This window comes from Siniperca chuatsi, linkage group LG6 (genome assembly GCF_020085105.1).
Source record: "Siniperca chuatsi isolate FFG_IHB_CAS linkage group LG6, ASM2008510v1, whole genome shotgun sequence".
In the NCBI taxonomy this organism is placed as follows: domain Eukaryota; kingdom Metazoa; phylum Chordata; class Actinopteri; order Centrarchiformes; family Sinipercidae; genus Siniperca; species Siniperca chuatsi.
In genome coordinates this window covers 13146103-13218191 of record NC_058047.1, presented here as the reverse complement: position 1 = coordinate 13218191, position 72089 = coordinate 13146103, and the positions used below count along the sequence as shown (strand labels likewise).

At 40.8% G+C, this 72089-nt stretch overlaps 2 long non-coding RNA genes across 2 annotated transcripts in view; one reads left to right on the top strand and one right to left on the bottom strand.

The window, feature by feature from the left end:
* Positions 1–10934, top strand: part of LOC122877703 — a 13081-nt gene extending 2147 nt beyond the window's left edge. Inside the window, exons 2-4 of the long non-coding RNA XR_006378307.1 lie at positions 1272–1341; positions 2408–2575; positions 10278–10934. This is a non-coding gene — a long non-coding RNA (uncharacterized LOC122877703). The remainder of the gene's footprint in view (positions 1–1271; positions 1342–2407; positions 2576–10277) is intronic.
* Positions 10935–38010: 27076 nt separating this feature from the next.
* LOC122878058 lies at positions 38011–45352 on the bottom strand. The gene is made up of 7 exons (XR_006378387.1): positions 45134–45352; positions 44752–44798; positions 44514–44571; positions 42879–42927; positions 42243–42288; positions 40757–40889; positions 38011–39259 (listed from the first exon to the last, which is right to left on the bottom strand). It is a non-coding gene; the product is annotated as an uncharacterized LOC122878058 (long non-coding RNA).
* Positions 45353–72089: the final 26737 nt, after the last annotated feature.

Sequence of the window (72089 nt, the reverse complement as noted above, 5' to 3'; positions counted from 1 at the left end):
GCTTTGGCTGTTTTCAAGACAGAAACCAGAATTTTTCTGTTGTTAATCTGCACTCTACTGGTCTAAGAGAAGGGTCAACTAGTATGTGAAAATGATCACATTTTTGTCCAAATATTATGCCTATCTTTGTATCTAGAACAATACTGAAGTAGTCTTTTTTGGATAGGTCATTGTTTTCATTTCTACACTAAACCATCTTTGTGCAGACAGTTACTGTAGCCACATCTGGATGCCTGCAGGTATCTTTCAGTGGAGCTTCATTGAAATCAGTCACTGACAGCTCATATGTGCACTCAGAGCCAGAACCGCAGTAACACAAAATTAGACCAAAGTAGTTTTATGTTGTCATATCCTTGCCTAAAGCCTGTAGTCTGATCAGAACCATTGTTTTATGGATCTCTTTTGTGACTTCCAAAAGTGATCCAGTCAGAAAAGGCATTTGGGTCAGAAAAATGGAAATTCATGTGCCAAACACAGGGGTCATTTCAAGACTGCAGAGGGCATCGGGAGTGATACAACCCAATGAGGCAAGTTGCTCAAGCGAGTCCAGCCTGTCTTGACTGCAGATGGCCCAATTAAGAGATGATGAAAAGCTGTGGGTATGCAGGCCTAAACTGTGTCTTTGTATCTGGCTGGATTTTCTTTGAGATAAGAGAACACCTGCTATCCAATTTTACATCAGAATAAATACACGGCATATCCAGAAACAGGAAAGTTGTGGTGGTAGACAGGAGTTTGCCGGAAAAAAAAAATCCCAAATTCAAAACCAGAGAGCTGATACACAATTTCCAATCAGGTCTGGGAAGTATTGAATAGGGGGACATTCCAATCTGTATTAAGTATATGTTTGCCTTTTCCTGAGCAATACATTTTGAAGTAAATTGGAAGAGCTCGAATAGCAAAGACTCTTGAGGGCACTGACAACATGTCTGGCTCATAATGACCCATGAAAGCACTTTGACTTTGGTAATAGCTGGATACTGATGAGCGGGAAACAGTGCTTGGGAGTTTAAGGGAAGGCGGTTTCCTTTCCCCAACTCTTGTCTTCTTTTTTTCCCTTTACAGGCAAGACTACAAGGGAATATTTTTTCTTCTTCTGGCAGGCCATCTTTCTCTCTCCATTTTCTCTATCTCTCACTTTCTAGAGCATCCTGCTATTTTTCATTTCTCCATCCAGCATGGTGGGTGTTTTGTGGAGAAACAGTATGGTAGCGAGTGTTTCAGCACTTCATAAATCTTTGCCTATGTTGTCTCATTTGTTATCCTTTTAGGTTTATGGTGTTCCCTCTTTCTATGTGGGCAGAGTAAGACCTGATCCCTGGAGGCCTCTTGGAGCAGGAGGTAACTCCTGTAGTTTCGCTAACAGTTATAGCATGTGTGACACTGAGCCATGGGAAGCCTACATGGCCTTTTAACAAATACAATAGAATATGAGGACTAGGTTGAAAGTAATATGTGGCTGACTTGTCTTTTGACCTTCTACCTATTCATCCATTATATACCCACTATGTGGTGCTGTCCATTTTATGACTGGTATCTCACCCGGACCTGCATCACATTAATAATGGTCCTCTTTTCTTGCTCTAGCCAAATGTCTGGTAAGCATTTTCCTAACACATAATATAATTAACCTCATAATTTTATCTGAGACTAGAGTCACCTTGAAATAGTCAAAATGGTTGACATTTATTGACAAATAATCAATGTAATGATTTCAGACATCCTCCAAAAGGTCAGAATAGCTGTGCATGCTACAGTAGTGCACATGCCAGGTCTAAACTCCAGGATGGAATAATGGACAGATTCTACCACACACTGAAAGGCTTAAAACAGGTTACTTGTCTATAATTTATTATGATGAACAAATCAGATGAAGCCTGTATTATGTTGCTATAAATACACATGCTATTAAATTTGCACATGTTATATGTTGTGCTATATGTAAATCTTAACCTCAGAACAGTTTATCATATTAAAATATCACTGGGTCACAAAAAAAATAACATAACCCACTGTTAACCATGAGAGAAGAAAGTACTATGTACATCACGTGTGGGCAAGGAGTAAAAATCATGCTCTGACAGGTTTAAAAAGGGTTTAATGTTTGTTTTTGAAGTTGCACAAATCAGCTGCATGAGCATAGTCATATTTTTAGTGTAAGTGTTGATGAACATTTAAAGTGCTTAAAGTCACAATTGCTTTCTTATCAATTACTGCCTATTCCTTGCTAATGCAAGTCACTTAATAAATCAAATCATCAGTGCACACATTTATTCAGTTTGGAGAATTTACACAAGACCTTCTTGTGTTTGTTTAACTTTTGTTATTTAGACTAGACAAACTGCCAACATGATGAATTCAGAATAGAGTCACTTAGATGGCTACTGTATATTGGATTTGTTTCCAGGGATGCCACACAGGACTTTCTCACACCCCAGGACCTTGGAGGGCTGTCCAGCCATGGCGCTTGGCAGAGCCAGACGTCTCCTCCCCTCCCTGAGTTTGTCTGTCTGTAGTCAGTCCAGGACCACAGCCTGTCAATACTGACAGAGACCCCACTGACAAGGAAAGGCTGGTAGGTCCCCACACAAATCCTCTGTTGCAAAGGAAACAGTGTTTGTGGCAACAGCAGTTTGCTTTGAGTTAATAGAGGAAGAACTAGGTGGGCAATAGACATTGTGGCTAAACAAAGGACGGACCTTCAGAAACTTAAATGTATTAAACAGAAAAAAAGCCACACTGTGATTGATTATGATAGGATGTGCAGTATAAAACACCATCAAAATGCTCATATAGTACATTTGCCACCAGAAATCAATAGAACAGTCTTGTGTATGTCTGCCTTAAGTTAAAAGTTAGAGTTTACGGCTGTCCTTAAGACTGAGATTAGTTGCACTATTTGATTTTAAAAATAATGTGGCTGTCTTACCAGCCTAAATCATAAACTGGCTCTACAACTGAAAAGAGTGTCCCATGCATCTAATTCTTCACCTAGAGAGCGATACATCAGAACCTAAGAGTGCTAAGAAGCAAGTTCTTCATCCAAAAGATAGCTGGACTCACCAACATAGGATATTTTGCTTCTGTTGTCCCTTATGTTACAGGCTGCCTGGACTGATACTTATGAGGGTGCTGTGATCACATTTCATGTACTGAAGTTTACATTTTTCAATAACTCCCACTGTTGTTTGGAGCAATTGGTGTGCAAAGATGCCAAATGCAGGTTATAATAGTTGAGGATGAAAAGAGAATCAATATAGTCAATAGTCTGTGAAAGTCAGTGATATTTTCCAGTTTGTCTCATCTATTTATTCAAAATTATATAGGAAAAGGGGAAAGGCACTACCTCTGTGGTTTGGTCTATCAGCATGTTTGTATGTGTGCTGCTGTGTATTCCCTCGCTGTGTGGAAGTCAGTGCTGACATGTTGGGGGGAGAGAGAGACAGTAGAGTGAAAAGAAGTTAAGGAGGAAGCCAACCAGGATAATGAGCCAACAAGAAAGGAAAAGCAAGGACAGAACCTCGCAAGATTCAATGTTAGAGTCTCATTCATATTCACAGTCATCTGGCAGCCAGCAGGCGGATGGCTGGGGCAACAAATTTAATCAAGGCCCCGACAAAGTATGAGTGTGAAGGCTCAAACACTGGGCAGAGGCTATGGGACTACATTAGCATCCCAGATCTGTAATGTTTTGAGCATATGAATAATGGGTACAAGCACAGGTTCTAGGGGAGTGTGATGCAGATTATTTTTTGCAACTTTTTCATCTCATTTACATTACAAGAATTTAGCTGACATGCTTATGCAGAGCAATATAAAATGGATGCAACACTTTAAGAAGGTTAAATTCATAGATCATCAGAATTACACATAAAGGCAGAGTGGGTCAAGGTAGCACCCTGACAGTTCCTGTGACAATAGAGTTACCAAGGGGTATTTTGAGAAAAGAATAAAAACGAAAGTGTGTATCTTGCACGAACAATGAGAGTGATTAGCAGGCCTGCCGACCCTGGTCAATTTGTGTGCCGCATTGGCATTCCTTTTATAGTGAACATGGCAGCTATTATTGTCTATTCCTCTTCTATTTACCCCAGATAATCTGCTTTAGCTGCTGGTCTGTCTGTCTTTTTTTACCCTCAGGGTCGTCTCTGAGGTTGCAGTTGATTCTGCCCCTCATCATTCAGCCATGCTTAAAATGCTAGCTGTAAACACACTCTTTGTTTGCTCATAAGCGAACCCTTTTACTTTGCTTTGGGAAACTACTTCTGACTTTGGTACATCCACAGCCTTCACACCATCTAAAATTCACAGCAAGTGTGAATCAACCAAGGGATGTTTTCTAAATGTTCACACAGATTCAATTAATCTGTCTGATTAGACCTCTGCTTAAGGTGCAGTCAGGCCAGATTTTCCATTCATTTCTATGAATGTTTGTTTATATTCTTGTTTTATAACTGCATAGTGAATTTATATTATATTATACAAGAAGCCAGGAAGCAGGGATACTGCTTGGTTGTAGTGAGTGAGAAGACACTAATAGAGGTTAAAGACAGTAAAGTGTAGTAGACGCCTTATAATTGACAACTTCTGTTATTCTATTGTTAGCTTGCTTGCCATGCTAGATCCTGCAGTTTATGTTTACCACCCAGCCCACATTATTTACTGTCTCACCTGCTTTTTGCCAACACCACACCAGTACATTTTACCATGTGGAATCCAGTATATTCGCACCTTAAATGATGCAACAGGAAAGTTAAGGAGATTTAAGCACAGTTTGTACACGCCCACACAGTCCTGAGGTGAGATCTGAACAGTCCAAATATTGAAAACACCGGTGTGGGTGTAGCAGGGGTGTGGTCTCTTGATTTTTTTTACCATAAATGGTAACACTGGTTGAATTGTTGTGAATTCAAGTGTTTAGACAAATTATACTGAAAAGAGATGGCAATAAATTAGATTTGTGAGAAGAAATATAAGAGTAGTGTGAATGACCAATCTTTTGTCTGTGCAAAATTAGTGTCTCTACTTTGTATAAAAAAAAACTCAGAATTATTGGCACATACACATGTCCTTACAATTAATACTTTCTTGAACCTTTTGTTTCCAAGCTGGGAATTGATTAATAAACACGATTAACTTTTTTGACAGCCCTTTGAAAATGTCCCCAGATTATTTTTCATTAGTTTTTGTTTTTTTTTGGGACGTACACACACACATTTAGCAGCACTCAGATATCTAAGTCAAGAGCAAAAATACATTTTTCAGACAAGCAAAACTGAAGGCCAAGCTAATTACAGTGTGCTGAATTCAACTCTTCTGAGACTACATCTTCTGCAAGTAATTATCCAAAGTAAGAATCTCCTTTGTAGTACAGTGGATGTGGAGAGTTTAGAGGTGTTTTAAAGGGCATTTAGGTGAACATATCATAACCGATTAATGTGTCCCATAGGGAACGTTAAGGGGTGCATCTAGTATGAAGTTACATTAACCACTTGTCACTAGCTAATCAGTAACACACATCTAATTGTAACTGGTACGTTCAGAGATGTAATCGGCAGCTCTTAAATGGGACTCTGTTGAGTAAGGAGAGGGTGCTTTTTTGTTGCAGGAGCAGTAGTGAACTGCCTGATATCCCACATTGCTAACTGCTCCTATATCCCAAGCTGAGCTAAAGCATTATTCACTGACTAAATACTATATATACACAAATAATTCTACTTTTACGCTATCATTCAAGTAACCAGGGTTGGGTTGAACAGTATAACTTGGTTAGAATAACTTGGTTAAGCAGAGAAACATAGTTAAGATTCCTGGCTTAATGATACGGGTGCACCTAATACTCCTGTTTCGGATTTCACAACCTACACAACACACCTACACCACATCATAGGACTATTTTAGTGTATACAAAAACAATGGTTGTGTGCAGTATTTATTTATTAGTATGACCACTTCATCATACATGTTTTCCCCTGTAACCTGTAACCAGTATGGTAGAAAACGTGCTCATCTTTGTATTGTTTTTTTTGTTTTTTTGTCCCACTGCTGAACACATTTAACTGCAGGCAAGAAACCACAGATGGAATGGAATTTCTTTTAGCTGGTGTATTGGCAGTAACTGGGATACCTAATTACAGATTTTACTACAGATATACAGTCCAGGTTTAACTTAAAATGCATTCATTTTCAATGTATGTTTTTGTCAGTTTTTGTCCATCCATCCATCCATCCATCCATCTTCTTCCGCTTATCCGGGGCCGGGTCGCGGGGGCAGCAGTCTAAGCAGGGACTCCCAGACTTCCTTTGCCCCAGACACTTCCTCCAGCTCCTCCGGGGGGATCCCGAGGCGTTCCCAGGCCAGCCGAGAGACATAGTCCCTCCAGCGTGTCCTGGGTCTTCCCGGGCCGCCCCCGGTGGGACATGCCCAGAACACCTCCCGAGGGAGGCGTCCAGGAGGCATCCGGATCAGATGCCCTAGCCACCTCAGCTGGCTCCTCTCGACGTGGAGGAGCAGCGGCTCTACTCGAGCTCCCCGTGTGACTGAGCTCCTCACCCTATCTCTAAGGGAGCGCCCAGCCACTCGGCGGAGGAAGCCCATTTCGGCCGCTTGTATCCGCGATCTTGTCCTTTCGGTCACTACCCAAAGCTCATGACCATAGGTGAGGGCAGGAGCGTAGATTGACCGGTAAATCGAGAGCCTTGTCTTTCGACTCAGCTCCTTCTTTACCACAACGGTCCGATACAGCGCCCGCATCACTGCAGACGCTGCACCGATCCGCCTGTCAATCTCACGCTCCATCCGTCCCTCACTCGTGAACAAGACCCCGAGATACTTAAACTCCTCCACATGGGGCAAGGACTCCCACCCACGCGAAGAGAGCAAACCACCTTTTTCCGGTCAAGAACCATGGCCTCAGATTTGGAAGAGCTGATTCTCATCCCAGCTGCTTCACACTCGGCTGCAAACCGTCCCAGTGCATGCTGCAGGTCCTGGTTTGAAGAAGCCATCAGAACGACATCATCTGCAAACAGCAGAGATGAGATCCTGTGGTTCCCAAACCGGACACCCTCCGGCCCCTGACTGCGCCTAGAAATTCTGTCCATATAAATTATGAACAGAACCGGTGACAAAGGGCAGCCCTGGCGGAGTCCAACATGCACCGGGAACAGGTCTGACTTACTGCCGGCAATGCGAACACAGCTCCTGCTCCGGTTATACAGGGACCGGACAGCCCTTAGCAAAGGGCCCCGGACCCCATACTCCCAGAGCACTCCCCACAAAGCGCCCGGGGCACACGGTCGAATGCCTTCTCCAGATCCACAAAGCACATGTGGACTGGTTGGGCAAACTCCCATGAACCCTCGAGCACCCGATGGAGAGTATAGAGCTGGTCCAGTGTTCCACGACCGGGACGAAAACCACTCTGCTCCTCCTGAATCCGAGGTTCGACTATCGGACGAATTCTCCTCTCCAGTACCCTGGAATAGACCTTACCGGGAGGCTGAGAAGTGTGATCCTCTGTGATTGGAACACACCCTCCGGTCCCCTTCTTATACAGAGGGACCACCACCCCGGTCTGCCAGTCCAGAGGCACTGTCCCAGACCGCCACGCGATGTTGCAGAGACATGTCAGCCAAGACAGTCCCACAACATCCAGAGACTTAAGATACTCAGGACGGATCTCATCCACCCCGAAGCCTTGCCACCAAGGAGCTTGCCAACAACCTCAGTGACTTCGGCCAGGGTGATGGATGAGTCCGCCTCCGGGTCCCCAGCCTCCGCTTCCTCTTCGGAAGACGTGACAGCGGGATTGAGGAGATCCTCAAAGTATTCCTTCCACCGTCCGACAACATCCCCAGTCGAGGTCAACAGCTCTCCACCCGCACCGTACAAGGTGTTGGTGAAGCACTGCTTCCCCCTCCTGAGCCGTCGGACGGTTTGCCAGAATTTCTTTGAGGCCGACCGATAGTCCTCCTCCATGGCCTCTCGAACCTCTCCCAGTCCTGAGTTTTTGCCTCTGTGACCGCACGGGCTGCAGCACGCTTAGCCTGCCGGTACCTGTCAGCTGCCTCGGGAGTCCCACGAGCCAACAAGGCCCGATAGGACTCCTTCTTCAGCCTGACGGCATCCCTTACTTCCGGCGCCCACCACCGTGTTCGGGATTGCCGCGCGACAGGCACCAGAAACCTTGCGACCACAGCTACGAGCCGCCCAGATCGACAATGGAGGTGGAAAACATGGTCCACTCGGACTCAATGTCCCCAACCTCCCGGGATCTGGGAGAAGCTCTCCCGGAGGTGTGAGTTGTAGACCCTGCTGACAGAGGGCTCCGCCAGACGTTCCCAGCAGACCCTCACGACACGCTTGGGCCTGCCAAGTCTGTCCGGCTTCCTCCCCGCCAGCGGATCCAACTCACCACCAGGTGGTGATCGGTTGACAGCTCCGCCCCTCTCTTCACCCGAGTGTCCAAGACACGCGCCGAGGTCAGATGATACGACAACAAAGTCGATCATCGACCTCCGCCTAGGGTGTCCTGGTGCCACGTGCACTGATGGACACCCTTGTGCTTGAACATGGTGTTAGTTATGGACAAACTGTAACTAGCACAGAAGTCCAACAACTGAACACCGCTCGGGTTCAGATCAGGGGGGCCGTTCCTTCCGATTACCCCTCTCCAGGTGTCACTGTCGTTGCCCACGTGGGCGTTGAAGTCCCCCAGTAGAACAACGGAGTCCCCGGTGGTGCACTGTCTAGTACCCCTCCCAGGGACTCCAAGAAGGCCTGGTACTCTGCACTGCTGTTCGGCCCGTAGGCCGCCACAACAGTGAGAGACCTGTCCCCCACCCGGAGGCGGAGGGACGCGACCCTCTCGTTCACTGGGGTAAACTCCAACACGTGACGGCTGAGCTGTGGGGCTATGAGCAGGCCCACACCAGCCCGCCGCCTCTCCCCGCCGGCAACGCCAGAGAAATGGAGCGTCCAGCCCCTCTCGAGGAGACGGGTTCCAGAGCCCAGGCTGTGCGTGGAGGCGAGGCCGACTATATCTAGCCGGTAACGCTCAACCTCCCGCACAAGCTCAGGCTCCTTCCCCAGCGAAGTGACATTCCATGTCCCTAGAGCCAGTTTCTGTGTCCGGAGATCTGGTCGCCGAAGCCCCTGCCTTCGACTGCCGCCCAGATCTCTCTGCACCGGCCCCTTACGGATCCTCCTGCGGGTGGTGGGTCCACGGGAGGACGGCCCCATGTCGCTCCTTCGGGCTGTGCCCGGCCGGGCCCCGTGGGGAAAGGCCCAGCCACCAGGCGCTCGCCGTCGGGCACCCACCCCAGGCCTGGCTCCAGGGTGGGGCCCCGGTAGCGCCAATCCGGGCGACGTAACTGGCCTTGATTTTAAATAATCCATAAGGGTCTTCTGAACCGCTCTTGGTCTGACCCGTCACCCTGGACCTGTTTGCCATGGGTGACCCTACCAGGGGCATACAGCCCCAGGCAACATAGCTCCCAGGGTCATTCGGGTACTCAAACCCCTCCACCACGTTAAGGTGGCGGTTCAAGGAGGGACATTTTCAATGTATGTTTTTGTCAGTTTTTGTACTTTTTCTAAGTGGTTTCACCCCCTTATAGAGAAAATGTTGAGTTTCTAACATGAGAAAAAGCAACAGAATTTATTTAGGTTCAATGTGATTGATGGAATTGTGTAAAAACTGAAAAAGGACTTTAAATTTGAAATAGCTAAATTGCAACACTAGTACTAACATGGGTCATCATGTCCGTTGGCAATATTTATCAGACCCCATATACGACATACAGTATGTTCATCATCTCTATCTTTGTTAGTTTCAACTTGTCGTGAGTTTATCTGACTGCATGTTTGACTTTTTCTTAATATTTTAAAGTGCACATTGTCATTGTTTAGCTGACAAGTGGTGCCAATTGGCATTTAATGTAATTGAAGCTTTGCAGCAGTGTTATTTCAGAGCTAAAATCACTTTCACAAGTTTTTTTTGTATTCTCTGTATATCACCAAGGCATTCCAGTGTTGTCAACTTACAGACCAATGTGACAGTGGAACCTCACTGATTTATCCACCAAAAGCAAATTTTACCAGCATTTGGCACTTGGCAGGTGGTAATATTGGACCTGGATGGCAGGAAATTAAATCTGAATTAGACTATAATGAGTTTATGGCCAATAGCCAGGTTGCTTTGTGTATGTGAAAGTAGCCACTAGAATCATAATGAAAATCAGCTCTGTTTTCCCACTTTCTGGTCTACATGTAGGAAACCAGGGGTGATGGTGCATAGAACTGGAAACCATTCATCTTTAGCACTGGGGTTTGGTGCCGCCACCACAGCAGGGACTAGGGACATCTTCCTGTCCATCTGAACTGTACAGAGAGTTATCGCCGTCATCTCATCAATCCATGTGCCCAGATGGCATCGAGCCCTCACGTCAACACACTTACTGTCCATTCCAGGGTTCTGGCTCAGCCTCCTCAACAGGCAGGAGCACCAACTGACCATGCCAGCGACCAGCCAGGACACAGGGCCCAAAATAATAGATAGAATCCACTTCCAACTTCCCTCCTGAGTCCTCTTGACTATCATCCATCAACAAAATGAATCTACACTATGGGGTGCCTGGGTTGGATTTATGACCAGTTAGGGTGTCTTATTGTTGATAAACTTAGTGGAACAAAATGAGAGAAATCTGAAACTCTTCCCCTAACATGGAGGATAAAGCACATATATGAATTTCATATGCTCAAAAGATTTCAAGAAGACAAAGATGCTTTGGTCTGATGCATAAATCTGAGTGTTTGAACTAGAGCAGATGCTTGTAAAATGAAGTGCAAATGAACAAAAGAATGGAATAAATGTGTAATGAAATCAGATGCCGAGACCTCTGCCAGTGGTCTGATGATCTTGATGATGAAGAGGAACGACAGCTCAGCCAGAGAAGGCTTTTAACCCCGACTTCTCTGCAACAAGGTAATTTGCTTAATGAGACCTTTGTCTTTGTCCTTAATTACTGTCGTCAAATGTAAGATCCCTACAACCTTCAAATGCCCAATTACATACAGAGCCGAGGGGTTGATCAAATCATACTCATTATTTAACCACTGTGCTCTGGGACATAAAAGCACAGCTTATTTTAAACAGTCAAAACTATGTTAGCAGAGGGAACAATCAGAACTTCTGCATCCTGTATCGAGTATATCCTATTTATTATGGGGTTGATTCACCCAAATTACAAAAATGCAGATAGTTTATGGTTTGTAGATTGTTATTATCCATCTTCTCTCTCTGATTCCTGCTTCCAGTACAATAAAAAAGTGAAAGCAATTTCATTGGTGGTGCTTACAGCATTCAAAATTTCCATTAATAAATTTTATCTGCAACCTCTCTTTCCAGCTTGTGCTTCTCAGTGGTTTGAGAAGCACAAACTGAAATCCACTCACCTCTACTGTACTGGGGTGGAGGCAGAAACTCAGAAACTCAGATGCAGATAGCTCAAAACCTGGGAAAATAAAACCCAAACTATCTGCATACCACAAGGGATAAGTGAGAAAATATGTGTCTTTTGGGGGGGGGACTTTAAACGTCTGTAATTTCATTTGCCAAAATGTTGAAGGCTGTCTGATTTTTAGATTTAATTAACCAGTGTAATTTGACAATGCAACCTTAAAAATTTCAGCGCATGACACCTTAGTCCACCTTTATTGTCCTTCCAACATGCAGTCAAAGTAATGCAAGTTCTTTACCCACTTTTACAAAGGTAACAGCTGCAGAAAACAATGTAAAATTTGACTTAAACCGTCCCTTATGTTTAAATCACAGATGGCACTACAGAGCTTTTGGGAGCATAAAGGAGGCCAAAACTGCAGTTACAGGGTTGCCAGTGTCGGCATGCCTTAGAAAGTAGATGATGGTGTCTGTGTGTGTGTGTTTGTGTGTGTGTGTGCGTGTGTGTGTGTGTGTGTGTGTCACAGGGGCAAGTGATGACAAACAATGGCAAATTGGAGTGAAGGCTTCCTGCTGCTCGCTCACCATGCCAACAGAGAATCAGAGGCAAGGAAGCGGCTGAGAAAATGGCTGTCAAAAACACACACACACACACACACAAACACAAACATAGACATACAAACTGGCAGGCACATTGGCCAAATTTTTAAAAAGGCAAGTGAGTTGCAAAGGGTGAGGTGGGGAATCACAGTGGAGCAGTTTAAAAGAGACACTTTTCTAAGAGCACTCATCTCTACATTTCCTTTAGACTGATTGATTGATTGATTGATTGATTTTTTTACTTATCAAAGCCTGAGCCATCGTTGTCAGTTTAGGCTAATAGAGTAGCAATCAAAATGCAGAGTATCTGGTAAGTCCTCTACACAGTTGAAAAATCAAAAAGCCCAGAAAGCAGAAATAAAAGAGGAGACAGGTTCTCCAACCGGCTAAATCACTCACCGTGACCTAAATCCATTTCTTTGCATTCTAAGAGATGCTAACATCAAAGATGAACGTACACATCACCATGGATGTGCCAGAGCTCAATGCTTTTGCAGTTCTTCCTCCTTTTGTCATGAGCATTCTCTCTCTAACCGGATTATTTTCAGACGGCCTCCTCCCCCACAGTGAAATATATGTCACATCAGTGGGCTCTCAGTCGCTCTGCAGGAACCCAAATTGGGATGCTCCTAACTAACAAAGACATGAGAGAGAGTAATTCACCATTAAGTGTAATGAACCCACAATTCGGCTATTGTTTTCTCAATGATGGACTGACACACAGTAGAATGGAATGTCACTTTCACTCGTTATTACAATGATAGACGCTGAGAAATGCCTGATGTGTTTCAAGACAAAGAAGAGCATTTATCCTAAATATTAACTTCTGTTCTATTATGTTCATCCAGGATTTTAAGCAGAAGATTTGAAAATGCTTGGACCAAGCACATATATTTATGCAGGGATGACAACAAATAATATTGAACCAGTACTTTCCCTCCAAGGTTTTCTTTTCCTGACAAGCTGTTCAACGCGATCAAAGACACAACCACATCCCCATTATTTTGAACCTTTTGATAAGTCGTCAGATGAAATTCTACACCTCTGCAAACAGAAGTAATATGAAATTCTAAAAAATACAGAACTTCAAACTGTAGTCATAAAGTCATTAAATATTCCAGGCTGGCCCCATTCCATAACCCAGAGAAATCTATTTATTCATGGAAGTAATTGAATCAATAGCAGATGCTGTGTCTGGTGTTGCAGCAACCCTTTCCTTTGAGACCCAAAGCTCAATACTCTCTTTTGGCTGCTGAGTTGCCCCTGCTCTCACAGCTTAATGAGAGATGGCGTTTCAAAAGCATTAATTGAGATGGTCGGCAAACATCCTTGAATGTGGCAGCCCTTTCTTGGCTGAGAAAAAGTGCATCATGCAATTTAGTGCCCAGCACTTCACCTCTTTGAGGAGGAGGCAGCTACAAATCGAGTCTTGCTTTGGTGATTAGAAAGCAAAAAAGACTGCCATGGCACGCAGCTATTGATCACAAAAACAGACAAAACACTTTTGCAGAAAACAATCTTACAGTCCATTATAGTGCAATTTAATGACTTAGTGATGTTGTGTCTTTGTGAAGATAAAATTAAATAACAATCTGGTATTCTGTGACCTTACAAACTGGAATTAGCATTTTTTACCCAGAGCGCATTGCTTTTGATTCCAAAATCTGCCATTAAATTTATCTGTATCAAAATTTATCTGTATCAAAATTATAGTATGTTTTTTCAAAAGACAAGGCCACAACTTCCTGTTAACAACCTTTGAGATTTCAAAGTAGGTTCAAGGATATTTCAGGAGAGTTGACCTCATCTGGACGTTCTTGCTCACTTAAATGGCCACAAGGGAACTGTGAATCTATCTTCGCGTAATGGATATAGGAATCTCACTTCCCGCCTCAGTGATGAATGACTATGAATGGATGGCTAAAGTATCACTCTCAGCTGGATCCACAGCTTCATTCATTCTGATAAGAATCATAAAGCCAGGCAGGCATGCTTTGCTTGGGTCAATATCCTGTTCAAGTAGCCATTAAGCCACGTGCGACAATGGACGCTAATATCACCAAGGTGTACCGCTACCCGTCTGTCATTGTGTTCATCTCAAGGTGAATTATAAATGGCCCTCAAGCTCCTAAGTTCTACACATTCTAGCTCACTAGAAAGATAATGATGATGAACTGAATCACACTATCCATCAGTGTTCAAAATGACATGCATGATGAAAGTGTAACATTAACCATTCTTCATGACAGACACAAGAACCAGCCCTTTTAAGTTTCCTATTCAGACTGCAATAACACTATCTTCACATCCAGCCAAAGGAGCTGTCACTGTGATGAAACACCGCCTGCCATGGGATGTCAAGGAAATTGTGATATGGATTTTGCCGATACGGTCAGTTGTTGTCCTTTGCTGCTAAACTGTGCTGAACGAGCTATTTGATGCAACTAAAGAGCTGTATGGCCTCCTCTGACAAGCAGATGAGTGTCTCCCAGCAAGAGTGTGTGACATGTCAGCAATGCTTGACATGAGAAGGACGATTGCAGACTGGTAAGTCACTTGACAAAATGAATGTGGTTAAGCTTTGGGTCAAAGCTGTCACTGTCAGGGTAAAGGTCAGGAAGTTGCTGCTTGACACCAAGAGACACCAAGGTCTCTTGAATTTTCAATTGTCTTTTCTAGCTTTTTAAGTTTAGTAAGAAAACCTAATGAACTTTCCATTTGTTAATTTCACAAAGCTAGTGTATGAGTTATGATTAATCACTTTGTCTAGATCTTTTTGAGACTTTGAGACTTTCTGTCACTTTCAACAGCATTAATAAATCTGAAATTTGTAACTTTCTACATGTTGTCTTCACCAATAGTGAGGGACAAATCAAAATGTTTGACCTGCAGGAAAGATAGCAGAGTTGTTGTCGAGTATTGTGTGGAAACCTGCTGTTTATCTGAATCTGTCATTGCAAAACCTGGAAAATGAGCCAGCTAGATACGTGTGATACGACTGGGCTTACAGTATGCGGTAGTATACTCACTTCACTGCCGTGTTCAACCAGGACTAGTGTGACCAAAAAAGTCCAGGGACATCTTTTTTTTTTTCAAATAGATTATAGAGAATGTCTCTAATCATTAGAGTCAGTAATTGTGCTTTATGATACTCCACCATAGAAATGCATGTTGTAATTATACATATATTAAACATTACTGATATTAGCTTTTAATTTGCCACCACTGTTTGCTCAATAACCACCAAGAACATGTACACAGTGAAACTACACACATGCATAAAAATTTAAACCCCTTTTCCCCCCTTGAGTATATTGAGTTCTTACTCTAATTCTCCAATTTCAAAATGTATTGTTCATAACCCAGTTTCATACATTGTCAGTTGTACATGCAATTTTCTATATCTCTGGCTGTTCTTGTCCCACTTTTGTGTGTTTGTCTTGTCTCTGGTTGTATGTTAAGGACAAACTGAACCAAATTCTCTTTAGAATATTTTCAGCATGTTTTCATTGTTTCATCTATAGATTTAGTTTGGGCTCAGCTGTGGTTTCAGTAGTTTCACCTGCATTTTGTCAAATAAAAATCTCACTGAAATTACAAACTGTCCAGCAAACTAACCTAAAAAGCAGAATGACTCTTTTCTTTTGTGAATGGTTCCGCTCACAGTGACCTTTGTGACAGATGTTTTGATGTGTATCCTGGATTGCCACACAGTGACAGATGTTTTGACATGTAATGGATTAACTATAATATGGATTTGTTAAATTGCACTGTCTAGTGCAGATGAGATCAGTGCACCTGGTGTGTGGGTGAGTGCACCTGTGTGGGAGTGGAGCAATGAAACAGGCCACTGTTTGTCCATGTAAGTCATTAACTCGATCGTTAATCTTTTCTGCTTTGATGGTTAGTTTTGCATGGGACTGCTTTGGTTTAAGGGACCCTTAGTCTTGCATGGGACAGCTATGGTTTAAAGGACCCTTAAACCAGAGGGCCAAGGCAACCTGGTGGCCTAGGGGTTCAGCACGCAAACTATGTAATCACAACATCCCTGGTTTGAGTTCAGCTGAGTACCAGTGTAGCATGCCATCTTTCCTCCCACGTTTCCTGTCACTTTCTACTGTCTCCTGTCTAATTAAGGCTAATGAATGCCCAATAAAATACTTAAAAATATCATAATTCAATCCAGAACCAAAGGTTGAAGAGAAAATAAAATATTCAGTGTGGGAGATGGCTGAGTAGCCCTTAACACCAATTTGTATTTTTCAGGTCAAAAACACCTTAGTTTGTTTTTATAACTTTACATTGTCACCAAAGTACTATTCCAATTTAAGTAACCCCTCATTGTTTTTTCCTAAACATCTATTTATTATAATTATTTAAATAAGCAAGTAAAAGTAAGAGATTCTGTACTGTATCCTTGAATACTGCTGTGAAAAGCACTTGTGAATGTATGTAAGGTGTGGTTTACAACTTGAAACAGCATCTTCCCTCTAAAAGTTAAAATGAAACCTATGTTCCTGACCTCATCTGCCCATTACATGCCCTATATCCAATTCTAAGAAAACGCAGTGCAAGCACGGAGGCAGGAACTCACTGACGTGCCCCACATCCATCCTTGGGCTGATAAAACCCACGTCCACAGGCCGTCTGGAGGAGACAGTAGCGGCAGCGGTGGGATTTTGCTCACGTGATGTCAAGGATTAAACTCAGTGGGATCAGCTTCGAGGAGACAGCCGCCCCAAAGGGCTTGCTCCATTTATGCTGCTCTACCCACACCCCACCCTTCACACCCAATCCCTCACCCCGATTCACAGGCACTTTAAATTCCACCGTATGAAGTCCTTTGTTAAATTTATTCACCCTTGGAGCCCTTTCAACCAAAAAAATGTCTTTCTGAGGCAATGCTATAGTAGCCACTACCTGGGCCTCAGGAAGAGAGAGCTGTCAAGACTGGGACTGTTTAGAAGAAATACTCAGAGACGACTCCCCTTGCCTCCCTCCTTCTGGCACCTCATCCAGCCTCCAGTACACCTTCTTCAGCTCTCCTACAACGCCATTACACTGCACATTCCTCTGAAGCTCAGGAGATGTGAAGCCTCAGGCCAGAACTGAAGAAAGGTATAAGTATGCATTGGGGTGGCTTGGCATTTCACTTTCAATGCCCCTGTTTTGGTATTTAATTGTAGTTGTATGTGTGCATGGGTAATTCACTCGCAATTAGTATGTATTGGTGTTTTTGGGAGTGTGTGTGCCATTAATGGGGGAAGAAAGAGGGTTAATCCTCCAACTACAAAGTAACATGTTTATTAATCCTTCGCTTTAATCCTGCAGACCTGAGGAAGCTGTGGTATCTCGCCACAAGGGCAGCTGGGATATGTAAGTATGTGTGCTTGTGTGTGTGTATTTGTGTGGGTTTGTGCATTTAATGGTATGTGTCTGCCATTCCTCATATGTGTTTGCATATTAGAAACCACAGGGTTTGAATTCACAGGCAAGGCTCCCGTATGTGATATACACCCGCATCGGGACTTAGTATGTTCCGGGTTAACGTTACAACAATAAAAAAGCTTTCAAGATGAAGTGAGCAGTAAATCTCCACACAAGTCCCTATGAATTGGACTAATACATGCAGCAGAAGCATGAGTGGAAGACCCTGGCTGCCAGGGGCTCAAGGGGCCACAGGATAGAGTACATCTGATCAAATCCCATACCAAATAAAGCATATATGGAGCAGTGATAGTGATCACTGTTAACAGGTATATGGGTTTTGAAGTTGCCCCATTAATACCACATGTTACCAAGTGTAACTCCTCTTACACTGGAATTAATTAAGTTTATATTAAAGCAGCAAATCTTGTTGAAACATGATCGCTGGGATGTCATTCTCAATCCAGTGGCCCTTCTCTCCTTTTTTTCTTCATTTCCTGACTCTGTTGTTACATTCTTTCTTTTTTTTAAACTGATCATCATAAATGCCCTGCTACCAGGGAGCCTTTACAGTTGTCTGGGATGAACCCCAGGTGGATGCCTCCAGATCATTGTTGTGAGAGATGTCAGTCTTACTATGCCCCATTACAAGGACCATAAGTAGCATTTGACTCTTCCATAGCAAACAAAGAACATAATGCAGGGTGATGTTGGGGTTATTCAACATTTCCACACACAAAAACACAACCATTCACATTACAATGTGGTCTATTTGAACACCCAGCTAAATACAGTTAATTGTTACTGCTGCTAATATATGCAATTGCTGCTGCTAACTGCTGTCCGCTGGCCAGCAGCCACTGCTGCAGTACAACATGAAAATGCCCCCATATGTTATTCAATTTAAGCTGATAAAACCTTATCACATATACTTTATCATCAGTTATGTTTTCATGAGTGCACAAGATAACACTTGACAACTTGTTTTTCCTTCTTTTTTTTAATACTATAGGTTTCTGATTGGACCAGAAGGTTGCCTTGAACTGAGCCATTGTGGCATGACAAATTGCAACTAGAATATTTCAGACTGATGCAGTATTTTGAATTGTTATGTGGCTTTCTGTAGACTTTTTTCTAGCGCACCTACTCTTTTCTATTTTTGATCTGTTTGTTCCATCTACCACAGCACAAGGGGAAGATAGTAGACAAAAGATGAAGTTCTATCAATGTTTTTGCTAGTCCCATTGTTCACCGATAGTGGCCAGTGAAGGTCACAGATTTATACTTCTGTCAGATTGTAACTACAGCACTACAGAGGACAAGCTTTGCTTGTGGAGCTACTGTAGAATTAGTTCTCTAGCAGTCAGGAACAGGGGGAATTTCCAGCACATGAGAGCGCCGTTCAGTTTGACACTGGAATGGGGGAATTAGGAGATTTATGATGGTCCGAGGTCACAGAGGGAAGCATCTGAGAACAGACCCAATCCTCCCCTGACTCCTCACAGTGCTTAACAGTCTGACAGCTTGTCTCATCTCCACACCCACAGACACTGAAACTTACACACACACGCATACAGTCATACAGGCATAAAGTAATACACTACCAAAAGTGCACAGAGACAGAGAAAGTAATAATAGTGGAAAAAACATGCAAACTCATCTAGGCAGACATGCTTGAGGGATACTCACAAATAGACACATCTATACTTATGAGGACCCTCAATCACATTATACTGTACATTCCCAAACTCCTAAACTTAACCTTAACAATCACAACTACATGCCTAACTTCAACCTTTACACTAACCTTAACCTAAACATAACTCTAAACTTAACCCTAAAACAAAATCTTAACCTACAAACTGCATTTTAAAGAAGTGAAAACCAACCGAAATGTCCTCCACTTTGCAAAAATATCCTCACTCTTAAGGCTTAACATCTTGAGCGAGCACACACATTTACACGTGTGCATATGGTCATTTTGTTTTATATTTACAAGGATACATACCACACATAAATATGTTTCTGCACACATACAGTCATCAGCAGACTGAACCTGGTCTCTCTCTCTCTCTCTCTCTCTCTCTCTCTCTCTCTCTCTCTCTCTCTCTTTCTCTCTCTCTCCCACAAAACCTATGCAGACAAAGCATCCGCTGCTCCGCAGGCCGGCAGACAGAGCCACTAAACAAGCCTTTTGTCCTGCGAGCACAGACAAGTTCATAGGAAATAGTGGGAGGGCAAACAGACAGACAGTGGCCGTCCTATGTCATTAGACACACACATACACACACACACACATTGTGGCTTACTCAATGTGGTATTGTGTGTCACAACACTTTCCTTTTAAACACCCATGTTTCATTCTGCGACAGCCTTAAACAAGTACCCCCAAGTAACACCCCCACACACACACACACACACACACACACACGCACACACACACAACTGTTTCAGTTTTTGGTGGGGCCCCAGCTGAAGAAAGCTGGGAAATGAAAATTAAACAGCTGCATTTTTGTGCAGCGAAGGGAGCCATACATTTCTTTTCAAGGTGTACTTCAGTACTGTCAAACAACAAAGGTAACCACTCAGTGATTAAGCAAAATGACTTTTTTTGTAACTACATCTGTTTAAACATTTGAAAAACACCCTATTTGCAGATGATTTCATTCATTTTCACATCAGTGACATACTGTATATTATACGTTAAACAGTGAGTAAATCTAATTTTCTTCCCTCCTCTCCATTACATCCTGTTAGTAAGTGAACTCCCCTGGGACCACCTCTCTCATAACTCTCCATACTGTATCCTAGGAATGTTAATCTCCCCTCTTCCCTGGGAATGCAGTGTCCAGGCACCTCGCCTCTCAAGAGACAACCTGCAGATACAGCAGTGGAAGTGTCTAGGGATAGGGTCACTGATAGTCTTCCTCCTTAACCTTCTTTCCCAACCCGCCTTCCTTATTTTCTCCTAGTTTTTTTTTTGTCCACACACTGTGTCCTGTTGTCTCTTCAGGCCCTCCTTATTTCCCATTAACTTTCCTGAAGATTGTGTTACTCTTAGCCTCACTGCCTTACAGACACAAATATGAAGAAATGCATCACACTCATTCACACTGAGGCATTGTTAGCAGACCTTGACATTACTACCCCCTTTTGATTGATTATGTGCTTCATTTAGAGTGAAGGATGTCTCAGATCAGTTTCGTGCGTGAGATTGGACAGTATACTGTAGATGCAGGTCACATTGTGAGCCTATGGAAGAACTTATAAATCTGTTCACTGGAGTGACGTATCCCTGTGAAGGCACATGGAAGAATCTGCACTTAAATGTTGTTAATGGAAAGCAATTGGCATGGTTGCAACTGCCAGAGTAAATTTCAATCCAGTTGGAGACCTGAGTGTAGCTCCCAGCCATCTTTGAGAAAAAATATTGAGGTGAGATTTGTAAAAGAGAAAAAGGAGTGAACGCTGGGATTGGCATATGCAACATCCCCAAACCTACCGCTTATCCTAAAAGTAGTGGGGATAAGAAAACCTTGAAAGACCTTGTCTGGAAAGCAACTAGATGGATCGATGGGGAACAGGTGCATGAGGAGAAAAGTTGCATATGTACATGTGGGCGTACGATCCATCAAATGGAATTAAATTTCCATTATTTGTCTTTGAAATGACAAAGCAAAACAATCTGTATTTTTATATATGTCTAGTTTCTATGTCAGTAATGGGAACACCAAACATGTCATAATACTGTATATCAGCCTGGATGTTGTTCAGGCAGATCACTTTTAGTGACTGCCTTTTATTTTACTGCTGGTCCATATCATTCATGGAATTAAATGCAGTTGAAAAATCGTCATCAAGTAAGCCATAGTCTGTAAAACTGCAGTCATGCCAGCCACCATTAAAATTTTGTTGCCCTTCTACTAGTACAGTACGGCCAAGAAGAACAACAGAATCAGTCTATTTCAGCCAGTGCTCCAAAATGACATATGCTTATGTTCAAGTAACAAATCCCTCTAGCGGCCGTAGTAATTATGAGGGTAGCAAAGCAGGAAGTAAGTCAACGTTGTCTTTTTTTTTTTAGCATGAACATTGGTCCTAACCTTAACCAAGTGTTTATTATTGCAACCATGACAGCGAAGATCCCGTAACCTTAGCAAAGTTGTACTTTTAATCCACACCATGATGTTTCCCTAAACCTAACCAAGTCGTTTTTGTGCCTAAACCTAACCGAACCTTAACCATAGCGTTATAACATCATAAAACAAATTTATTTTTTAACACTTTTGGAAGGCACTAACAAATGATGTCGTCCTGTCGATGGGGCATCAGATCAGAAAATGCTTCTATTTGTCGTTCTAGGACAAACAACATATTTTGTCATTTAATTTGAAGAACTTGCTTAAAAGACACAAATACAGGCTCCTCATGAAGCAAAATGCTACAGACCTTTTGCCAGAACATACATGGCTCTTTACATCTTTATCCTTATCAAAATTGTTTACACCATTTACAACACGTTTTTCCAGGTCCATCCTGAGTTTGGGTGTCGGTGAGGCAAGCCTGGCTTGTTTAAAAGCTTTTAAGGCATGGCTCTCTCTATGTGTATGTCTAAGTTATGGTGTACTTTATCAAGGCAGGATTCAACACAACATTCATATGACAGTGACTTTCTCGCCTGTTTTAAATCCCTTGGCAAGTGCATATGAAGCAATAACATACAGGTAGTCAGAGAAAGGCCATGTGGAAGTTTGACTCAAAAAGGTAACAGTGGCATTTGTGCTCAACTGTCGATGCACATGTAAACACACACATACAGCACCAATCACACACTTGCCCAACAGCTGACCTTCTTACATGGAGTCATGCACCCAGCTCATGCAGGACAGCCACACTACTTTTATGCAGTCACCCGTGTGCACACACAGAGGCACAATTATGCAGTCTATCGCACATACATTGACTCCTCACGTGTGTATGACATCTCTGTGGTGTTACTAAGTGACGGGGTGTTAATGCTTCAAAGGATGTGGCTTGTTTAGAGGAAAAATACATTTATATTCAGACAGATGAATAATGTACTTTTTGTGACTCACAGCACAAGCAATGGGTTTATCATTGTACAGAAAAAGTTGTTCTTTTTAGTAAAACCCAACTAACTTAGCTGTTAGCTCTAAATATGTGGCAAATTCTAAATATTAGAGATATAGGTCTACAGTATTTTCCAAGAATACATTTTTGCAAAGTCACAAAGTGCTGAAAGCCATTTCTTCATTCAAGAAAGCCAAATCTTGTAGGAAATGAAATGTCACATTGACCAAAATAGATGTTAACTGAGAAAAGGGTATTCTTTTATTACTGTTTAACTACATGAAGGAGCTTGTGAATCACTGTCTTAGCACACACAATTCGCAATCCACAAAACAGTAAATAAAGCTGATATATCTCGATAATATATTGTTGGGCCATGCATAACATTCAGCAGGCTAGACTGTGCACATTGCAGCATTCCATAATAATTGAGAGGTCACTACACAGCCATGTTTTGCTTACAAGAACACACTAAATTTGATTTAATTTGGAGTATACTGCCAATCTAAATCATATATCATGCTTGCTTGCACAAAAACAGGAAAAGTCAATTTCAGTACAATGAAACTGCAACCTTTATTGGTCTTTCTGAGAGGCTGTTAGGGCCAGCACCGATAACGCCCTGGATAAGACCTGCTATTCTGGCTGCTCTCAGCCATCAGGGAGGTTGGTGGCTTATGAATGCATAACCTCAGGCTCTGGAGCCCTCTGCCTCAACGATTGCTGTTTAATCCATCTTAGGAGCTGTACCTGCGGCATGGTTAGCCTCAAGGGTTAACAGGCAAAACTATGCAGAGGGTGCTCTGTGTACAGAAAAGCTTTTATGGTTCAATATAAGAGATTGTGTTTAAAGTTTTTCAGCTGAGGAAAAGTATAATCATAGGATCAGTCAATTCCCTCTTTGTTTTGTGGTCAAATGAAAAAAAGTAATCTCTCCCAGAAATTACTATAAAATATCCATCTTGGGAAATTTGAACAACTTGCTGATTTTTGTGTCATTTCTTTAATTTGTACTCAGAAATTTACAATGTAGGAGTGCCTAACATTTGATTAATTGACTAGTTTCAGAACAATAATCTATTTCTGGTTCTCTATGTTAACCATTTACATAAATCAACCAAATTATTATCATGTGAGAATGAACAACTGAGTGTGGGAAGACTCCAGATGGTCTATCCTGAAGATATCCTGAAGAGACTCCCCTGTTCATCTTATCTCAATGAGAGGCTGGAAATAGCAAAGCGCTGCCATTCCCTGTGAGTCCTCTCAGTTCTATGACGTGTCAACACTCGTCCAACACTAATGAAACCTCGCCTCTCTGCCACTTACTCTATTCTCTTTGTCTCCTTACCATACAGCTATCACTTTCTTCCACTGCTTTACCTTCAAGCTGTTTTCCCATTACCACAGCCATTGTGCTCTTTTAAAGTTTAGGATCAACATGCTTATTAGAAAGTTTATTAGTATGAATGTGTAGGCTGAAAAGTGTTTAAAGCAAAGATTGGAAAAAAGATGAGAAATGGCTTATTCATACGCTCTGAATGTAGCTATTAAAACACTGTTTTCTTCTCTTGTTTATGTCTTTGTGCTTGCTCTTTTCCTGAAATTTGACCAACAAATTATCACAAAACTTAGTCCAATAATGTACTCAATGGATTAGAACCAATAAAGTCCAGTGGTACTAACATCAAGGACTAATTCAAATACACCAATTTTTAGGAGTTAATGGACAAATCATTACAAACATAAAGAAGTCAGTATGATTTACTAATAATGCTGTTTCTCACTTGACTGCCAAATAAATGCCATTAGTCAAGGCGTCTGAGTCATCACTTTGAACAGAGTACGTGAATTCAAATCATTCTTTCCTGCCTCCTACACAAAATGTAATGGCCCACTCGAGCTTTTCAATTAAGACGTGGCCTTGAAATTCACTGTGTGAGGAGGCGTGGTGAGGCTTGTTTATTTCTACACAGCAGCAGAACAAAGGCTGAGTATACAGTGCATTTCATCAGGGCTCAGGCGCATGTATCAGAAGCACTTTTTTAATGTAAATATGGCAACCACGAGTAGCCCATTGTAACTACCGATTTCCTTACTACTTTAGATTACTCTTCTATTATATTTCCATCAGAAATGTAAAATCCATGACTTCCTGCGCACAAGAAGAAAAAAAGAGGGTTTTTTTTATTTTTTATAAATATGGTTATTTGAGCTAACTTAAGCTAATGTTAATAGCATTACTGCTAACAGTGTGTGCTTGTTTAAATTACACTACTCTATTTAAAGCTCACTCGCAATGCAAAAAAAAAAAAAAGCCCTCTATTTATGTTTGGTGAGGTCAAACTACAACTGAATTGTACCAGATGTCATATTTGTAAGGTAACTGCAAAGTATTTATGAGGGCAGAATTCATCTTCAAAACAATCAACACTCTTCAGTCTACTTATTGAACTCCATTATGAACAACCATTACTCCTGCTGGCGAATATGCATGTTTATACTTTTAACACTTTCATTTTGAGATGTTGATTTTGAGGCCTGTACCCTACCCCTCCATACCCCCTACAGCGGTATCCTGCTTAGACATGCCCTCAGGGCCATGATATGAATATAAATGTGAAATTAATATAAGGCTGGAATCCCTTAGATGTATGCAGATTCACTCAATGATGCCTCTTCAGTATGTATAGCTGCAGGTAGACCTCAAGCTGTTTGTTTGCTCAGTTTATCCCTTCTCAGGCTCAGTGAAGGAGGATATTTTTTATACATAAATATATAGATGGCAATATATGTCTGAGTCTGGTTAAAACCTTAAATTGGAAATCAGTGCAGTGTGTGTTGTGTGTAATGTTACTCTGAATGCTGTTTGCAGTAGAGGAAACACTGTATCAGGGGATTTATGATACAATTTCTAAAACATCCAAAGAGTGAAACAAGTCTTATCACCATCTTAATTTTAACATAGTTGATGGCATACATGTCATGTGTTTTCTGTTGATGCAATGGTGTTGCTCATCAACAACACTGACTTTGAACTCAACAAAGGTGAATCAAGAGCACAACATTTCCTGCTTCACTCTCACCCTCCCACATACTCAGTTCCTCTTGATGGTATAGTAGGTTCATGCAAAAAGGAAAAGGCCACATATAGGCCACAAATGCCTACTCCTTTTAACACCTACCAGCTCACATGTTGATGTCAAACATCTCCATTATACATTGTTCAAGATGACAAAAGGGTCAGTAAGTCATTTCAAAGGCAGAACAAATCTTTTTTCTACAATGAGGCGCTAGAATGTGAATTTAAACCCAAATCAGTTATATGTGGAATATAATGACCTGTCATGTTGTGATTTAGATCTATCTATCAAGTTGTGCAACGATGTGGGCTCTTTGCAATACGTTTTAAATTAAATGGTATTTTTTTATTGCAAGTATGCGACTAAATCCTTTACAGAAGGTATGTCTCTGCCAGTTTTTAATTACAGAGAAGACTGCGACTGCTAGCACGCTTGCAGTTTAAAGCAGCAGTAACTGCTATTTTTGGTTATTAACACTGAATTAATAATTAATATTATTTTTAGACTTAGATTCGATGGGTGCTAAAAATGAGAACTGTGATGGGATGCTTATGTTGCAAAAGCGCGAAATGTTAAAGTACAAGCAATTCCTTGCTAACACTTTAGCATAACAACTTGATAAGCTGATATAATATTTTAGTATCTTAATTTGTTTTGACACAAATCACATAGTCCAGCTTTAAAAGCTATACTTGGGGTAAATCACGTCCTACTTTCTTGTATAATGGTAAGAATTCGAAAAAAGTAATAACTGGATTACATGATTAATTTTAAAATTATTTGCATTGTTTTGGCACTGGGTTTCTAATGTACTCTCTAAAAAGTAAATTTCTATTGTGCTTTTTATTTAACTCACAACATTCCCTCCAAAGTAAGTCTCCCGTTCAGAGGAGAAATGTTATTGTTCATAGAGACTTCAGGCTGAAAATATAATGTCTCCAACTGAAATATGAATCTCTAATCTCCAAAGTGAGGAGCCAATGTGTCAGACTGGATATTCTGGAGTGTCTCACTGACTTGTATTGGTGAGCAGCTGACATTAATGGCAAGCTGGGTACCCAGGTGTGGAATATGGAGCTAAGTAACTAAATTGTGATGAATGACTCACAGGTTTTCTTTGCGATGTTTCTTTTTTATGGGGGAATGGTGTATGCTGTGTGCTTTCGGCTCTCCTATTTCCTATAGAACTAAAATGTTTAACAGATCTTAAACTCAAATACACTAACTGTTTCAAACACATTATGATTTAAATACAGTCTTTCTTTTATCCCTGGGTTGTTGTGAAAGTTCACAGATACTGATGAAATTACATTCTTTAATAGGTAAAGCAGATGCAACATTAATTTCTCCAGATCATAATACAGTTGAGACACAGGGCATGGAGGGCACTTTAACTTTCCTCAGCTGGAAGAAACTCTGCTGTCATGACTTCTTTTTCCATCTACTCATTTAACCTCCTGAAAGCAACAAGTCCATTCATCCATTCAAAAGGGATTTTCGAAAAGTCAGAAAACACTAAATGGAGCAAAAGTAGATGAAAGGGTTGAGGGAGTGTCAGCACACTGAGTGAATTATAACACAATTACAAAATAACAGCTGAAACACACTGAACATCAATGATGATGTTTAACAGTGTGAGAGCTGCATGTGAAGGTGAATGGTCAGAGTTAGTACTAAAATGTCTCCCATAGTCAATCCCAACAGCGGAGCTTGCTGACCCTCCTAACTTCTTGACTCTGGGCTTACACCATACATGATTTCTGGATACTGAAGACAATCAAAACATGTTACCTCCTGCTTCCAGTTGTTGCCACTGCAAAGATGCCTATGGTTGCATTGAAACCAGACTAGTGATCCAGTAAAAGCTGAACAAATTATGTATAACTAACAACAAAGAAACTTCACCCATTGTTCCTTTCCATCCAGTGAATGCAGAATGACATTAGGGCATATTTTTGTGTCTGAGTGACACATTGCTATCATGTCACCTGACCTGCCATCTTTCAGCCACTAGTATAGTGGTCTGGTTAGTGAGCTTGTTGTTGAGGATGGAGCTCAGTTTGAAAAAGTGAAATAGCCTGTTCAAAACAAACAGAAAAGAAAGGTTGACTGTGTTTTTTAAGAATGAGTGGAATGAGAAATATGAGTTATTCTATCCAGGGAGAGACCAGTGAGCTTAATTTGCAATGCAGGGGGGTAATGTAAAATGCCCCTAAGACATCAAACATGCCCGTTTTGAACATTTTGCTCAGTGGCAAGAACCACACAACTTCACCAGTTGAAATTGTTCTATCAAGCTATCAGCAGAATAATTGTGATTATTCAATTCAATTATTATTAAATCAATGATACAACAAGAGGGGGTAAAATGATCAACATTTTCAACTATGAATACAGTGAAAAACTCACTATTGAACTTTAACATCAGCAGCATCTGCTGGCTCATCATACCTTTTGTTTAAGGATTTGGTTACACAACAAAGGAGTCACTTTCCCATTAATGCAGAATTGCTCCAAACCTTTCTGGCCCTGTGATACATTGTACATTTTGGTAAATGTACCTCTGTGACTTGTATGTGAGTAGCCCTGGTTTTCAATCATCAATCATTCAATAAAGAACTAATGAGTTTTTTTGTACAGTATACCAGTATAGATTATTCTGAATTAAACGCTGTTAATGGTCACAAATTAACATGCCATTTCAGCTGATCATTCCAAAGCTTGCAGTGACACATTCTTTCTTTGATTCCAAATAAACCAAAGAATACATGCCAAAGGCCATTTCAGTCAAAGCAATAATCAACTTAGACTTTGTGAGACTGGGACTGGAGCTGGAACAATCAGATTGTTGAGGTACTCACTTGAACAGGTCCTTCCTCTCTAAGGAGCTGGTCCCGCACCGGGGGGAGGACAAAGGCGGATTAACTGGCATACCATCCCACCCCGTCTGGCTTCCACATCAGGACCAGACCCCGAGGTCCACAGATCCCGCCAATTAACTTGTCATTCACTCTTTCTTCATTGAGACTTCATAGCTTCATTGGCAAATGGCTTAAGCCCCCACCACCCTCCCAACCCATCCCAAGTACTCTAGTACTACCTTTACCCAGAATTCCCATCCGGAGAGACTTTTGTGAAACGAAAGGACTACAAGTGTGCCAGTTGTTAGGCTTGGCTCAATCAATTAGAAACGTTGATTCCTAATAAGACTTTAATTTATCTATAATAGACAATATATGTGTTGATTGATATGATATGATATGATTAGCTTTACATACATATTCAAGTATTGAATATGAATATTGAATACAATAAGAAAATACAAGTAGACAAACATGTTTCAATTGAGAACTTTTGAGTCTTTCTAGAACCTTAATAATGTCTAGTAGAGAATGTAATTAATTCAGAATTAATTCACACTGTAATTAATCATCTATCATCAAGGTCTTTCACAGCAGCTCGATGTTAGTAGATATCATATTTTTGATAAGCAGGTATAAATCATCTGCCAGGGGGCATGCTTTTCCTGACACTTATTTTGGTTCCTCACAAGCCAACTAAACCATGCCTCCCACGGTTCCAGCATCAGCTTTGATAAATCTCATTATCCCTTACTCTGCACGCTCATTTGCATAAACTTGTCTACTGTTCACAAGCCTGGGGTTGCAGAACCTCCACAAATCCATCTGTGTGGTGATGACCTGATGACTGACTCTCTCGTTTCTCAACTACAGAAGGCTGTTTATGTCACAGTGTTCCGTTTTTTAAATAACCTTACTACGCTCTTATGTGGTTTGCAGAGAATAAGACATATGGTAAATCTATCCCACAGTTACTGTTTTTTACATCCTCAAACACTGCCAAAATGTAACAAAAAAAACATAACATACTTTACACAAAAGCAGCAGGCTGCACTGTGTCCCTTTGGGATACACTGGGCTTTGGCATCCGCCTGAGCTCTCTCCACAATAATCAGCCTTTTTATTGTGTTGTTGTTTCTCCACCATTCTTTGATCAAGCCAAACACTCTTGTATTATTCATTCAGTTCAATAGTATGGCAAAGTGCGATGCAACAAAATCAGTGCATTGGAATGTAGTATATGAAATGTAGGGCATCAATAAATTAGTAATGCTTAATGATACAGTCCAGGAGCAGTATTAGATGAAACCCTACCATATAGAATATGCTCCATTTGTATGAGAAAATGTTTTACTGAATAGAAAGACCTGGAGCGAGACATTTTAAAAGAGGTCAGACATCCTATTTCAAATGTCGTTTTTATCAGAAATATGAGTATTAACACCCGTGTGGGGGTGATGATTATATTAATGATGATGATGATAATATTAATGATCCACATGAGGGTATGGCGGTATGTTGCATGGGGGAGGGAGGCTGGATTTGAATATATTCTCAGTCTGTCTTTGTCTCCAACTTGTGCTGTATTCAATGGGAGACTGTGAATGTATATTGTGTTGTTGTTTGGTTAGTCTGTTATTATTCCTGCTAGACATGTTTTACTTTGAGAATATCAGGTGCTCTCTGTTGGCTTACCTACGATTGTCCAGCACATGTAGGACAACCCTGACCCATCCTTCTATTTTAATCCTAGCAACAGGACAGGAAAGGCTGCTGCTTACCTCAAACTACAGTACCTGCTAGTCTTTATCTAAACAGTGGTGTATTTTTGCAGTTAATACACCAAACAAATGTAACAGTGTAAGAATTTCCAAGGGTTGATTTATGAATGTGAAAATGAAAGATGTATGTGTGAATTATATTACTAGACTTTTTGTTGCCATGAGTAGATATTGCAGGAAAAACAAATGAAATATATTGACAGTGAACATTATGCAGATATATTCAGTATAAATGTTTTGTAACTTTGCAGATCTGTTCATTAAAAAACGTTTCTTTAATAAGTTGATAATAACATGTATTCTGGCCGGCATTGCATTTGCATTGCATTGTTTACATTTTTGGCACTGGGTATATTCTGGATTTGCACCTTACTGTTAACCTGTTTATATTTTTGGCATTGTGGATATTTTGGATTTGCACCTTATTGATATTTTATATTTGCACTCTATATATTTGCATTCTTTCCTACTTTGTACTGCAACTGCTGCACAACAATTTCCCTCGGCATAAATAAAGTTCTGTCTTATCTTATCTTATCTCATTTCTCTCAAAAACCCATTTGCTGTTGCATACAAGAGTGATTTTTAGGAGAACAGGTTGGTGTTGTGTGTAAAAGGTTTCAAGCTTCAATGTTGACACTAACATTAATATGTAGGCTATTAAATCTAATAAGGTTCCCCTTTGTCTGACTTGGCCATTTTAGTATTCAAGATCCACTGTCTCTTTATGGAACCCACATAAAGGCTTTGTGTAGAAATGTGTTAATGTGTACCGTTACATTTTCCATTCTTGCTGTTTTTACACGTTAGCCAGCGAGTATACAGTGAACAGAAGACTCTCAATAGGATCATAGTTTCTTTGGTCTTCAAGTCCAGTTCAACTTGGTCAGCCTCATATTGACAGGCTAGGCCATGCTTAATCCTCAGTTCTTTTATCACCTTTAGAATTTTTCACTCCCACAAGAAATTCCTGCAGGAAAAATCCTTCCCTCGTTTTCCAGTCGGGTGTTGCCGGTGGTATCTGGCCTTACCCCAGCCAGTCGAAGCTGTAATATAATTTCATATTGATTTCTTGTTGACCTCCCATGAAGCAGTCATCATTCTGTAATGTGCTCCACACGTCTTCTTAATGAAATCAATACCCCCTCCCCAAACAGAAGTCCAACCGGACTCTCTGGGAACTCAGTGCTATTACAGAGTGAGTATGGGGAACGTTTGTAGGTTAAAGATGGGATTTTCACTGTCTTGGCTCACAATGAACCACACCTGAAGATGCAGGTTACTATATTTTAAAAAAATTAAAAGATACATATACAGTGGGTTTGTCCTGCATTCCAGAAAGCAGGTTTTCACACAATGTAACAATTACTGTTTACCACATACAGTATATTGAAGAATTTAGTTGTACACATGTCAAGTCAATTGCATTTTGTGTCAAATGTTTTGGTGATTGTGGTTGAACTGTTTTTGCAAGACGTGGTCAAACTTGAATTGTTGCAGGGGCAAAAAATATTCATCTTGCAAAAAGTTTACAGCTTCATAATCCAGATATGTTTGTCAGCATATCCAGCCATGTTGGCATGATGGAGTCAATGAATGCAGTGTCTCCCATTTTAGAACGCTTGATTTTGACAGTTCACATACACAGATTATGATTTATGTACCAAAATTGCTTCTGAGGAATTGTAAACAGTGAAATTTCAGATTGTGACTCTAGGATCATTCATCACAGATGCTGTCACAGTTTGTTATGTCTGTTCACTCCTACTTAATATGACAGGGAACTTTTACAAGGAAGAATATAGTGCATATTACAATGAAAAATCCTTTTGGCGAGTCACTAAATCTGTCAGCTCGACATGTGTATTGCATTGTAGTAATGTAGGTAAATCACTAATCCCCTATTTTGAGGGGAAATGGTGCATATCGAGTCGGGTGGTGGGGAGGGGACTTAAGAGGTCCAATATTGTTCAATTTATTGTTGTGGAGGTAACCTTCCTTTGAATACATAAGGGCCTTGATCAACAGAGCAAAAAAAAAAAAAAAAAAAAAAAGGACAAGCAAACATCACATACATGCACACATACTACACACACAGTTACACAGTGCATACACGTGATGATATTGCCCATGGCTGCTGCAATAACAGGTAAAACACTATGTTGCCTGTGTTTTGCTTGTTCTTTTTCAACATTTGCACTGTCTCCTCTGGACTGTGTGTGATGTCCTTTAGCGTGCTTAACACCCACCATCTATTTGGATGACATCGCTGTCTACCAATGACAGCACTGTTGTGGAAACTGTCAAGGTGACTTTTGCCCATCCGACCCGATTTGCCAGTGGCACTAGCTAAGCCAATGTTGACTGTGGGGCTTTTCCACAGTTTAATTCTGAAGAGCCGCTTTGGACCTCCACCAACACAACAAAAACACACCACGTTGCCCTCAAACCTGAAGTGGGCACGCTATAACAGTGTCAGAGGTGGTTTAGGTAGTGTTCTCTGAGTATGTCCAACTTTAAAGTGTTTAATTTCAGGCATTTTGTGATGTAGTCATTTAGTTGATGATGATAAGATCTACAGCATATTCATGAGGTCTGAGTCAGAAGCAATGAAACATTTTTAAAATGGTGGTTTGTATAGAAGTCAAGTTTTACAGAATGACGTAGTCTCATCAGTCTAAATCACAAACTGGGGCTGCAGCAGAGCATTCCATGCTCAATAAGTGACTCATCCCAACTCAGATGTGTGTTTTTCTCTATTAAAAGGATGCAATAAAGGCTGTAGATACTTTTGAGTACACTGAGGTATTGTTTTCTGAGAATCTGTGTAGTTTAGCAACTTAGAAGGAGATTGCATTCTACAGCTAATTAATTGCACGGCTGATATTTTCATATTTTATATATAAAATATTTTTAGGCTGATAAATTTGACTTCTTTTAAGCCAATAAATGAACATGAATGAATGATAAGCCAGTGACTTACTTATCTGTCCTAAGAAATCAAGACTTACCCACATTAGAGCTTTTGTGGGTTTGCTCTATTGTGTCTTTATCCTGTCCTATAAAGCATTACACCCCAGCTAAATTGTTACTGTAAAGCATGCTCTGTAGAGTTCACTGATGTCACATTGTACAATTTTCATGCACTTGAGTTTTTCAGTCACATCTGGCTGCCATTTAAATCTGCTAAAGAATAGTGAAATGTTGAGACATTAACATTGTGCAGTTGAAATGTTAGCCCTTTCAAAATGAGACACTGTCTCTGAGGATGGAAGGAAGATGTTTGATGTTGGTACAGGGCTCAGGAGCCAGTGATTGGCTGTATACTCAAAGAGTAAGAGAGTTCTTCAACTGGAGCGCAGAGAGGAAAGAGAGGACATGTCTGACGTGGCTCATTATCAGATAAAGCCAGACTTCTACCCCCCATGGGTATAGAAAGCTGAACTTCTATACTCTCAGTAAATAAGGAAAAGAACACTCTGCTTCATCAGTAGCATATCACTGTACTTAATGTATAAATACATATTTAATTTAGTCTCTCACTGCTGCTACACTATATTCTCAGAGCATATTGTATGAAATGTGACATCCAAAATGTCACAGGATCAATCCCTGCAACTGCCATGAGAGTCTGAAGTTCGCTACAGCAAGACACTGACAACCCCCCAAGCAGCTCGCTCTTTGAAAGTCACTCTGGATGAGAGCATCAGCTAAATACCTTGAATTTAAATGTAAAATGTGTTTCATATTCATGTGCAGTATTGTGTCAACACCTGCAAAATGAGAGTCATGGTACAGGAAAGAGCCACTGTAGGTCTCCACCACACATGGGCCTGACACATTAAATAGCTTTCAAATGAACAACAGCAGAGAGCTAGCATGTCTGACAGAGTCTGATAACATTATATACATGTCCGTCACAGTCATGGGTGCTTGAAACATAAATGTATGTGTTACTTGGCTTCAGAAATATCAGCCCTAGCAGCAGAATGCTCTAGATTTGCACTGGCCCAAAACGAGGGGATGGAGAAGGAGTGGGGAAGAGGGAAGGGGGCGGAGGGGGAAACAGCGAGAGGCGGGCTGGGGTTGACGAGGGGTGGGGGTGATGCAGAGGGAGTGGAGTGAAAGAGCAGGTGTGAAAAATGAAATGCACAAATGGTGTTGACAGAGTAAGCACTAAAGAGGATGGGGCAAACGCCTGCACACCTAATGAGTTTCGTCCAAAGACAAAGAGACTGTCCTTCACAGCAGATTCCTGCAGCCAATTTGACATGCAAATACACTGATGTACCATCAAGGTATGTGAACACTTAAGAGACATAAAGAAAAACACTGTGGCAAGGTTTTAGGCTTTTGTACAAAAGCAATGCAGTACAACTTATGCAAACACAATTGGAGACAAAGATATCACATGAGCACATGCATGTCTGACATTTTCAACAGATTTACATACATATCCTGTACACACATTCAGGAATGCAATGATAAACAAATGCAATGAAATTAATTTATTTTTCAGAGAGAAGTTTTTTTTTTTTGTTGTTGTTGTTTTACCACCAACAAAAAGCAATTAAAACACATTGCCTGCAATTGGTTGCCAGCCAAGTATCCCCTGCACAACGCGTGAGAGAAAAACAGAGGGGGAGAGAGTGAAGGGGAAAAGCAAGAGAGCCAATCTTAGCGGCAGGCAGAGAGAGCGAGGAAGATGGACAATGTGAAAATCCTTGAAGCATTTCAAGTAACAAGCTCTAAAGATTTGCTCTAGAGGGAAGCGGTTCTCTGAAATCTCACCTTAGATCATGTTGTAGATGTGAGACAACAGAGTCAATCTTCAGCACGGAGGCAAATACAATTGCCCATTTAACTGCACAACTCCTCTACATAGAGTGAATATTCTAGTCAGGTGTTAAATTTGAAGTCAGTGGGGAACCATTGGAATAACAGTCTGTACTTTACTATAAACATCATAACACCAACAATAACAAACTATCCTAAATTTACTGGTGTTTTTTTTTACTTTTTAAAACTTTACTAGGGTTTCATGGACATGGCCATGTTTTTGCGTATTGCATGAACTCATTATTTACATGGAGAAAAGACGCAACACATTGTCTCCTATTCATTAATTATCTGAGGCAACAACAAGGAAAGAGAAAGCCAGACAATAAGTGAGAGAGAGACTTGGGTAGTTAGAAAAGAGAGTGTAGTGAAGCCTAGTGAGAGACTACGCTCTTTGCTGCTAACAAGGCGGTGTGTAGGAACCCATTTAAATGTAGGCTAGCATTTAAAATGGGCCAGATTGTAGATAAAGAAGCCTCTCTCTGCCAGAGTAATGAGCTAGGAACCACTCGCTCTATTAGTGGAAAGGAACACACACACACACACACAAAGCTGTGGCAGTAAGACATTGGCAATCATCAGCTTATTATTTTTACACAATAAGTTAGGGCAAATCATCAATATTTGCCTGGTCAAATGGATGCATGCAAATATAATATGCTAATAAGTGCACATGAGCATGCATATGTGTTTGCACCTGCATGCGAGTATGGTTACATGCATGTTATAGTGTGTGGCGTTTGTGTTGGTGCATATTCAGACAATAATTAGTGTGTCTATGTGGATTTGCCATTTTTTATCCGTGGTCAACATGGAGCAAATACATGTTAAACCCATATAGTAGTGGAATAGATGTGAGCAGATGGGTCACAGAGTCCTACCTTCCTGCCCACAGTGGTGCAGTCCTGTATGAGCTGGTGGGCATATTGTCAAATTTCTGTACAAACACCTCAACCCCCACTTAAGATTATTTTTTGGGCAGTGAAAAGGCAAACAGGAAACACAGCGAGAGAGAGAGAGAGCATATGCCATGCAGCAAAGGTCCGCAGCTGGAACCAAACCAGGGACATTATGGTTATATGGTATATGCCTTAACCATTCGGTTATCAGGTGTCCCTGGCACATCTCTAACTTTCATACAGAAGGCTGGAGTTTATGTCCTATCACAGACTTGCAGTTAATGTTCACCTTTTTATTAACTGTGACCATGACCTTTCTCTAAGTGTTTTAGTTGCCTAACCTAACCATGCCTTCACCAGATTATTTCCCATGACCTGACTGACATGATTCTTCCCTAACCATAACCATACAGTAGCTGCAATTCGCAGATGTTGTAGAAAGCGAGAATTTTAAAAACCTTTGCATCACTGGGGTAATCCAGGGTTTTGCAGAATCATCCCATATTGACTTTGTCTGGTGATGTGGTTGGGATGAAGCATTGATCAATTAATTTATAGAGTGGCCAGGATGTTATATTGTAGTAACATAAGGGTGTACACAAGTTGGCAGATAGGTCACAGATAGGTCACTGGTCCAAAACCCCATTTGATTTTTCCATTGGCAAGCAAACTCTCCATTAAATAAGATCCCTCATCCAATTTAGTTCCTTGAGTTAAATGCACTGTTGATACTACCAAGCAGCAATTAATTTATAAGGAACTTATTGCTAATGAGATGCTGGCTTTTGAGAATCATAACATGGACTGCAGCACAAAGATGCATAGTAGACACCTTGTCCATGGTCATTATGTCACTCAATCATGTTTTTATAGAAACATTATTCACTGGTAAATTAAATGGTAAAAATAGTACCACTCTGAAGATGCTTTGTAGCTTTACTCATTGATTTTCTATAATTTCTTGAACACTAAACAAAAGTAGCTGAAGACCAATACAATAATAGGCCCTTAACTTTAAATTCTACTTTATTCAAGTGAGGTTTTCAAAAATGACAATAATAACAATTATGTTATTATGGTTAATTTTGTGGTGGTCATACAGAAAGGTCTGGTGGGCACACAGTGAATGCCCCTATATCATGTAGACTGCACCACTGTCTGCCTATCTGAGAGATAATTGTCCAGCCCAGGGTAATGTGTTATGAGATGTTTAGGGAGTGCTTTGCACAGCTGACCCCAGACCCAATATGTGAATCAACCAAAGCACAGCATCAAACACATGCAGATGTATACCTTGCCTCAGGCAAAACAGATTCTCTTGCATGAAGGTCCGCAAACAACAACCAACATTCTGCCAATAGTCTTATGTCACCCAGGCCATGAAGCACATCACTCCATGGGCATGTATAATCTCTGGGTCAGGCCAAACATCAAAATCCTTTTTTTCTCCCCACATTTGATGCTTCTGTGTTCAAGCCACACTTATCTCTGGAAAACAGAGATCCACTGAATAGCACCTTATTTATGTTGTTTATTCAGAGCACATGGCTGATGTATTTGCCCTGCAGCTCAAACAGGGTCAGAGGAATAGTGTATCCTCAGTAGCATTCAGCCTTATTCACTTATATGCAAACTTAGACATTGTCTGTCTTCAGTGCTCAAGTACTGAGCATGTTTACAGGCTGCAATGCAAATAAATGATCTATTGTTCACCAAGTGTTCTACCAGGATGTGGAAAAAGTCTGTAGCTGGGAACCACCATAAATACGAGTATTCCTTTAGATTATTTATTTTCTTTTTTCTAATTAAAAAGAAGAAGGTAATTTGCATTTCATAGGGATGAGATATATTATAAGCTTTCTATAAATGGTGTGAAATGCATTCATAAACACTCTCACAAAACAAACAAACCATTATTTTATTCATTCATTTTTTATTTATTTGATGTGTTTCTTTTACAGAATTTTAACAGGTGAAGTTTGTTTTTTCAGCCACAATGGGCTTCACAGGCTTATGGGCACACACTCCTAAGATATTACTTCTGCATGCTCTGTATCCAACAACAGTGTAATGCCACATATTTTAGTAGTTTCTGTAGAGCAGCAGTCAGATTGACTGACAGTGATTCCTATTACTCAGCCACTAAGGTCCATTGTGCAGGCAAAAGCACATTAATCACGTATCGTTAACCGGTGTATGTTGCTGCCCGTCTGTCCTTCCACGTCACTATGTAAGATGCATTGCACTTGATCAAAGTATATTCTGTTTCTGATATATTCACAGGGCTGGGGCCAAGCCTGAGCCTGGAGTTGTTTTTAAGTACAACACTGGAAGCAATGTGAATCAGAACAGCAGAAGAGCTGGAGCAGAGGAAGAGTAAGACAGCAGGAACATGAGGTCATGGCTCCCCCTATAGGGCAATAGGTGCAGAGTAAACTGTACAGACAGGGGAGAGCCTGAGAGCCTCTGTTCTTTCACTCTACTACCCTCTCGTAGGAATGTCTGGTGAGCCCAGACAGCCATTGGCACTTAATACACACAGGACTTAAACAGGAAATTTACACAAGTAAGTAAAGAGAGCTTGTGTTTCCCTGACATTTTGAGCATAGAAAGGAAGGATGCTCACGATGGGAGTAACTGAGGAGAGACTCATTCGAGGGAAGCAAAGGTTCGTTTGATCCACCGTCAAAAGGAATCTGGCTGCTGGGGGAAAGTTCCAAGGCTGTAGAGCATGTGGGAAGGAGATCAGAGTGTTTTTATCCTGTTCCGGGCCTCAGATGTCGGCATTAGGAGTAATGATCCAACCCCCCACTCGCCCCGACTGCCTTAGATTAATAACTGTGTACATCGACTTCATAAATGCTGGCTACAGCTGCCAGACATTTAGGGAAAGAGAAAGAATGAGAGCTCTGCTTGGGATATTAATGGTGTGATATGGGTATTTCTGGACATTTAGCAAACCTCAAAATACACACCTTGAGGAAAGTTGTAAAGGTGTTATGCAGGTAGCAACCATAATGGTGAGGTCTGTTGGTTAGGACATAACAAATATTGCAATACAAGTAGAAGAAATTGTACTTCTTTGTATACCTGTGACGAGAGCCTTCACCAAGTCCTTGTAAAGATGGGAGGAATTTGAACCACATGTCGGATATCCAAGCTTTGTGCTTTTATTATTCTTGAATGGAGCCTCAGTCAGGTACCCCTGGTTCCTCCCTTCCAACAAAGTAGGGTCAAGAGGTTAGGAAGGTTACCATTTAGCCCCCCTTTATCCCTTTACCCAGCCCCCCTATTCACAATGCAGGGGTAGGGGATCCTGGGTTTGTGCTTGCTTCATCACCTCCATGCCTTTAAGACTCTGGAGACTTTATCATGTCTCAAGTAACAGCCCCAGGGTTGAGGCATTTCCAGCCGCAGTCAGGTGTGCACTGCCTCTGCAGAATCATAGAAGACACTGAGATGAGCTGAAAGGGTCTATGTTTACCACCAGTACCTGATTTAAGCTTTTGCAGCCATAAGATTTTGCCAAAGACTAGTTATGATGACTCAGCAGGGAAACTATCTCAATAAGCATCATCCTGACTAGAAAATTATGTCAGAATCCTGTTCTGAACTAGTCAAATCTAAACTTGTAGGAGTGCCAAAGTTCTCTTGCTTGCGAAAGATCTAATTTCTTTCTAATGTTGGCAGTACGAAGAGTAAAGACAAAGAGTAAAAATTAATGAAGAAAGAAGAAAAAGTCCAAACCTAGAGCATTAAAAATTATTAAGAGAACTTGAGAAGAGACTGAGAGGGATATGAATATGAATACAAGAAGAACAACCCCTGCCATTTAAGCCGTGATGAGCATCAAGTATTTGCAGCAGTGAAAATTCAGTTACACAGGGAAGCTTCTCAGAGGGCTAGACGGAGTCTTGCTGAGCGCCTGACAGATCGGCACTGACATTAAGGGATGTAAATGAGAAATTGTGCAATTCCTGGGAAGTATTAGATGTATGGCAAATGTGTGAAAAAACAGTAATACGAACAGAAACACGGAGAGGAACAAGTCTTAGCTGATTAAGATCAGCCACTCGCTAGTTATTCCACCGAAACTAGAGAGGAAAGATTTCAAGGGTGTTACATCAATACATGATAGAGATAGAGTGGAGAGTTTTCTATGAGGGGAGCAGAATTTACTGCTCTTATGCTTCATCAGTGTGCTGCAGTGGTGGCTGTAAATCTGCAGATTGATCAAACTGCAGAGCCAAAGGGATCCAAAGCCTTATCTCAGAGTAAGGGCTCAGCAAAGTCGAAGACTCACTGTTGGTGTGAGTGATGGCGGTGGTTATCTGGCTTCTACCGGGATCCTTCCAGTTACAAACACAAATACACACAGCGTGCACATACCAGCATAATCTCTCTCTTCTAAACACATATGCACACGTAAAAATCCTCATATATATACGTAAGGAAAAGGATGGAATGTGAGACTGATAAGACAGAGAGATGGTTTGTGCTCTCAGAGGAGATTCACATAGATACATCTTCCTCATACTCTTCTTCCACTCAGAGTTCTTCCCTGCAGCACAACACTACTTCATTACAACCTCTGCAGGTAAACAATGACCTCATCCTGGTCAAATCCATACCTTCCTGTCAGCACACCATCCATGTCTGCCAAAATACATTAAACCATCCATTCAACCATGTGTGTTGTTGAGGGGGGATTACCTTTATTGGACATCTAGAGCCTGGAGACTGAAGAGACAGGCAGTCCTGGTCTGCCTGCTAGGCTCAGGGAGGGCATCTCTCTTGTCTCTTTGCCTTCAGTAACACACAAGGTACTGATCCCACATGGTGGATGCTGGGGGAGGGACAAGGGCACATGCTCGGAGAAAAGAAATCTGCAGCCTGCTAACCCCACGGCTATGCTATCACTGCTCCTTTCTCCTCATTGCAAATATAAAGGTGTTGCATTTGAAGTGTTGGCCTGCTTAGCTGGCAAGAGACCCCAAAATAGCTCAAAAGGATAGCCGTAGAAGTTAGAAACTGTTGATTTCTATTTTTAGAGTATGGGGTACAAGAAGAGAATGTGTTTGTGTATGTGTCTGTGGAGGATGAACATGCAAAGAAAGTGTGACCAGCATGTAATTTACATACTTCCCCTTCAAACTGTCTTCAGGTTGTTATAATATAACTTATAACTTACAATACTGACTTTAGTAGATGTGGTAATTGATTCAGTATTTTCACCCACTGCCACCACTATCACACCAGCACAAATTTTTTTTTAAATAAAACACTGCCACCACTATCACACCAGCACAATTTTTTTTAAATAAAAATTCCCTCCTGATATTGTTTCCTTGAACACAAGAGGCTCAGATATTCCTAATCTTTGTGATATATGGTCTTCATCAGAGTTTTCAATTAATGCTAGACTAATCCAGTAATCATTTTGCTAGATCTTAATTAATTTTGCACTGTAATTTTGTTTCTCTTATCATGCAGTAGGGATCTTTCTAAAGGAGAAAAAAGCCTCCCTGTGGAAAAGTAGAATTCCTGCAGTCTACCTTCTGTTTTACTACTTCATACCTACAGTACAGTTCTGCTTTAACAGTCATCCTTTAACACTGTGCTATCACATATTCTATTCCAATGTCTTGTGGGCACAGAGAGAGATATTCAAAGCCCAAATAATTATATAAATAATTATGGACTGGTGGACTATGGTTTTATAAGACTGACAGTGATGGCTTGGTCCTGAAGCAGCTGGTTGCAAATATTGCATGTCATTATCTGATATATTATATTGTAACAATTTCTATTATAATTATTCAGTGTTTCCTCCAGAATTATCCAAAGAAAAGAATTTCAGGGAAATCTGGGGAAAAAATATTAGGTAACAATAAAGAATTACAATTATCAAATAATTAAATCAAGACAACATGCTAATATACAAATAAAGACTTGACATGTTGATTAAAATATTCATTGAGTGATATGGCTACCATGTTAAAGACTATTAATATATATATTTTTTAAGCTGAAGAATGGTACAGGAACGAACTTTTCAACTTCACAATGCTATCACAGCTAAATATTTAGCAGCATTTAGTGCTTTCTGTCCATGAACAGTGTCTTATGGACACCCACTGTGGTCCTCGTTCGCAATGTCTCCTCCAAATCAGCACGGTTCTGTGGGGCAGACACTTACCTTTCTTGTGGTCGAGTGGTGACCATAACTCTTTCCAGATGCTTCACTGTTAGAAATGGAGAGGTGGTTGTACAGGGTGAGCGAAAGTGAGAAAGGAGGGAGAAACCAAGAGGGAGAGGATGAGCTCACTTTTCATTTGTGTTGGCTATAAATAAAGAACACATGCAGGCTATTTGTTTGATTCTCTTTCTATATCCATATAACCATAAATCAGACCAAGACAATGTCTGCACAGATACATGTACATTCTTAGCAGACAGGGGAAATGGAGGGAGAGAGGGTGACTGGAAATCAAGAGGATAAAGTCCAGGCCTGGATTTTCTGACGGATAAGATATTGCACCATACGTGCTGTTCTTCCATTCCATCTCTCTAAAAGGTGACCTGCTGGGAGCCTGTAGACTCCCACACTTCATATTTCTTCCCAGATATATTCTGCTTACTCTTAAGCACATATCCTGGACAGAGAAGGAGGAGACATGTCACAGTTGGACTTCTGCTTGGTTTAAATGTCGGGCTTGTGATGGTCATTTAGATAAATGTGCGTATCATCCGCAAAAAGAGGCAACTTTCTCACAAATTGTAACTTTCTCAAGACCCTCCACCCTGTGGCTATGATGCACGGAGGTCTACCCACCATGTGAGAGTAAACTCAGTTTGAGGTCTCCAAAAGACATCTGGGCCTTCTGTTGGAAAAGGAAGGCAGTCATGTGAATGAAGCGTGACAAAGTCCAGGAAACATCGAGAGAGGGGGAAAAAGACTTAAGACTGGATTGCATGAAGAACTGTAGGCGGATTTTCACTTTTGTTTTGGGGTTGACATGTTCTGTATGATCTTTGGTGAGCAAGAGTGCAACAGCTGATAAACTGAATATACATCACTGTTACTTTCCTTTATTTTGTGTCTTTCTGTCTATGTCTTATGATATTCCTCTTTTCAAAAGGAATATTTATGTGAACCATTTGTCAAATTAGACACTGTTACCAATGAGCGTTTGTTGGCAAGACATGCAAGGGTGAAAAGAAGGGAAAGAACACAGAGAAAATAAACCGTGTAAAAGTAAAGGGTATATATTATGACTGATGGCTTTCTGGGGTGTGTGCCTGTGTCAATTGGCACTCCATATTACTGTTTCAGGTATCTTAGGACCTGTTATTTTGTTCTACCACACTTCTTATCCCTCTTATTTTAGTTTCTGATGGCATTTTTGTCTGCTAAAGGGTTTGTGTTTGTGTGAAACTGTGTGTGTCTGGTTGGTAGGCCTTTTCCACAAGAAAAGAAGACACACCTAGCAGTTAGTTACCATTTCTGAGACAGAAGGACAGACAGAAATGTGTAAGCATCACAAAAAGATGGATTGAGGCAGTCAAAAGGGGAAAAAAAATATCTTGCAGGCTGTAGCTTAATAATGAACACGGTCTCGCCGGTTCATGCTGTTCAAGAGTTATTGTTCAAAACAAAAATTGCATCCTGGGAGGACAATGGAGGTGCGCTGGGAAGATTATCCCTCTTTCAAAGATTGGAATTAGAGAGAAACTAGTGCGCTATGTTGTTGTCATTGTTCTGCTACAGGAAAGACTGTCTTCAGCTATTACACACTATTGATATTTCACGGACAGTTCCTATAAGCAGGAGCTCTGTAAATGTCATAAAGCCGAATTGCACATTTATTGGTGCTTTGTTACAGGTGACAATGTAAGTTAAGTCATTACATGGTACACGGTGTTAGTGAGGTGACTCATATTCAGTAAAGAAAAAGGAACCAGAAAATAATTTTCTGGAAATGAACCTAAACTAGTTTTATTGAGAAGTTCTACAATGCTTAAACAAAGGTAAAGATTAAGGTGAATTACTGAAGGAATACAATTGATAGAAACAGATGTTTTATGTGTGGGTTGCAAAGAGGTCTTAGGTTGAGGACAATATGGTTGTATTTGCATTCACAAAATATTTAATTAACTATAACCATGAACTATGTTAAGTTTGCTGGAAGATACAGTATGTGCAGCTTAGTTTTGGAATCGGGTATTTGATATAATAGAGTTGGTTGGACGCTTTGACAAAGGAAGTGTGCACTTTGTTATACAACTGAGTTTGGTGCAGTATTTTTCAATAAAAGAATCAACATTTGTATGTTAAAAGAAACTGTTTGCTGATTCACAGTGGACTAATTACATATAGACTAAATAAAATCTGTGTACATTTAAGGTGATAATATATTAATATGGACCGCAATATTATGTGTATGTAATTTATTTAAAAAAGGAATACCTTTATGTTCCCAGTTGAAATCTGGTATCTCACTTTTGAAACTGGACGGTGTGTCAGTCTGGAAAGAGAAAAGAAAGTTTGTTTAATGTGCCATCTCAGTAATATAGAACATGAGTTTCATTTTGTTTCTCTATTGTTCTTTGTAATGGGAAGACAAACAATATTTAGTTAGTAAGATTTAAAAAAAAAAAATAACGTTAAACATGGATAATGCACAAAGACTGAATTAGCTACTCACGTGCATTACTTTCTCCAGGTACAGTTAGCCAGTTACTTGGAGAAAGCCTTGGAGATGATGAAGAAAAAAAAAAAAAAAACCTTTATAAATGGATAAACCTTAGGCTCATAGCTTCTCTTTTCTTCATTTAAAAATTTTGCACATAATGTATATTATTTGAAAGTTTAATATAGAAGTATAATGTTTTAATGAACATTTCTTTTGGTTTTGTATGTGTTACCAGAAGAGGTCTTGTTAAATCTTTGATGATTGCTAAATAGCTTTGTCTTGTAATCTCATGTTGTTATTGTTAGTCAAGCCAGGAAACAGGGAATAGGACCCAAAAACAGACTAGCAGGTAAAACTGGTGCAGATGAATAATTTATTAACAAAAAAGGCCTACACTGAATTGGCGGGCAAAGCAACTCTCAGCAGGTAAGAAGTCGAAAACAGAAAAACAAGTCCAACGACGGGCAGGCAAAATCCACAGACAGGCAAGGTACAAGGGAACAAAGAATCCAAGGGACCAACAAACCAGGGTGCTTGACAGAGATACAACGTACAATGACGATCAAACACAGAACAAAAAGAAGAACACAGACTAAATGCATTCAGGTAGGCGAGACAACGAGACACAGGTGCAACTAATTAGGGCGGGGCAAACAATCAAAACTGGAGGGAAAGCAAACAAAGACAGGAAGTAAAACAACAAGACACACAAGGAGAGGAGAACACTTCAAAATAAAACAGGAAATAACAGGACAAAAGCCCCAAACTATGTAGATACATGGACCAGATGTTTGGCATGACATCAATTTGATATAAAATGTTTTCAAACATTTTTTTATCAAATTGATGAAGAATAATAGTAATAAAACAAAAAAGGAGAGATAGGCAGTGCAAGGAAAGTTTTGTTTGAAACAGTGCAATTTAATTGTCATACAACAATAGGCTGTAAAAGACAGTATGACATGAATCATCTGAGTTCATGCTTCTGTCAGAATTTGCAGTGTGAGTATTAGTTATTTAACTATTTTTCAATAAATGCTGGATTAGTGATGAGCGAAGTGTGAAAAAAGCAGTCATTCAAATCCCTCTCTGAAACAAAGCCACAAAGAAAAGATTCCACAAGCCACACAAAATACAAATTAGTTCTGTCATGGGTATCTTAGAGTTGTTAGATGTCAGTGTGAGCTTATTGGAACATGTCAGAATTGGTTTGGAAGGTGAGTGACAAGCTTGATGTCATTGCAGCTTGAGCTGCCACAAAGTAGCCTGAGGTGATGTTAGTGTCACTGCGCAGGCCAAGGGATTGATGCATTGTAGCCCCCAGCTGATGCTCTTTCACCTAGCTACAGCAAATCACAATTGTGACCCAAATATTTTTCCTCCCTATTTAGCCTTGACGCAGCCTTTTCGGAGACAAAAACAAAGGAAAGACTCAGCAGGAGTTAACACAAAAAGTGCTAGAATGCATTTCTAATGTATACATTTGGAAGTCTAGATACCTCGCTGTGTTTCAGTAGCAGTTCAGACTAGCACTGACCTCCTTTTAGCAGAGAACAAAGACAAAAATAGATGACATTTGTTTAATATCGGACTAATACATAACAGCTTTCACATTTTTTCATCTGTCAGCAATGAAGGTATTTCTGTGATTTCCTGAGAGAAAAATTCAACGAAATCTGTCTCCTCCAGCCAGATGGCTCTGTGGCTACCTCCCTGCTCTCTCACTCCCAGCACCTCCCTTCATCTGCCCACTCTCCTTCTCTGCTCTCTTTCAAATGTCACTTTGTTTGATACACAGGGGTGAGGGCCAGGGAGGAGCGCAGACAGAGATTGGCCCAGTGAGACGTTTGCTTTATCATAGATTTGTTTAATCCAAAACCTCTCCTCGGATGAAAATGTGTCAGACTCCCCCAGATCGGTTCTTTCTGGAGGCATTTTGCCAGTTCATTCCAATAAGTAGTTCATCGGGGCCTGCAGCCAGTGGAACATACTGTATGAGAACATTTGCACATATCTGAGAACACACATTTTACAGATATAAGCTTAAACTATGAAGCAGTACCAGAGTATGCAAACTACTTTAAATGTTGCAATAAAACTGAAATGCTATGTACGATATTTGGCAAAATCTGCTTCATTTCAGTCCTGAGTGCTAGCACAGATGAGGTGAACAGCGGTTTGTTGCTGTGTGTTGTTTGTAATTGAATCCTTCCACATCTCTCTGGAAAGCCATTAATCATTCACCTAATTGAGTCACGGACCAGTAATTAGCGGTGATTGGGAGCACGATGGTTGGAGTGATTCCCTTTGATTCAACACTCTTTAACTGCAGCATGACAGCCGTTGGGAGCTAATCCACAGCGCCCCCTGTTGAGGCTGATATCTCCCCTGGCACATTAATTCTCCATAATGATCAAAGCCAAGTACCTGTGCCTTTGACACATCCAATCTCATTTGTTCTTCAGAGACAAACTCCCACACACCTGCCTCTGTGATTCAACCATGACCACATGGAGGTCAGTGGACAAATATACTGACAAAGATACTTAAAAAATAAAAATAAAAAAGCAAAACAAGGAATCACACAACACCTTATGAATAAAGCACAACTGAAAGATACTAGCCAATGTAGACCTAAAGATTAGGTTCCTCACTCAACCAAGCTCAGTGGCCACACAATTAACTTCAGACTTTTTCTCCTTATGCAGTTAAACAGAGTCTGCAAAGAGAAAACCTCAGCATGGTCAAATACAGAAGATGAAATTAAACTTGTTTGTTGTGTCAGTGCTTCTCAGAATGATCCTTATGACCACTTCAGAACTGACTCATATGAGTGTTTTCTGATTAGCTGATTATACTTTAGGTAACTACAACTACTTGGCTGAGGATAGGCAAAGGTCATAGTCATGGTTAAGGTTAGGGCAAGATTGCCTTCATGGTTGAAAGAAACTAACATGGGATGTCAACCCTGGTTGATGTGCTACTTAACAGCAACAAACGTGGGTAGGGTTAGGTTTAGGGTTAGGTTCACATGGGATCAGTATGTGTGACAAAATCATCTCAACTCAAGGTCCCTTTACTTACTACAGTCAGCTGTGTCTGAACAACAGACCTTTAACTGCATTGTCCCCAAGGGAAAATGTGTCTAGTAGCCAGGTAAAACACAGAACACAGACTTGAACATAAAACGTAATAATATATATAAAATATATTATAAAATACATAAAGACATATGGTACAACCCCCTGAATCTTCGTCCAGAGGGGAGAGGCTCAAACTCTCCATACAGAGGATGACCAGATGCAGTGGACATCCAGAGAAACATCAAGGAGGCCATTCATGTCTGACGCCAAAGATTTTTGTATAAAAACAAGGGTATCGTACCCGCACATATGACCATTGTTTCACACTTATCCACTAAGCCAGTTTAATTCACTGATGATGACCGTGACATACAGCTGAAAACTATGGAAGAGCTAGTGAGAATTGTTATTCTTTGCATGACTGTAAGAGGTCACTTGTCAGGAAAACATAAACATGGATTGTTTTAAGCATTTCAAAAGAATGACAAATGCTGTCATGTTTCTGGTGAGGACAATCTCCAGAATACATCCAGCCTCCCTGAAATAAGATAAGCCACTACAGAAAAATGTGTATATAGAATTTTTCATCTGAATGCAGATATGCAACACTGCATATAATAAATATCAGCAATGTTGAAAACAGCAGTGTAGTGTTGGCAAACAAACATTCACTGGAAGATAAGTATTAAACACACACACACACACACACACACACACACACACATAGACGCAGAAGGGTAATCTGGGAGTTGACCTGGTGAGCACTGCTCGGCTAGATAAAGGAGATTATCCGCATTGTGGTGAGCTGGGGTTCAGTGAGTGTGTGTGTGTGTGTGTCTGTGTGTGTGTTTGTGTGTGTATACACTAGTTTCTATGTGAATGTACACATGCACTTACTGTGTGTTTCCTGCTGATGTGTCTGTGTACCAAATGTGTTGGTGTTTGTGTACATGTGTACCGAGTTGTGTTACAGCATTCTGAGCAACAGAGATCAGGGATTATCTGGATTTTCCAAGTGGGATTTTCAGCAGGGTAGCAGAGAAATACTACTAAATCGCCTTCACCCCCTGACCTCCAGGCCAAAGGCTCTTGGCACCTGGCTTACTGGTCCCACCTGAGGTTTTTATGGACAGACGGCCGCTACCTGGGCATCCATGACACTGAGGTTAAAGTCAAGGGGTTGCGTAGTTAGCATCTTGTGGGAACTGCTGTAGCCTCACAATAAATCTCATTCTTTTTATGGAGAACATCTTAAAAATCATGATTCATAAAGCATTTCATTTAACTATGCTTACCTTAATGATATTGTCATTATTATTGATGCCAAAAAACTATAAGAAACATAAATGTGGTCAAATGTGCAATTAAACACAATTAAATTAATTGCTTTGTGTATGAAGATACAGTGTTTATGCATTTTGTCTTACATGGTTATGGCCTCTTTCACAAACACTAGTATGTTTTGTATATTGTTTGGCAAAGTAACCAAAGTTGTAACTGCAGGTCACATGACACCCATGGTCCCCAAAAGATTGTTGCCATTGACCATTATATAATAATTAAGTATACATCTATGAAGACAAACATTTGTTGTTACTTGTGTGTGCAAAGTAGTGTACACACAAGGACAAAAAATTGTAAATCATCAATTAAGCACATCAATTAAAACATCCAGACTGCCAACTAGCTCCATGGAAACCAGGAGTTGGCCTAACAACCAATTAAGCAAAGCTAGCAATTCATTATGTAAACAACATGGCTAGAACACATCTGCAACTAATAGGATTACTTGACTCAGTCTACCTGTTGTATAACATTAGTCATGTTGTATGAATATAAATATGTTATTTTATGATGATATAGTATATGTCCATTGGCAGAAGCTTAGATAATAGAAGGGTAAACTTGTGCCAAATGGGTCACCAGTTTGTTGCTGATGTGCTGGCCTAAGGTGTCATAGAATTACAGAATTGATAATAAATGTTTAAGAATAACATCTAGCAGTCTCCAAATAATCTTGGCACTAAACAGAAGTGTGCAAAGTAAGGATGAATTAGAGCATCTGTGAAACCCTCTGTATTTCATTTAAATCCCAGTTAATTTGAATAAGGAAACTTTCCCAAAACAAGCAACCGCTGTGTCAGAAGACCCTCTCGAGGTCTTCCAGATACAGATTCACCAATGTGAAGATATAGGTGAGACAACCAGAGTCTGAAACGTAATACGTGGAGCGTAAAGGGGGAACTGAAAGGAGTCTAGGGCTTTATTAAGAAGACTCTCAGATTGATTTCCTGTCAGCGAGGATCCATGTTGATGAGATCGATGCAGACAGGATGGGAGGTAGAGATGGAGGAAGCAGAGAAGCTTCGGAAGCAGAGAACAAAGTGAGAGATCTTTCCATCCTTGGAGTTGCCTCTCATTGCCTAGGGCCCAGACAGGCTGATCGGCAAACTGAGCAGAGCTGTCCTCTTCTTAAGTAATTAAGACATTACTGGGAGGTCTCTCTATCCATATTTGATGAAGACCCAAGCCACAATTAAGATGAGCACTTCTGTGGGGGCTGTGGAAGTTCGATTGATGGTTCCCACCACCATTGGGTCAGTGAGCTAGCGGCTTCCTCTGCAGAATACCCTTTAACCCCTGCCTAGGTTGGTAAGTCCCCATTGGGAACTGAATATTGATGGTGTACATCTGCTTGTTAATGAATTAAAAGAGCAATTTAGGTCTTCCTAGCTCCCAGAGGAGTTGATTTCATCTACTTAATGATTGGCCCTTGTGAACCTGGCTCGCCATTGCTGCATTTTATCATAAGTTATACCATCAGGGAAGCTTATTAACAATGACGTGAACTGAAAGGTGTTAGTAGGTGCAGAGAGGAAAATGCCTGAGGTTAGAATTAGCCTAATTGTTCATGTGAAACTCCCGACTAACAGTGTGAAAGCAAATTGGTATGTTGTCATTGGCCTCTGCCCCTTAAATAGTTTGGATATTTTTTATTTTTACTGTTATTTGACACTAGAGAAATCCTTGACTGTGCACATACACACATGGCTTAAACTGTTGTGTCCATAATATGGGGTTATATTGTAGGCACATAGAAGTGTAAAAGTCTGTCAATTAACTATATATCACTGCATTTTTAATGTCTGCCTGTGTTCATGTCCACACATCATATATTATTACATACAATACAACTTTTACTGAGTGAGATGAAAGTTACTGAGACTCACTCCACTGGTTTTAAATCTGAAATCTAAAACTCCATCTCTGCTCGGTATTTCACTGATTAACGTCTGATCGACCCACCGTTTTTCTAAGCAGAAAAGGGGCTCCAAATGACATTGCAGGAACTTCAAAATTCATCTTTAACAGAGATGAAAACACAAAGCTTTGGAGCGGGTAATTAAAAACTTCGTAGAGCTGCACGTAGAGCTTCTCAGGCCTCGCTTCATTTTATGATAATGATAATTGAAAGATGGGGGAGGAAGGACTAAATTACAGAGCTAGATTAACAAAATGCCCATGTCGGGTGCTAAATTCACTCTCGTTACACTTGTGCAAAAACCGTTCGCAGCACCAAGCCTCTGGTTATAGCACACTGACTCGATTACCACCCTCTTAATCAAATTCTTCCTCCTCAATTGCATTTGCAGCGGTTTAAAATGTGTTTCTCTTCTCGCACTATTAAAACTCTCCCCTTAGGTCAGGGTACGCTTCAGCTCTAGAACAAAGTACCTTCAGTTTTTGAAGCCAAAGGAAATTCCTAAATATCCTCATGTTTATGAGCTCAAAAATGCCTTTTTCAATATGATACTGCATGAAGTCTTTTCATTCACTTGCATTAGTGGTATGTGGCGCTCCGTGTGACTCCACTCTGAAGCTTGAACGTGGTAACTGGCACAAGCTTAGACATTACAGGGGTGCGGTTGAGCCTTAAAAGGTCACCAGTTTAGCTCATTTGAGAAATATTGTCTCTTATTCTAAAGCTACTATTAACTTACACTGGAGTCAGGCATCATTATGGGAATTACAATTTTCTTCCAAGAATTTCCTTATACAGGGATATAGGCAAATTAATACATCATGTAGCTGCCATAGTGGAGGTCCTCAACTTTGGGGAAATGCAATATATGGTCTTCAACAACTAATTAATTTTAATTTATTTGGAAATTATCAGATATGATATAGATATAATTATGCCAATACAAGATTTATCGGCAAACCATCAGTAAGGATATAATCTTAACCTTATTTTTTTAAAACAATGTTATGAAAAATGTATAATATGGGACCTGCGGAGGTGCTCAGAGACTGTGCATACAGCATCTCCCATGTGTAAATAAGTGCAGTTGTGGGGTGGAAAATCATGCTGTTGATGAACAAAGAATGCATTCAGCAAACAGTCCCAGAAGTAAGTAAATGTGTTTATGCAGAAAGATGTCTACAACTGCACAGGCTCTGAGTTATAACTGCTGACACTTACCACTGTTTCAATGTCAGCCATCATCTGCCATGGTCCATCTAGTTTCCCCTTATTTTTGCCATTTCTCTGTACCTTGTGAGTCCCCTGTTTGTCTCTTCCTTTTCTGTGTGTGTGCATGTGTGCCGGGGCGTGGCGTTCCTCTCTCTACTGCCACTCACCACCCACCTATTCCTCTCTCGCTACCTGCTGCACACCTGAGGCTCATCCACCAATCATCTCTCTAAGTCGTGCATTTGGAACCTGCTTCTCACTACCACATCACATCATTTCCATCTAAGGGGCTGTCTGTTTATCTGGTCTGGATATCTGCCATGTCATGCATGTGACAACATTAAGGGGACCCGCAGAGAGTTGCTCTTGTTAAGTGTTACTGCATTGTTGTGGCGCTTGTATGCTTACTGACCTGAACAGAAGGGTCTCGCTCAGAAGAAAACGAACCCGGCATTAACCCCCATGTCAGACGCCCACGAAACCCCCCCATAAAATGGCCCTCATTACAACGCTCTCTTCATTAAAATATGAGTATTAAGTTATATGTTTTAAAAATTGGCATTGGTGAGAAGTCATTGAGTAAATGTATATGTAACTCTAAAGTGAAAATACTAGCAAGTAAGTAACTAGGGATATTAGTGGATGTACCTAAACAATGTATTTATTTTATCCTCTGTCTTATTTTTGTATGGCCATTATCCTTTGGTGATAATGAGATTGTGCTTACCAAATGAATTGCTGGAAACATCACTCAAAAGAAATCCAGTTGGGCTGGATCATGTGAGAAGTTGTGCGACCATATAGATTTTAAATAGACCACCAGGTTAGCCACACTGTTTTCCTGTGCGATAAGAGATTATTAGCAACATTTTGAGTGTTAAATTTTATCTCCATAAAAGTGTCTTGGACAATGTAGCTAACCTGTTTTTACAAATTGTATGATCGTCTGACCGCTCATGTTTCTTTCCCCATTGGACAGCATTGTAGCAATGTTGCTGTGTTCCTAGATCTAAGCAATTACTTTGGTGAGTACCAGTGTACTGTAAATGATGAAGTGAGTATACTGTGTGAGTAAATGTCAACCTTGGCTCCTACAAAACTGTAGAGCCCATAATACATATTTTCCATAAAAGTAATAATAATAATTGATTTGGTCTGATCTTGTCTAATTCTTTGCTGTGTATATGCCTAGATGTCACACACACACACACACCAATGGACATGCACAGTCTCCCACAGCCTTAAGGCTCTCTGCAGAGGTCTTCTGCAAAATTAATAACACAAGTCCCTGGTCTAGACAGTGTAGATAGTGTGTCCTCCTCTCTATGTGTGTCTTGGTGCCGTGTAAGAACAGGGCTTGATTTATCAACAGCTAGTCCAGGAGTCCACAGAGAACTAGCTGACTGATCGAGCTCTTTCAATCTGACAAGGTCTCAAAGACAAGAGCAAGCTGGAGAGAGAGGAAGAAGTGGAGATACAGGGGCAGACAGGAAGGATTGGGTAGCTATAAGGTTTGAGAGCCACATGATTTAAAGGTCTAATATCAGCCGTTATTGCTACTCCTATTCTTGAGTTTCCTAATTTCCCCCTAATGGAATCCTCACCCATCACTGAGCATACTGATAGCCTGTTAAACAGAGCTTCTCTCGACCAATCATTACGAGGCTCATAGCTGTCAACCGCCTATCAGATATGAGGAAAATGGGAATTTCTGAGCATGACAAATCAGATAGGGGTGTTTGATAAAAGTTCATAAGTTGAAAAATTTCCTCAGAGGTGCCAAGGATTAAGAATTGGGGGGAAAGTACAGAAGTTTACTTTAAGCTGTTTTCAAGCTCTTATCTGGAAACAAGAAAAACTTAGATTGCTGTAATCTATTTGCCTCAAGCACAAAAAGGTATTTGTACCTTACATGTGTAAATACTGACATGTGATACACGACTAAGTATATCACCATCTTCATTACTCATTCATTAAACCAGAGCTACTTAATCAACTCCCAGGATGAGGCCCTCGCAATGAAAGATGAGCTAAAGCAAGTTGCTTGTTTACACAACGGCTCCACCTCCTTCCTCGTTGTGTCGGATCATCCCAGCAAGCTCTTAACATGATTATGAATCCATACTTAATGAGCACATAAAACACGGCAGGGATTATCAACATGTAGCTAGGGCTTCCATTGTTGGCTGCAGAGGAACACAAAGCCACTTGTTTCTGAGTGGGTTGAGAGTTTTAGGCCATGGCCACATCACTTTCTGTCATTTTTACTTTCCCCCTCAGTTTAGAGGCAGCAGGCCAGGGCCCCTGGGGTGTAATGTAATGTTAAATTAATCTACCATGCTGCAAACCTGTTAGGAACTTTTAAAAGGCCCATACGGGACCAGTGGGGTGAAAGAGAGACAGAAGAAAGCCATCAAAGGAGAATAGTCAAAATGACTCTCTATTTTTCTCCTTGCCGATTCCAGATCCATACCATCCAGCTGAGGTTTACTGTGGTTATGTGTTTCATTGCTGTCAACTTCACCTGGCAAGGGTCAGTAGCATTCGGTTTTGGAAAGAGAGGAGGTACATAGGAGAAAAGGCAGAGGGTGGAAAAGTAGAGGGTTGGTAACAGAGGAGGGGCATGAAGGAGGAAACATGGCCAGACGTTGTTACAAAGCAGAGTAGGACCCTCAGGCATTGTGCTAGTCTAGCTTGACCAAATGGCCTCTTTGTAGCCTGGTCATGGACTTCTTTCACAGACTTTGTTCAGGTGTTTAGTTTCAGGTGAGGACGACGAGAAAGCCTGGTAGTCATGGTTACTAAGTACATGGGTTTTCAGCAAAGGGTCAGTTACACTTTAATACCCAAACCATCTGTTGTTGCTCAAAACTGTGGTTAAAGCCCAAGTATAGTGGATTTGTATATCTTCCTTGTGTGGCAATAAACCAACCAGAGAAAGCAGTTAGAGAAGGCCTTTAATTACCCCTTTACAAATTGACTGTAAGTGTGGCAACCTGTTTTGTTTATATTGCTTTCTGCAAGTATTTGGACCCCCACTGCAACTTTATCTTCACTTCTTAATTGAGCAGTTGTTTCCCAGAGACTAATCTCCAAGGCTGTGTACACAACAGTCCTGAAAGATGCTGCAAATTAAAGACTTATCTTAATCCTCTCCTTTCCAAAACATTAGCCTTTCAGATCAGGACAATTCGAGCCAAATGTTTTTGTGTCTGTGTGAAGGAAGAGTAAAAGGTACTTTAATGCAAACCTGAATTAGCTTGTATTAAAATATGCATGTAAGACAAAACCAGCCAACTTCATTGTAGAAGGACAGGTTGATACATGTGTGAGGATGCTTAAGCCATATAAGATTGCTTTTAAGTGCATCCATGGACACTTACTGAGAAACACAATAGTGCTTAATGTAGCAATTTTATGCTACGCTGAAACGCCCATCAATACCTGTGTCTCAGGTGTAACTTGTTCCCCTGACAAGCCATGAACACCTGTCTCTCTAATCCTACCAATTAACCTGGAGTCTAGCTACTAGCTTGGGTTACATCCAACATGGCTTGCCCATTCTTTATCCTGGCGCGTCAGCCTGTGCAATCTTCTAATCAGAGTAACCCAATCCCTGACTTCTATCCCCTGTCTGAGCTGGAAAAGGGACAGGCACGACTGGGAGGGAGACAGATCCTGCCTTTATGTCTGCCAGCAATAGCGTTTGGCCTCTCATCTACTGCTACTGCCCCTCCCCCCCCACCACATCTCTCTTTTTCACTTTCTTTTTCTTGAGATGCAGTGCACATTCTCGTTTATCCCCGTCCAAGCCTGTATTCCAGTCACAGATGTAGTGGAGGAATTATATGGGACAGGTATTAAGCTGTGATTTATTTATCTGAGATTGAAACCAGACCAGCGCCTGAAGCCTGTCATGTGGTTTGACTCCCCATAGTTCACCCCATAGTCTTACACTGCAATACACTTGTTCCAAATAGGGCCATGTCCCCAATGACCACACTCATTCATATCGATCTCTAGAATATCATCTTTAAAAGACACCCTGAGGTTCATATCGAGCATGAAAAAGCTCCCTAGAGACGGGAGCACAACAACAGGAGAACAATATAAGTACATACAAGGCCAGTGGCTACATGCCAGAAAAAGTGTCAGTTTATTCCTATCTCTGTGCCTTTAGGCAGTAACGATTAGCCACAAAACCTTCGCTGTCCTTTGCTTGATTCCCCAGATGACATAGTAACACTAATGAGATACACTGGAAGACAATGGAGAACAGATGAAGAAGGTAGCAGGTGAAAAGGTCTTGTGGGAGTGGCTATTACAGGATGTGGCAGAGCAGCTTTGCTACAAGGGCCACTACTGGTAAGGATTTATTGATCCATCTTTCTATTCTCTTACTTCTTTTAATTTAGAAAGTAGATTGTGAGGGAAAGCAGGGGAAGTAAAACTCTTTATATTGTCTTGGCTTTGTTTCTCAATGCATTATACAAATTAGGTTGAAGTAGCAGGAACTATGGTAAAGTACAGGTTTACCCTGTGGCAAACTGGTAACCCCACACCCATTTTTCAGTGGCTAGCTCCTGCACATAAAACCACCACTCTGGGAGGAGCTTCCGGGGCCATGATGACATGGTCAATCAGTTTAAAAGCTTATAAAAGCCTCTTCGGATTAAGCTTTTCAACATATCCGGATGCTGGTAAAAAAGATTTTTGCTTCCTTGGTTGGCTGGCAAAGTGTAGCTCAGTTGAATGATTCAAGATTTTGAACATACATGTAATGGCGAATGCAGCTTCTCACTCACCACAGCAGCTAAAGCAGTTGTCCTCTGCTGAAAAGAGTCTGCTAATAAATTCTCAGAATCTGGGGAGGGGAAGTTTCCTGTTTTATGCGTGTAATATGCAATTTTTAATGCTGTAGCAGCCCCAACCCATATTGTTTGAAAATGCATGCTACATTATTCCAAAAAGATTATGAAAAAAATATGAGCAGTGTCCAGAGGGTTACAGTTCCCATGTGTACTGTGAAGGTCTGGACACAGTGGAGGCTGATGAGGGGTGCAGGATTTTGGAAGAGACGTAAGATGAGCTGGACAGTCAGAGGCCTATGCTGCAGAGATCATTTGATATATAAGGGGTTAGGTGTCTCGTATAAATGTTTAATCACTGTCTGGGATCCTGGTCGTTAACCTCCTTGACAGTAGACTAGAGATGGAGGATCAATGATACCTCTGTCTAAACATTGGACAATTACCTTATCACATCTTAAATCCTCAGCCCAGAGGCTAACCCTCCTCCAAGAGGTTTCATGGGCATTGCACATAGCCCTCCTCTGACAAATAGAGCAGCTGTTACGGTCAATGACACACTTCAGTTCCTGTCACTTATCAGTAAATATAGATTGATTTCCTTGGTTTCATATAGTGTGTGAGTGTGCAGTTTATGTGTCACTAAGTCAATTTAGGAGCTTACAGCAAGCCTCATAAGATAATATCAAGTTTACGGAACTTGATTTGAATCAAAAACAACATTGATCTTTGAACTTGAACAACAAAAGTGGCCATTTTGTGTGCTTGATGACCTTATGCTGACGCCAGGAGCCTTAAACGAGATCTGAGAACCGGGGATCAAGTTTAATCTAATCAAAGCTACTGCACCCATGGGAAGAGATAGTTTATGAAAAGAATCCTCAGCATAGGATTGTCTGTCTAATTTGGAGCTAATAATAGTTGCATGAGAATGAAAGTTACCCATTGTTACCCCATGAGTACAAGCAGAGCCCTCAAAACACTGACATATGGTACTTCTTGCAGGTATCTATGGCATTTCTATGGTACTTCTTGCAGTATCTATGGCATTTTCAGCAAGCATGCTGCACCTGTTTAGGGCCTTGCATTGTTTTTTTTTTGTTGATCTTTTGCTTTGTTACCTTCTCTCCAACCTTTTCCAATGACTTGACTGTGTGATCACATGGTTTGGCCTGTCTCTGTGGTGGCCTCAACAGAATTTTAACTTGGAATAGTTGCATGTACTAGCTCAGCTAATCAAGACAGAATCAATCACTTCTGGTACAAATGTATAAATGTGCTGAACTAGTTGGATTATTTTTGTGCATCTGGGCTCATGACTGCTGCTCTTTGCCCCTGTTTGTTAATTATAAAAAAAACAACCCGATCAACTGCAGCATCAAAGACAATTCAGAGTCAACCTCTGTGTCTGGCAGCCTCTGACACATGAAAGCAAGCAATGTGTGAGGTCACTCAACTCCACTAACTTCTGTATCTTTTTAAGTGTGAGTATCGAAAAATGCACATTGGCTTTTTCATTCAGGGAATGTACTGTGTGTCCATGATGAGCCTCATATTTTTTATTTCCTTGAAAACCAGGATATGACTGGATTAGAGTCCTTTCTCCTTGTTGTCTGTAGGAAGTATAGAAATTGCTTCTTTGAGCAACATTTCCTGAATCTTGCTTGAGAAAGTGGTCGGCTACATTGGGGAGGACAGAATGATCTCCTGAGGAAGGAGGTGGGACATGGCAAAACTGGGGAAGTACAGTGCTTATGAACATGAATTACACATGCACTTGGATACTTGTTATATATGTCCATATGACTAATCTAAATGGGCATAAACAAGTGAAATGCACGCCCCAATCCCGGCGCCACCACCACACTTATTTTCACACACACGCACTAGAGGCATGACTCACCCCCTTTCCCACCGTGCAGCCATTCCATTACAGCAATGTGATCCTAAATCCACAAAAAGGTCCCAGTGCTCTGGTAGAAAACATTGAAACATTACAGACAACACCCATCCACCCACCCACAGGACCAGTAGAGGTACAAAGCCAAAATACTACCGAACAATAAGGCAGCAGGGGTGTGTACATTGTCTCTCCACTAACCCACAGAGGAGGAGAGGGAGTGAGGGAGTCAAGACGGTCTGGATGCTCCACTGTTTTCACGTTTGTGTATGAGAATCCTCAATCAACGAGGTCATAAAATATCTAAAAGTATACAAGAAACCCAACTGGACCTGTTTTTAGGTCTTGAAGATCCAAGAAGCTTCACCATTGCCTTTGACTAAATAATTACAGATATGTTTTCATAGCATTTGAATGAACAATAAAAATGGTGTGTGCGTGTGTATGTTGGGCGGGTGAGGGGGAATACAAGAGTCCCAGGATGATGCTGTGAACTTTGACCCTTGCCTCTCACTACATGGATATGGAATATATACACTAGGTAGCTTTGGCAGTACATGTTTGCACTCACACACACCCACATTCATGCATTTGCAAGCATCAATGTCAGATTAACCTCTTTCACTTCACTGTGCATGGCACCATATGTAAAGCCCAACCTGTTTCCCCTGCATTGCATGCATACAATTTCCATTTTATTAGATGACATCACTTCGTGTAGCCTGCAGTTGCTGGTTGGAACCAAAGTTTATTTCCTGGAGAGTGTGAGATTGCCTTTTAAAAACTCCTCCACCTCTCCCATGGAGGATGTTTTCCAAAGTGGACTCGCTAAGGCGTAGCAAACAAGAGTGAATGCCCAGGATGGACTGTGAGGAAAGGCAGATCAATGAGACAGCTCACCAGCTCATGCGTAGCAACTTTGTGGAGATAGTTCTCTGTGGACAGTTCTGCTTTGGAGAAATCAGTTTTTGGTGGTGGTGTGGGGGGTTTGCTTATCAGCAGTGGATCCCCCAGCGCATGAAGCATGTCACACAGGGAGATGGTGGTGCTCTGAGGTGTGTGTATGCCTGTGTGTTTGAGCGACAGAGAGAGAAAGACATGGAAGAATGAAAATAAACCTCTGCAGTCTAAGAGGGGTTGGTAGTGCCAGCATGGTTGGGGTAGAAGAAACCTGGCTCATGAGATGCCAAAACATATCTGGCAACAATCTGTCCATGACATTTCGAAAACATTTACAGGTTTAGCATGTGCCTGATCAAAAGGAAACAATACACTGTTGTATAAGATCTTGTCTGTGTATTTTTCTGCCTATTGTCCATCACGTTTGCAGTCATGTTTCAGGGTTAACAATTAATTTGATATTTGTTAACATCATATGTTTAATGGAACATTACTTTAAAAAATTCTGGATATTAAAGGATCCAGATTTCTGCCAAGGTTTAACAAATTGAGAGCAGATGGGGACACAGGTATTGCCAAAGAAATAGAAGATCCTTGGGAAACATTTAAACAGGGCTCCTTTTAATCTGGGGTGTGCAGATGCAGTACAAGAGTCAGACAAAACAGGAGAAAGGTTATTACCATGGTAAATAGATGTGCGACGATATCAAACACACTGTAATAGTTTGCAAAGGTTCTTCACAGACAAAACAGTGTTGTTATTACTCCATTCAAATTGAAGGCACTTACAAACACAGAGGTTAAAGTGTCCAAAATGCATTTTTTTTAACAGGTTATATGACCCTATTTCACCATGCGTCTGTGGCATTAAATTCAAATTATGCTGAATGAAAAAATCTGAATACCCTAAAAAGAGTAGTCAATGAGAAAAAGTTCTACTCACAAAAGATAACAATTACCTGAGTCCATTTACATTTAGACTAGCATTTTGCAGCAATTTTCACGCATGTTCACAGGTACCAGACAGCTCGATGGAGTCTCACAGTTAGTGATAATGGTAATACACCATGAGCAGGGGCTTGAAAATTTTAAATTGAAGTGAAAAAACAGATTCTGCCAATGGTGCCTAATCAGCCAAGGAGAAACGGTGAGTGGGCTGACACAAAGAATTTTAGAAACCCAGTCAATTCCAAAAGTCTCTCTCTTACTCTTGCCTTTGTCTTGTGGTTGTGTTGTCAATTCAGTTTCCTTTAACTATAATTTGCTCCTGGTCACTGGTAACCTTATAAAACCCTGCATATTTTACAAACACTGAGACCTTAGGAATTAATCTTAATCACTGATTATTTTTAAAAAGAGATAAATGCTCGTTTTTCTGTCTTTGAGCTCTACTGAACTATAGATTCTTTCTGGTAATACTTGTGGAAAAAAGCCTGTTCAGGCCTATCAGTCTCTATCATGTTCTGTGTGCAAATATGGACAAGCAGAAGAAGAAATATGTTGCTGCACTACAAAATAATTAGGACACAACTGAAAACCTGCATAGGTTGAATACTGAAAGTAAGTTTGTAAGGTTAGTGGGGGTGAAAGAATATATTTATTTACTTCAAGACAACCATCCGAATTCCCTCTACAACTCATGACAACAACTCAGTAAAGTATTTTCAGCCAAGGTTTTTCTAAATTAACTGCTAAATCTTGCCTTGACCTTAAATTAAACCTTTAGCTGACCTTTCCATTTAATGAGAACATGATCAGTCCTTGTGGAGGAGCAAACATTATTCATGTCATTATTCATGAACTGTAGTCTGTATTTTAAGAGTTTCACAACACAATTTCACAATATTTGGAGAGGCTGTCGTTTCCCACTGTGTCTCTGCTACATCTGGAAAACTGTTAACATATTAAAAAACACATCTAAAAAAGAAAATAGGATAGCAGTTATCCACCTTCAGAAATGAATTGCTGTTGTATATCCACAAGCAGTACATTCTTCACCTTTATGAATATTTCTCTGATGGAGATATTACATTCATGGGGACCTGCAGCTGGGACCTGTAAGTCATTACAGGAAGCTGGAGCTTTTCCTTGTAGTTGTAGAGCACCTGCATCTTTTCTCATTTGTCTCCTCAGACATATTTCTGGTCATGCAAGAGCAGCCTCGGCATAACTAGCAGGACCATGTCTGTATGTTTCCTTGTATGGGAAAGCTTTACCTCCCTGATCAAACAAATGCTCCCCTTATTGTTTACAATGCCTTCCCTATAGAGGAAATAAGAGTCACATTTCTTTATTTGACAGTGGATATCAGCCTACTCTTCTGTTATGGAATGGTTTATGTCCACTAGTGAGATAATCAGCAATGGATTCCACACAAACACACATACACACACTATCTCTCCCTGTGCCTTTATCTCTTCAGCCCCCTCATAATGAAACAAACAGACTTGCAATCAGTGAGATGCATTACTTTTGTGCTTATCTCAGGTATGCATTACAGTGAATCATCATCAACTTTTATTCAGAACAATGTTGTGACATGGGTCCATTTTGCAAATGTAACCCAGCCAGCTGTTTGTATGCCGAATGCAGTAAGTGATTATCTGCAATACAAGATAACGGAATGTATTTTTTGCTTTTTCACAACGGATAGGCATGCTCAGGCATTCTCATGCATGACACTAAACAGGAGACCACAATGTCGTAAAAAAAAAATACCACGACTCTGCTCTGTTGAAGGCAAAAGCTACAAATCCATGATCAAGTCAAGGTTTTGTGAACCACAGGTGAGCAAATTCCAATTTTTCAGCTCATCCTACATTGTTGCTTTTTGGCCCTTTTCCTTGTAATCACCCCGCTGTTCACTGAGTCTAGAGATGATAAAATATTTAGAAGGAGCTGATACTCCTTTGGGAGATGTTGAGAAGAAGTTTTCTACCTGTTCTGCCCAAGTGGCTCTGCTGCTGTTTAGTGGCTTACAGATGGAGGGATGACCCCTCCACTTCCATCTTCCTCATCCTCCTACGCCACAAACCTTTGTCTGACACCATTCCCAGTATCTCACATCCTTTTGAAGCACAAATGAATCCTTCTTCTCTCCTCTCATCCTCCTCCTCGTACTGACCAGGGTAGGATTAAATGATAATTCGCCCTTTATTCTCTTTTGGAACACTTAAGGGCCCAATTCCACTCTTGCATGTCTGATCCTCTTATATCAGCGCACTGACATGTTTTCAAAATCCCTTCCCTTTATTTTCCGTGCCGCCGCTACCAAAGCCAACATAGCTTTCAGGGTGCCAACAAGTTGTAAACATGGTAATAAGAGGAGCGGAAGCATAGCCAAGAGAGAGAGAAGGAGGGAAAAAAGGGGATCCCGCATCTTATTGGACTTAAATATCTGGTGGTGTACTGTGGAATTCAGACTTGGAAATGAAAATACTCTTCATTCTTTCTCTCCCTCTCTCCCCCTCTTTCTCTTTTCTGTTCATGTATAGCAGCGATTATGCTGAATGCACACACACATCGTTATCAGTGAATAACAAATCAAACTCTTCGGTCCCTGGCAAAAACCAAATTGTTACACACTGTATCAAATGGGAGTTGGTCTCATGTCAGTGCACACATCTGAAAAATGTGACAAGGAGACTCAAGCACCCACTTGTCCAAAAGCTACAGTCTAATCTCACTTGATCAGAATCTAAACGTTTCCCCCCATATTTGAGATGTTTTTCTCATTTGAGAAACAATCCTGAGAGGTAGAAGCTGCAAGAGAGCAACTTGTTCAGTAAACTATTAATCAATGAACTATAAATACAGCCACACTGTGAGCTGTTTTCCATAAAAGACATAGACAGCAACAGTCAAGTCAACACTTAGCATTTATTGGTTATTGAGGTTTTGAATCATGAGAGAAAAACATTTCTGATGAATTTCAAGCTTTTATCTGCTTTCATTTTGTGTCTTTTGAATTTGGTCCGACATTTCCCATGTAGACTTTTGTTCTGTTAAGACACCAGGAAGATAAGACCAGAAGTTAAAAACAACTAAAGAAATTAAGAACTGATGTTGGCGTTTTGAAGATTATTGTTGTTGAAGATGATACTGACAATCTGACTGCCAGCTGGTAGCAGTAAACTAGTGTCTGATACAATCACCTTCAGATGAAAAGCATAGCAGAGGCTTTCTCTTCTGGGTTTTACATTTTTTATATAAGCGTCTTTTCTCATAACATGCTTCCTTTCACTCTTAAACCCCTATGGCCACGGGAGAACAAGAAGCTTAATCTAGTAGAAATTGATTCCTGTCCCATCATAATTTGCCTTGTCTCTATGTGGCCTGGCCATTGGATGCTGTTGTTGGAGGAACAGAAGGGTGGGGGTGAGGGGATATTACAAATCATGTGAGCACATTGGAGCAGCGATCAATGCGGAGAGCTGCAGTCAATCTTGTTTATTACTCCTTTTGCAATTTCAGAATTCAGATTTCAGATTTTGTGGTAGGGATGGGAGATGAATGAGTGGGCGCTGCAGAGCGAACACCACAGATTACCCACAGAGAGAGAGAGAGAGTAGCAAGGAGAGAAAGAACAGGAGGTGAAGGAGGCAGTCGCCATGGAGATGATAATAATCCTGGACATGCTCAGATGGTGTTTTGTTCTCCCTAACGCACAGGCTACAGAGAGACATAGACAAACACAAACAGAACAATGTGTGGTTAATCTTCACCGTATGCCTGGCTGACTTCAGACAAACATGCAGACACGAGGGCTTAAAGATCAAGAAGACGTTGGGGGTGCTCATCTCAGAAACCAAAGTGAGGTGTAAAACACTTCAAGACTTGGAAACAAAGTCAGCAGTGTCTGGAAAAAAGAAAGACAAGTGACTCCATCAGTAGCCTATATATCATCAAGTCAGTGCAAACAGCCCTCTCTAGTCATAAACACTGGAAAATGTAACTGAAGCTAGAGACAAAGGTGTCTAGATGTGACATGCACAGAAGCAATCTCTATTTAATCCTACTTCATTCTTTGGCCACAGGTTGGTGACTCCAGTGTTCAGCAAACATTTCAGTGTACAATCAAAAGATAGGGCAAATTAATATTAAGCTTTAAGGGCAAGACAAGAAAACAGCCAGGCAGCCAGTGACAAAATGGTCGGATAGAGAGAGAGAGATGCTGCGAGGGATGAGGCCAGTTTAAGGACTGTGGTGATACAAATGGATACAAGGAGCAGCTTGTGTGTGTTTCATGTTCTTATATCCCGGTGGGGACTTTAACCTGAATTCAGGGTTAGACTGCTTGTTGAGGGTTAAGACTTGGTATTAGGGTTCAGGTTACAATTAGGTTAAGGTTAGGGTTAGGGTAAGGGTTAAGGTTAGCCATTTAGTTGTGATGGTTAAGGTAAGGGTGAGGGGCTAGGGAAAGCATTATGTCAATGACTGTCCCCCACAGGGATAGTGAAACAAACGTGTGTGTGTGTGTGTGTGTTATTGATTTAATAATTTGCTCTTGGATGTGTACTCCTGCTGTCACAATGGCCGTAATTTTTGCTTCAATACCAATGTTAAATTAATTTGATGCCGAGTTTCGAGGTACCAGAGGAGCAAGGGAAAAAATACCAAGCAGAATAAGCAACAACGGATGAGAAATGAGAAATATGCAACTCTTTTCTCAAGTGAGAAACGGTTTGTTTGCTTGAAACAGCTGCCCATGGTTTGATATGAGGGGTTCGTGTAAGTCTTTGGGATTAAACCATATGGACCTACAAACCAAAAAATGACTTGAAAACCTATGAAAGATGCAAAGAGTTGTAGACCTTTTTGATTATCAGTGACACTGGCAGTATTACTAACACTTTCATTTAATTCAGTGATAATATCAAAAATATTTATCCTTTAATGGGGTTTCCAAAAGAACCAGAAGAACCCCACTTGCTTCATTTGTCAAAACTTGCCAGCAATATGGATCATCATCATCATCATTCAAATTATGGTTTACCATTTACTTTACTTACCATTCCGCTTGTTGGAGCCCTATTAGGGCTCGAGGTTTCCCTTTTATCTGTATTCTAAACCTTTTAGCCATTGGTATCTTTTTCCTTGTTTACTTTAAAGGAGCAGTGTGTAGGATTCAGTGGCATCTAGCGGTGAAATTGCAGTGTGCAACCATTTGAATACCACTCACCTCACCCACCTCATGAAAAACATGAAAGGCCCTATCTAGAGCCAGTGTTTGGTTTGTCCATTCTGGGCTACTGTAGAAACATGGCGGTGCAACACAGCGACCTCCGTAGATATAAACGGCACATCCTAAATGTTACACACTGGTCCTTTAAGCCTCTAATTACATTAGCCAGTACCTGATGTAAGGTTTTGGTGTTACAGATTGGATAAAGGGATCTTTTAGCTGTTTCACTTTATTCATGTGATTTATCAAATCCAGGAATTGAGCCTACCTCAAGAAACAAGTTTGGCAAGGGACTGGGATATTTTTTTTTTAACCACATTAAGTCATGTATCCCTTCTCTGACACATTTTGGTTGATGATGAATTATATGATATACTCCACAAATGTTGTTTGTCCTCCAAGAATAATAGAGGGCAAAACACATCATATTAATATATCTTAATAAATCTTAATTTTCACTCACTGTGTTATCATCTTCACCTGGACTAAGTGGATTGACAGATGGGCAAACCAGAGCTTTCTACTGGTTTACCATCTACTCTGCTTTTCATTCACCTGCAGTGTGGTACGGCGTGTTAGGACCTAGGATGTGGTGGACAGTTTGACACTGTTGTCAAGTTCCAGACTGCAGCTCTTAAGAGCTTTAAGACTTCCCACTTCTTCTCTTTCTTCTGACAGTGTAGCTGGAATGACATTTCATCTTGCACATTTAATTCGGTGAAGCTATTATTGAACATATGCTAAATTAAATATTGAATTAAATCTTTCGTAACTATATTGCAGCAATATTAAATTCTGCCATTGTTAGCAACTCCACTGAATGCACATCTGTGTACTTGTGTATGCATTGTACAATACAAATCATATGGACTCTGTGAGTGTGTGTATGTTCCTGCATGTGCTCTGACTTCATAAACATTTTGGCCCCCTCTGTTTTTCATCAGAATTTCTGTTTCAGGCCGAGCAGAACGAGAGACACGGGGAGAAAGCAAGAGGGAGAGAAAGGGAGAGACCCTGCTGCATCCCAATCAGTCTGGCTCACTGAGGCAGAACTGTGCCTAAAATACTGGGACTGAGGTGGTCTCCGCTTCACCCTCCCATTTCCAATTCATAGTCACCACAGTCCAATGCAATTCAAATAATAATAACAAATGGGGTAAAACTGGATGGATATGTGTGGCATGCTGAGCTTTTTCAATACACGGCACGACTCCTACACATTAAAGTAGTAAAATCAAGGAATGTAAAGGGGGTTGAGTGCAGGTTAAGCTGAGCCAGGCAAGATTTTTTATGTAATAATACAGCTGTCTTATCAGTCTAATCATGAAGTGATGCTGCAACTGAGAGAAGAGTCTTATCTCCCCTAATTGATATGCTGTAGATCAGCCCTATCTGCCAAAATGAAATTCTGGTGTTACGGATAGTCAAAGCTTCTGTACCCCTGAAACATAAGCAGCAAATCTAAACTGTCTCTTAAACTAAATCCTTTGGTAGACCATAAAACACAACATTTTCACTCAACAGAAAGTTCATAACAGATGATTCTGCCAAGCGTGGTCAATAATGTTTTTGAACATTTAATGCCAATGTTTTTAAATCATTTGTTTGTACAATATCAGTGCATACCAACTACAGTATGGTTAAGGCATGGTTAAAGCTACAATGTAAATTTTAAAATGTCTAAAGTCGACGTCTCCTTGTGGTAGTATCAAGACACTGTAGCAGACTGACTGGGCTAAAAGCAACACAAAGACTTCACCAAATCTCACCTGTCACATTATTCTACAAACAAAAACAGAATAAGAAAAATGCTGTAATTCCATTAATATTCTTTCCATTGTGGCTTTAAGATAAAGCAACAAAAACTTGATTAAGGCTAGGAAAAGATGGTTGTCATGGTTGGTCTGAGACATAAACTCCAGTCTCCTGCATAAAAGTCTGCCATGCAACATGTCCATCCACTACCCTGACCTGCACAGTAGTGAGCGACCTTCAGGGCACACTATTTACTGCATTAGCACTGAAGACACCATTCTAAGTTTTGCCAAACTGTCCAATATGAATATAATTCCAAGGGAGACTAGGCTAAAGTATCACAAACAACCAGATTGGAAAATATGTTGTTGTGTACAGTTATTGACACTTTGTAACGTGATTTCTTGGATTAAAGTTTAGAATCTTCAAGCTATGTCTTCTCACCACCATTTCAGGCTGCCATGTGAAGTCAGTTGTTGTGTAAGGCTAAATGTGACCTCTGTGGTTTGAGACCTGTTGGTGATGTTATCACGGCATCTTTTTTTACTCTCCCCATGTTTTTTTATCACCATCTACTGTCAACTATCAAATGAAGGCAAAAGTACCCTAAAATGATGAACACAAAATGATTAAAAAGAATGTGCGCCTACAAGCCCATGTAGGAATATATTCCCAGAAATGCAGCGTGTGCTGTTAAGAGAAGTTGCAGTGTGTTAAAATTGCATGTGAATGTAATTGGACCCTTATTTGTGCATACATTCTTTAGCAGTTGCAGAAGGAAGTGGCAGTAAATAAGAACTGCTGCAGTGACCTGTTCTCAGTCTGTGCACAATCGCTTCAGGTTACACTTTGTACCTGAAAATGTTCAGAGTTCAGAGTCTATTGGAGCTCGTTTAGAACTGCACACTGATATTCAACACTATCAGTTGGAGTCAGCTTGCGTGCCCAGGTTGATGCAGCTCCGCAAGTCTCAATGTTTTATGTCAGGCTTTCAAATGCATACAGTTGATTTTGTGTCACTAGAGACACAATTATCTCAGGGAAACTGGTTAATCCTTTGAAATTGTAGCATGGCACATTTCTCCACTCCACACCTCTCCTCTGTGTCACACGCAGAGAAACAGGCATGCCCAAATGCAATTCAAGCAGGCAAATTGAAAACAAATTTCTGTCCAATTTCCAGACAATAAAATGGCGGCTGTGGTAATCTGGCCAAACGACAGCACACAAAGCCAGGATCAATCTACTCTCTAATCCTATTGTGTTTCGTGTACCTGCTTACAGTGGCTCAGGCTTGTATCCCCATTTCCACTGCATTCCCCCGCTATTATTAAACACCTGTTAGAACAAGCAAATTCACCTGAAAGGAAAGCACTCGAGGCTATTAGACCTTTGCCTACAGGAAAAGTCAGGATCATGAATGTCTTTATTGAAGTGTAAAAGCCTGGCTTTGGTTTCCAAACCCTCTCAATTCAGTACCAATTACTCTCTGCTGTGGGTATTTGCAGGATAGTGCTAGTACTTGATCCTACTCTTTCTCTGTATTTATTTCTATTCCAAAGTTTTTTTGTACCGTTTTACAGTCACTAGAGGCAGATCTGTTTCATACAGTCTAAAAATAGATGCTTTAAATGGGAATCTGAGCTCACTGTGTATCCCACTAGCATCTTTCTCTTCTGGTGTTTTTCTGTGTATCTAACCTTCATGGAAATAACCATGTGGAGCAAAAAGATGAACAAATGGCTTAGAGACTTAGCTGAAGCATATTAGCTGTGCTTTTCCTTTTCAAAAAAGTTTAGTTGTTTCCTTACTCACTTTCTTGTAGGAACCCACGTTGATAAGGATGGGGGGTAGATGAGGATCATTAGTTTTAGAAATGATGCTTAAAACCATTGTTTCAACACTTTCTGTCATCTTTTGTTTTATGGCCTCTTTAAAGTTCTTTCATGAGCCCAGAGGAGTTGCTTTGTATCACCTTCACAGTTTATACTACTTTCCTCCTTTTGTTTTCATTTTTGTATATTTTTATTGAGAAAATGATATGAACTTAAACCAAAAACATTTATACTTCCAATTCTTTTCTACTTTGTAAGCAGATAATGTGATCACCTGACTGTCAGATCAGATGTAACCTTGATCTTAAAGTGCTTTTCTGTCTAATCAACATTTTCATTTATCATTTCATTTATCACTGTCACTCTGGGGGATCATTGGTGTAAGCATTTACTCACCAATGAGCTGCAATCTGTTCATTAATATAATGAAACTCTTAAATAACACCGTTCTGATCCAGGAGTATGCGTGATTTGCTTCACGCACAATGGCATCAGAAACTCAGTGTTAACCTCATCCATGCAGAGCAGGCAAATTAAATCAGGGGTATGTGTAGCGTGGCTGCTGCAGCAGCAACTCCTCATCATCGATCCGTCTGGCAGGTTTTTTGCCAATGACACGCACAGCGCTCATAAACAAACAAGTATTCACCACCCTACACAGCTGAAGAGTAAGAAACACCTCAAACTTCTGTTTTCTCCTTGCTATCTGTCTCTTTTCCTTTCCAATGCTATCAAACTTATTTCTCAGTGTGCAGCTCTGTCCTCTGAAGTGCTACAGGAGCTTCAGCAGGCACTGGAGCTGCCTGGCAGAGCTGAGACCTGCGCTGGCACAGCTGGGAACAGCAGGTATAGTGCCCAACCAGTGTGTCAGTCCTGATAATGCTGCATCAGGCAGAGCTAAACCATGCTCAGCGAGGCTGCCAGTGACCTAACTGGCTGGCTTGCTTCAGCTTGTTGTTCTCTGCCCCTTTGCGAGGAGGGAAGAGTGTTGAGATTCTGTTGATTAAAAAGAAATGTATTTGTACCAAATCAGTTGCATCGCTTTCTGTTGAGTACTACATTACTAGTGCGGATTTTCATGGAATATTAACTGTTAAAAAATTGGATTGTGATTGTTCATTCATTCATTCATTCATTTATTGTACACAGAAATCAAACCTAAATATGTTTCCAGCACAATGCCCATGACTTTATTCAGGAGGCAGTGTTTACAATTGTTTTCGTCTCTCAAATTTATACGGATGGCAAACAAACCCAGATCTCATTAGTGTTCATCAATTTTGGCATTCCCAAGTGAAATGAGATAATTTGCCAGACATGGTGCAATGTGGATCTGAAGTTATTACAGCAGGAACGTTCTGACATACAGGATCCAATCTATTGATTGAATCTATTAATTTAAATGACTCCCCTCTGCTTTAGGGCTTTATGACCTGTGTCCCAATTCAAATCCTTCCTGCTTAAACGTCTGAAGACTGAACATGACATAACAGGCTTGACAAGCTCCTCTAAATACAGCTGAAGTGCCTGCCTGAAGTTGGAGGACACAATCAATGTATCCTGGTCAACTGTTAAATGTTCAGGAAAACCCAGTTAACTTGTAAAAGTTTGGGAAATATTGAGAGATCCTATATACTATGCATTTCTGTTCAGGTGGTCATAATTCCCTCGTAAATACACAAGTTTACATGAACTGGACCAAATACAAAATTTTAATAATAAAGGAATCCAGGCATAAACATAAAATTGTTCTTGTTTGCACCTTAGATATGTTGATAATCCACAGTGTGGTCCCCTATAGATTCAGACAGATAGAGTTCTGTTTATGTAAAAACATGCAAACCAGGCCAACGCTTATTCTGATGGATTTATTCCAAGGGTATTTTTTAGAATCAGTGAGACAAATGAGGGATATCATCAACGTATATTTTATATTTTTGCCTGCCTCTCATTGTGTTAGTCCTGTCACCTTTTACATATTTATCATATTTGACAGAAAAATGATGACTGCATGCTGCACCATCCAAGAATGAGCCTGCATGGTTTATGGTAAGCATCTATTTGGGCCTGAATGTACAGATATAAATGACTGCATCGGTCCTGGCAGTGTATATAAAGTACATACTGCCCTTGAAGATAATGTTCCCTCTTTAGATAAAGTCTGTGTCTGTGGGGGCTATTTCCAGCACTTGTCCCCAAGCAAACCCACTCTAGAAATTTACATTTTAGGTATTTAGCAGAGACTCTTATCCTCTGAAACTTATGATGAGAGAGCAGAGAGGGGTTCATAGAATTGCCAGAGGACACTTCATCAAGATACTTGACTGTTAAAGAGGCAATAAGTGAGACCTTTCCTGGCCCCCGGCACAAAACAAACTTAGTCTATCTGTGAGAGGTTAGGTGGCGTTGGA